The sequence below is a fragment of the Mya arenaria genome, chromosome 3 (genome assembly GCF_026914265.1).
Source record: "Mya arenaria isolate MELC-2E11 chromosome 3, ASM2691426v1".
NCBI lineage: Eukaryota > Metazoa > Mollusca > Bivalvia > Myida > Myidae > Mya > Mya arenaria.
Window position 1 is genome coordinate 44,534,142 of NC_069124.1, and position 72,089 is coordinate 44,606,230.

At 36.9% G+C, this 72,089-nt stretch overlaps 5 protein-coding genes across 6 annotated transcripts; all 5 read right to left on the reverse strand.

Moving 5' to 3' along the window:
• Nucleotides 1–10,344: 10,344 nt before the first annotated feature.
• On the reverse strand, nucleotides 10,345–14,117 carry LOC128226045 (complement C1q-like protein 3). The gene is made up of 2 exons (XM_052935943.1): nucleotides 14,113–14,117; nucleotides 10,345–10,915 (listed from the first exon to the last, which is right to left on the reverse strand). The coding sequence occupies exons 1-2, from the start codon at nucleotides 14,115–14,117 to the stop codon at nucleotides 10,345–10,347; spliced, it is 576 nt and encodes a 191-aa protein (XP_052791903.1).
• Nucleotides 14,118–20,202: 6,085 nt separating this feature from the next.
• LOC128228979 (cylicin-1-like) lies at nucleotides 20,203–27,791 on the reverse strand. Of its 2 annotated transcripts, none has more exons than XM_052940578.1 (3): nucleotides 27,741–27,791; nucleotides 22,014–24,527; nucleotides 20,203–21,708 (listed from the first exon to the last, which is right to left on the reverse strand). In XM_052940578.1, exons 2-3 carry the CDS (start codon nucleotides 24,009–24,011, stop codon nucleotides 21,580–21,582), a joined length of 2,127 nt encoding a protein of 708 aa, XP_052796538.1. In that variant the 5' UTR covers nucleotides 24,012–24,527; nucleotides 27,741–27,791; the 3' UTR covers nucleotides 20,203–21,579. The 2 variants fall into 2 exon arrangements, with proteins under 2 accessions (XP_052796538.1, XP_052796539.1); XM_052940579.1 differs by lacking the exon at nucleotides 27,741–27,791 and adding an exon at nucleotides 27,577–27,644.
• Nucleotides 27,792–36,336: 8,545 nt separating this feature from the next.
• LOC128229373 (complement C1q-like protein 2) lies at nucleotides 36,337–37,573 on the reverse strand. The gene is made up of 2 exons (XM_052941256.1): nucleotides 37,513–37,573; nucleotides 36,337–37,319 (listed from the first exon to the last, which is right to left on the reverse strand). Exon 2 carries the CDS (start codon nucleotides 37,291–37,293, stop codon nucleotides 36,601–36,603), a length of 693 nt encoding a protein of 230 aa, XP_052797216.1. The 5' UTR covers nucleotides 37,294–37,319; nucleotides 37,513–37,573; the 3' UTR covers nucleotides 36,337–36,600.
• A 2,561-nt stretch (nucleotides 37,574–40,134) lies between these two features.
• Nucleotides 40,135–40,836, reverse strand: LOC128226046 (complement C1q-like protein 4). The gene has a single exon (XM_052935944.1). The coding sequence runs from the start codon at nucleotides 40,834–40,836 to the stop codon at nucleotides 40,135–40,137; it is 702 nt and encodes a 233-aa protein (XP_052791904.1).
• A 21,545-nt stretch (nucleotides 40,837–62,381) lies between these two features.
• On the reverse strand, nucleotides 62,382–65,691 carry LOC128226047 (uncharacterized). Its single transcript, XM_052935945.1, has 2 exons — nucleotides 65,034–65,691; nucleotides 62,382–63,136 (listed from the first exon to the last, which is right to left on the reverse strand). The coding sequence occupies exons 1-2, from the start codon at nucleotides 65,689–65,691 to the stop codon at nucleotides 62,382–62,384; spliced, it is 1,413 nt and encodes a 470-aa protein (XP_052791905.1).
• Between the last annotated feature and the right edge of the window lie 6,398 nt (nucleotides 65,692–72,089).

A 72,089-nucleotide genomic window follows, 5' to 3' on the forward strand; every position in this document is an offset into this window, starting at 1 on the left:
TGGCTCGAACTCTCAGGGACCGGTGAAAATACATCGAGCCTCGGAAAATTCGAGCCAGCGGGAATGCTCACCTTCAGCATATAAAAATCGGTCCTTAACATCCATTTCGAGTCAACGAAGAATTCAAGCCAAGCGATTTGGACCCAACGGGGTTCGACTGTAACTCAAATTTAACAAAATTTATAAAAAGTCGTTGCCAACATACAATTTGTGAGTCAAACCATTTAAGCCATTCCAAAGGCTGACCGGAACAACTTCCATCTTAAATTACTAAATATCAAATATTATCCTTTTTGTATTAATATCCAGAAAAACACACACACAAGAAACGTTCACTAGTCACTATTGTCCTACGCTTAAATGTTTTATGAAAAGATTGCAATTTGAAATACTTGAAATTAAATTGTAAACTCTTATCCAGTATCAATTAAAAAAAATGATTTACCGCATACAACCTATGATAACTATTTAAACTCTTACTAAGCTTTAAAGTAAAGAATCATGATTTATATGAATAAACATAATTTTATTGGAAGTTTAAACACTTTTAAACATACCAGTGCCTTTTCATGAATATCAAAATTCGAAGTTTAAACACTTAAAACATACCACTGATGTGCCTTTTCTTAAATATCAAAAGTAATATCTTATAGAGCACCGTATATCCTTCAAATGCAGAGCAATAATGGAGTCGAAATGTCGTATTAATGTATGGATTAATTAATCAAACTTTTAAAGGTCTATATTAATACTTGAATGTCAGTTTACTCAGCCACACATTGTTCAAACATGGTTTCACATCCTTAGTTCAAATTCTCCAATATCGTTATTGGATTTAGCAAATATTTGCTAGCCGACTTTTATTTGATCCATAGGGTTATATTTCAAATAAGTATCAACTTATGACGGGCTGACATACATGTTTGTTGCTATAAATTATCAATATTGGGATCGATGATTATTTATTTGTACACCCAAGTTCAACATTCTCGTTCATCAGAGCGGGTTTGACAAAGGTAAATAAATCAGCATCATCGCTCTGGTTTACGAGAAAGAATTCCAACTGATTGTTATTTTTTAGTTTTTTTAACAACATCAGAATGTGAACTAAACAGTAATGTTTTGTCTTGCATTTGTGCACCAGTCAATTGTAACCACGCCCCCCGAGGTCCGGGGGTATACCGGGATAGCCGGGAAAATGGGCTGTGTTTTCACCTTCCAGGTGGCCCTGCAATGCCGGGTGAATGCGGTGGTTTTGTCTTGGCGCCAAATATAGCGGGGACACGGGCCTTACCTAGGATCCCTGGGGTGGGGGAGATTTTATCAACAGTTCGTCTCCACAGGGCGGGGATTTTATCCGGGCTTGGCTGGGCCGAAATTCAAATTCCCCGCTATTCCCTGGTAACGATTGATTGGTGCATTAATATGTCAATGTAGATAGATGTGCGAATGTTCATGTACATAATTTTTTAGAACTGCTTGTTCGTATGGTTTAAGGTAAGAGTTTAATAAATAATTTCTTCGTGAATAAATAATCTAAGGGGGCGGAGTTATCGCACTTTATATAAAAATATAAGTAATCAGTTAAACAAATCCAGCGCCCTAATCGGATCCAAAATTTGACGAAAGAGGGGGCATACATAACTTAGGTGCATTACCTTTAGACTAACGCCCGATCTGCAGAACCGAAATTTATTTGGTTTAAAGTGTTGGTAGGGGTGAGCAGGTACTTCCCCATGATTATTTACCATTCATAGCCCGAAATGGTGCACTTCTATGCGAATGTTTTTTTCTTCTCTTATATTGAAATAAAAAGTAAACTTGGACGATTTGAAGGGGGGGGGGGGGGGGGGGGGGGGCAGGCCACATGTGAGAGTGGTTTATTGAAAAAGTTTCCGCCTTTCATCCGAGCTAAAGTTAAGTTGTCTTCACAATCGAAATAAATATTTTGATATATTAACTAGATATCTAGACATCGTATATTATATATCAATGTTATCTTAATATCAATCTGAGGGTTCGAATATACGATTATGCGTTTATTTATGATCCCCATTTTTTCTCTTAAAGTTTTAAGCGTGTGTGCTGCATGTCTTTAGTGCATGTGATTAGTATTGTTTGATCATTGTACAAGACTCGAAGATTCATTTCATAATATATTTTGACTCTTGGCAAGTGCAATTTCTACACTCAAAATCTGACAACTGACATTTCATTCCAAAAATATGTGCAATATTTTTAATTGGCAAATTATATTAAAATCAAAAAGTCTAATATTATTAGAAAATTGAATAACCGCGTTGTATCGAACCTGTCATTTATTAACGATTATATATCTACATATGACTTGAAGTATTGCTTTTGGCCATTTTTCTGCAAGACTGAACAATATTGAGGTTGTGACAAGTTCCAATGTTTATTTTAAAGCTGCACCGTTTTGACCACTTTTTTGTCTTGAAATGAGCTAATTTCTTCAATTATGTGCGAATGCAATTATTCTAAGTTGAACCGTTTCTATCAGAAGTGTGGTGCTCATTTTGTTAAGAAAAACACAAAATAATTTTAAAATTGATGTGTAAAGTTTGGCAAGGAGTAACGTAGATATATATAACTTCAAGGGACGCAACGCTTATAGAATTCCTCCAGCTCCAGGCCTCAAAGCTTTTCTGTGACTTTATGCATCGGCCGAGAGCTAAATGAGTGCTCTGCGGGCTGCCTATACCGGCTCATCATGACTAGGTGGCGAACTTTTCGAAGTTCAAAACGTTGGTGGTTCTTCCCGACTACGTACCTTTCTTCAAGATGAGTTTAAATGCCGTTGCATAATTATTATGTTCCTGCACTAAGTTACGTTTCACCAAGATCGTATGATTAAGCACTGACTATGGTAAAAATGGTGACAGTGTGGGTCTATTTCGAATACTACGTTTATTTGCGTGCCATATTTTTCTACATTACGCTTCATACGTACTGCGACGATCACGCGTTTACACGAGCGTGGAAAAGCGGCCTTACGAGTTTATTGCAAATCGGCTGAAATCTGTTTAAGTATTAATGGAGTTTCGAATTAAAAACGTACTTACAAAAAGTGAAACAAATTAAAACAATTTTAAATATACAAATTCGGACAGAAATTAAACTTTTACAGACCTATGTATACAATTAACGATGAACAATGACGAACTGCAACTTGTCATTTCTTGCTTTTAATTTCACTTTGGATACTCGCAATTTCAGAACTAATGCCATCTGGAACACCTCGGCCATTGTTCGATCGAAAACAACCTCGGATGTATGCTGGTACATCAGTAGAAGTAGTTTGTAAACAATTCAATAATAGTATTAATTAAGTGTAGTGTTTTAATGTGTATGTTGTAAATCTAAGTTTAAGTGTTTAAATGCATGAATAATTAAGATTCCTAAGAGTAACGTAATTAAATTAATCTGTTTAATTGAACTCAGTACGCGATCTACATGTAGTGTAGTTAAATGTTTATATTTCTGACATTGTAAACCGTCCCTGCACAGCCGAGGTTGTTTTTGATTGAAAATGGCCGAGGAGTTCCGAATGAACTACTGCGTACAACTCGATATCGGTTTAATCGGATATTGGCTTATTTATCGTATAGCTACGGAGTTTACCGATCGCAATCGTTAGAGTCTGTAAACAGTAGAAATCTGGCATTTGGTACACCTCGGCCATTTTCCATCGAAATCAACCTCGGATGTATATGAACGGTTTGCAATGTCAGAAAGTTGCGCTGAAAGAAAACCGCCTAGTAGTTTCAGTTTAGCAGTTAAACATAATGACTTTACTCTTGGGAATCTTAATTATTTATTCAATAATTCACTTCACTGGCAATCAGTTTGAACTAAGATATACAAAATACACTTTAATGAATTTAAATACTATTATTTACAAGTTTAAAATACTACTGATGTTCCGGCATACATCCGAGGTTGTTTTCGATCGAAAATTGCCGAGGAGTTCTGACTGCCCCGTTAATCGTTATGCTGAGCAAAAAAAGAAGAAAAGTGTGATTTGTGTGATTTCAATCACTGTTTACAGGCAACACCGTTGCGTACATTAATATACAAACCAAAACATACATGTAGACTGATAATCGTCTCAGGGATCATTCAATCGATTATAGGCAACCTTAATCGTACATGATCTACAATAATCGCATAAGGAATACAGTCGAACCCCGTTGGCTCGAACTCCCAGGGACCAGCAAGAATACCTCGAGCCATCGAGTAATTCGAGCCTAGCGAGTTCGAGCCAACGGGGCTCGACTGTACCATCATTAAATATGCAAAATGTTCATTTCATACATTCAACTAACCTGTGGTGTAGATGGTGCTTGCTTCGTTTGCCCCTCTTTGCCTGAAGAATCGTGATCAAGTTCCCCACGTGACGTAGAGGGATTTACATACCGCTGATCAAGTTTACTGTTACCCGGATGATCGTACCCTATCTTCGATGTGGACGGTGTCGCAACTTTCAATCCAAATTGGTTTATAGTCACATGACCGTTCATCTTCTGTGATGTGGACAATGTGCCTGTTTTCTGTTCATATTGGTATGCAGTCACGTGACCGTCCCCTGTTTGTGATGTGGTCGGTGTCTCTACCTTCTGCCCATCTTGGTTTGTAGCCACATGACCGTTCATCTTCTGTGATGTGGACAATGTGTCTGTTTTCTGTTCATATTGGTTTGCAGACACGTGACCGTCCCCTATCTGTGATGTGGACGGTGTCTCTACCTTCTGTCCATCTTGGCTTACAGTCACGTGACCGTTCATCTCCTGTGATGTGGACGGTTTATCTACCTTCAGTCGAAACTTATTTGCAGTCACATGACTGTTCTCATTCTGTGATGTAGACGAAATAATCCCCTTCCTTCCATCGGCAACTGTACTCGTCTCTTCATCGTAAGGCATGTTCATTGATTAGTAACATTATTAACACGATATTTCCACAGCTGACATAATGCCTTGTAGAATTAATGAAAACTGAATATGACGCCACTTTTTGTTTTAAACAATAAATATCCAAGTCATTTTCAAATGTTCAGTTATTTTTTTCAACACATTTATGAAATGAGAGGAATTTCAATTTGCTTTGGTATTAATTCTACACCGATTTGTAAAAACATATTATTTTTCATATTCAAAAATGTTTTGTTTTTATTTTCATTGCTTAAAGTGTGTTCGTAGCAAGCAAATTGATTTTAAACCTTTGATTTGCCCTTCTTCAAACCATCCATTAGCAGGCTAGTCCCACGGGCTCAAAAGGCTTATTGCTTTCTGTCATCATATATAGCCGGAACCCGGGTTCACGCTGGAAATATCAATTTCATATTGTCATGAATGATTTATGATTTATTAATGAATCTCGAGATATCGCTGTGAGTTTAATATTTAATCAATTTTGTTATTATTAATAATATCCATGATCATAGCTGGACTGAGAAATAAAACTCTTGTGTGGTTATGGTTTGTGATAACAGTATCAAATGGCTTGTAATAATTAATAAAACTCCATAAAACAGAAATCATATTTCACTACACACATAATTTCTTAATTTTATTTTCAAATATACAAACTATTAATATACTGTTGAACCCCTTTGGCTCGAAATTGCTTGGCTCGAATTCCTCGTTGGCTTGAAGTGGATGTTAAGGACCGATTTCTATATACTGAAGGTAAGCATTCCCGCTTGGCTCGAATATTTGGAGGCTCGAGGTATCTTCGCCGGTAATTCGAGTCATCGAAGTTCGACTGTATTTAGGTATTTATGGCCAAAACAAAAAGAAATATATATGCATATATTTAAAGATACTATTGCCAAATGAATCCTATATCACCATACACATTAATTCCTAGAAAAACACAAAGATATATATAAATATAGTTATTCTTGTCATAAATACCTTATATTTTATATCTCGAACACCAGTGTAAATCCCTTAGAAATGAAAACTAATACATTATTGAATTTTAAGTGACATGATGCATTTACCTCGCTATTAAATATGCATCACAACAACCAACAACAAAGCAATGTATCCCACAACAACGTTTCATAAATTAAATGGAACAGGCAATAAGGGAAAGGTAATATGAATCGTTCACGATTGACATTTGTATTGAATTTCAACCAGAGTCAAAGATGTGCAGGAATTGATTGATTTAGTGTCTTTCACCACGTTCGCTGCCAGACAAGGAAAAAGTCCGACCAGGAACAATGTTGATGGCGGATGTGACGCGTCGCATTTGTGGGCTTTAAGTACTTGTAATGTGCGAAAAGAAAGCACTTTTATAAGGTGGATTCTGTAAACATTGAATAGTCTTCCTTTAATCGAAAGCTGTTTTGAAGTCTTTTCAAATACGGACAATAGAAACGCTGCTGCAGCTTTGAGATTTTCAGCTTTAAATAGCTCCAGCATTATCAAGTGCTTGAAATGCGCGAAAAAAGGCACTTTGATCAAGTGTGTTCTGTTCAATAATCTTTTCAAATACGGTCAAAACTCGCAAATCGAAATCGTTGGAAATTACCGAAAACCAGAACATGTCTAACTGAACCCAAAATATTCGAAAATGTTCGACATAACCGAAATATCGAGAAAACAGAGTTCGAAATAGCGAGTTTCGACAGTCCATACAAAGGAGATGCTGCAGCGTTGAGATTTGGAACTGTAAATAGGTTTAGAATTTTATGTAAATTGACATTCCCAATTAAAGCTATAGAAAATTGACGAGTTTATTACGTCAACACGCAAAATATAAAATAGAACTTTACACGTGTACTTATCAAAGTAGAAACACCGTAGTTAATCAGCCAAAAGTGCTTATCGCCCTTCTTATTTCTTTAAGGGACTAGACACCAGATGATACATTTGCAAGTCAAAAACAAAAAGGCAAACGCTTACATATAATTGTTATTGTTGAGTGCAACGTATTGAATGTTACTTACTGATATACATGTACCACGTGCACATCACTTATGGCAAATTCACTTTTCGTAGTTTTTTGCGTATTTTTCCAATTCAAAAATTACTGGGTATATCTAACCAGTTAGTTTTAAAATAACTTCGTTTTATTTATAGACACTCATCATATGACTTGCTCATGCTAAATATACACCCAACATGGCCTCCCAAAAAGGACGTATATGCAAGGAATAAGAAAAAACTGCTGCGAATTAACGTGGACACAGAGCCCGACAGGTAAATACAAGTGATGGTATTGGTCGATGAAAACCTTTGAAAGGGATTTTTAACAACTGCTGAAAATGATAGTTCATTGTCTAAACGCTTGACAGGTTAGTTTGCGGAGGTTTTGAAACCGTCACGTGCCATGCAAGGTGCTGGAGAAAACACCGTTCCGTGCTATTTTTAAAAGTGGAAACTCAGCTTAGACAGCGTATGAGACAACATTCTTTAAATCATGTAAAATCAGGTTTAATCGGTCACATACTATCCAGTATTGACACTTCTAAGCTTGTTTTGATAAAATACTGTATTTGCCGAATTTGGTACCATCTGGTGTCTAGTCCCTTTAATATACTTTTTGGTTCAATTGTCAATCAATGCGAACTAGCTTTCCAGCTGGGTCGGTATTCATTAAACACCGCAAGTTGTTTACTAACTCTGAAAATTCTATTGTCAATTTAATACGGTGTATACGTTTTTATTACGTCGAAGTGTGTATTTTAAATAAAATGAATGACAAAAAAGTATGTCAGAAATAATCAAATAACTATCAAAAGCTGTTTTACAAATATCGGCCATCTTCTCTATTGAAATTTACAATAAGATAATACTCTTGACGCCATTTGTATTTTTAAGTACTACAAAATGCACATTGGTCTTTCTCGGTCATTCTTGCTTGGAAATAGGAAGCTGAAATAAAAATGTTTCAGTAAAATCACTTACCGCGGCGTATATCCGTTTACATAGTAAAACAATTATCGCATGGCAAGTGGTTCTAGCACTGTCACAGCGAACATGTTATACATTATGGATAGCGTACGGCGCCTGGAATTCGCTGATTATATTTCATCAACTATCCATATTGATTGTAAAAAAACAACAATTGTTTCTGTATTGTTTCCCGTTTTGTTTTGACTACATGTAGAATCAGTCTTAAAATCATAAAAAATCTCATCTAGTAAGGCGATTATAAATCAATTGGTAGATTTTCACCCCCCCCCCCACCCGTCACCCCCGCATATTCTCTTTTCTTTGACGTAGGGTCTGTATTTGCGTATCGCTGTTATACTTTCCAGGAACGGCGTTTGTTGTCGAAGTATAATAATAATGATGATAATAATAATAATAATAATAATAATAATAATAATAATAATAATAATAATAATAATAATAATAATCATCATAAAATATTTTAATAATAATAATAATTATTTAATAATAATGATGATGATGCTGATGATGCTGATAATAATAATAATAATAATAATAATAATAATAATAATAATAATAATAATAATAAAAATACAAATAATAATAATAATAATAATAATAATAATAATAATAATAATAATGATAATAATAATAATAATAATAATAATAATGATCAAAATAATTACAATACTACTACTACTACTACTACTACTACTACTACTACTACTACTACTACTACTACTAATAATAATAATAATAATAATAATAATAATAATAATATAATAATCATAAAAAAATAACAATAATAATAATGATGATGATGCTGATAATGATGATGATGATGATGATAATAATAATAATAATAATAATAATAATAATAATAATAATAATAATAATAATAATAATAATAATAATAATAATAATAATAATAATAACAAAAATACAAATAATAATAATAATAATAATAATAATAATAATAATAATAATAATAATTACAACAACATCTTTATTTTAAGAAGGTTACACATTATGACATAATTACAGTGTCAACTATAAAACATAATATTTTCAATATGGCCTTCTAAAACAAACCATAATGACATACAGCTTTACACAATTTACACATGTGTACATACTATTATTCAAATATCATCAAAAACAATAAACAACAAGTCATATAAAGCATTAATGAATACTTTAACATGTTAATTATGTTATACACAAATACACTTGTATAACATGCACCGGTTAAATAGGGAAATTGTTACGATGGTGATTTTGTGTCCCTTTTTCAATAAGAAAGAGCATGAACACATATTCAACGGTGAAACAGTCATCTAAGAAAAATAAAAATAAAATAAAATGTCTTCCCCGCTCCCCATTTAAAAAATGGATGAAAATCTAGCAATTAATTCATACAACCCTAATTGCTTATATATCTGCAAGAATCTTCGCGAATGACTTTGTTATGTTTAGTAGCTGTTCGTGGGGACTCGTTCATGGTTTGTAAAAAGGATTTTTTACGGATTTTTTTTATTACGAAATAAAGTGTGGCAATTCAAAAGGAATGTTAAAACTAAGATACTGACGGCTGGAACCCTTTAAAAGGTGTTGATATATGCTCAAATGTTGTCTCTTTAGTCCGACCTTTTGATTTACCTTTTTTTATGATAGTCTGGAACATTTTGACATGAAAACATATTCATATTGTCGAAATATTTATTTCGTAATTTGCAAACAAAGTTTCAAAAATTCTTTAATCCCTTCTTAAAATTTGCTTTATTCCTGATTACGCCAAAACTTGCTACAAAGAATACATGTTTTACTGTTTCGCTGTTTTGCTCATACGAAATAATTTACCTTAAAACTAATTAACAAATGGAAATTTGAAACGATTTCATTTATATGATCTTCTCTATAAATTGGAAGGCTCTTAATGCTGGCATTATTTGTTTTGTCGTCATTCAAACATCAATGGTTATATAAACAAATCGTTTATTGAGTTAATCAAATCGCTACTTCATATTAACAGTATCACGTAGCAACAAGCAGCGGCGGGGACAGTATTTGACGTTAGAGAGGGGAGGGGGTAACTTAGGGGCATTAAGCTTTTGACACGCGAACCGAAATTTGGTAAAAGTGTTGGTGCGGTCGGGTGGGGGGGGGGGGGTTGTAGATCGGTGCCCTTCGGTGTAGGGAACAAACACAGTATGTTTTCTATTATTATGGTTATTGCAACAAAAATATGCAAAATTGATGTAAAACACTAGTTTTATTTCACCAAAATGTTGGATAAAAGTTTAATTTTGTCATGATAAGAACGTAATAAAACCCCAAGTAAAACGAAAACACGAAAATGTATTTATTAACCTTTTGTTTACAAATCAGAACATACTAATTTACATGAGCCATAATGTTATTGACATATATTAATACAGCAAGACGCCAGAAAACGTAGAAAGTGAAAATTGTCACTCGAGTCGATTGTGGTGTCCGGAATCTCATACACTTGTATCTGGACCGCCTGGCCGTGACTCACGTGAATGATGCACGTGTTTCCGCCCATGGACTGTGCCTGTCGCGGACCGGAAACCACGTGCGGATTGGCTACGGCGTCGACTTCATTTACGCCGTTAACGACGAGACGAACGAGACGAACGAACGTCGATGTCGTGGAATCAAAGTGATAAGTGAAGAGGTAAATGCCAGAAAGCGGCGCCGTAAACGCGCCAGTGAAAGTGTTGTAGACATTTCCGTCATTGAGTAGAATTCTGTCAAACTTGATTGCTTCGTTCGTCATGTGCTGTTTCGACTGAGACAAGTACACGGAAATTGCAGCGTTGCCAACAGCCAGGCGTTGACGTGACAGCAGCCATGGCGGAAGTTTCAGCGTAGTTGGAGCATCATGGTTGATGTTATCCCCTGAAGGGTTTGAGTCATCGTCCTTATCATCACGTGAATGAGCTTTTGAAGTTCCATCTTGTCGGCTGCATGTTTGTGCTCTAATATTCCTATTTTATGTTGAAGATCCTGAATTGAAATCTCTTGGCGTACATTTTCTATCGTAAGGGTTTCTATTTCTTATGTGCTGCTGCAACTTCTTGCTTTAGTTAGAACACTATGTCCATAAGGTTGTTCTCTTTGTTTTACAATCCAAGTCAAAGAATACTTGGTATAAGAGTTAAACACACAAAAGCAAAAGACACTTTTTTCATTATTTTGGATGTTTTTAACTAGTTAAAGTAGCGTGAATCTATCTTTGCTGATATTTATACTACATACAACTATACTTAATCAGAATCTACATCTTACATGAACATTGATATGCCGGGATTCATAAAGCATCTGAAAGGGGCTAGACACCAGATTATAGAATTGCATGAAAAAACGAAAATTGTCAAAATCTTAGTAAGTTTAAAAATAGCGCCGGTATATTTATCTGTACTCATAAACAGATATAATTAAACTGGAAAACCATTATGCGCTTTTTTAAACGAGGAAACACAGATGAAACAGTAATATGATTGTTGCGTTTATTATTATAAACATGTAAAATAATGTATAACTCCTACTTTCTCGCATTGGCCACTCAAGGATAGTTTTGAGGAAATACAATATTTGCCGATTTTGGGACCAGTTAGTGTCTAGCCCCTTTAAGTCATTTTCTAATTTAAGTCATTTTTCTAACTTACGTATCTTTCTTGATCATATAATAAAATACCTTAACTATGTCTGAAATAATCAGTAACTTCAATAATTAAACAAAATACATAGCTTTACGTAAAAACACTATTACTTTTATTATAATTTGACTATGAAAAAGTTTGGAAATTTTTATAAGTTAAAGAAATGATTTGACAACATATTTATTTTTTGTGTTGGAATGAGACAAATTTTGCCTTCATATTTTATTTCCAGTGATATAAGACTGCTGACAAAATATCAGATCGCAGTTTTTCATACGTTCGTTCAAAAATTATTATGGCTAAAAGCGGTACTAACGCTTAAACAATAAAAAAAATTTTTTCGACAGATTAGCAAACAATTGAGATTTGTTATATTGTGAGTTATCTTATATGACTGAATTGAAGGCATTGTTGCCAAAATGAGCTGATTCTGAGAAAAAAATGTCAAAACTGTTCATTTGTGAGAGTGCAGCTTTAAATCATTTTTCTAACTTATGTATCTCTCTTATCATATAGCATAACTTGACTATATCTGAAATAATCAATTTTTAATAATTAAAACTAAACATACCCTTACGTTAAAACACTAATACTTTTATTGTAATTTGACTATGAAAACGATAGGAAATTTACTTAAACTACGAAATGACTGAAGAATACCGCCACTGATGCATGTGTTTCGTTTCCGCATTCATATTTCTAAGGGCATACAACAAAATATATGTTAAGAATATAAAATTTTCTTTTCAAATCAATAAACATTAATGTTTTAAATGATATTCAAAGTGAGCGTATGTAAAAAACACAAAGCGAGTATGTTCAGCTTCTAAGCGGTTTAACATTTATCTATAAAACAATCCAACCAAAAGCGCTTTTGTAACCTGGGTGGTGTTCAATATTCAATTATCATTTCGTACTTTTGTATTGCTTTTCAGAAACTAAATGTTTATCACTATTTAAGACTCCTAGTTTCATTTAAATACATAAACTGATAATGTTTAATATACGAAGTACACTATGCCATGGGACAAGGTATAATTTCGAACATAAATTAGTTTTAGGGAAAACATGTTTGAAATTACATAAATAAGTTCATATACTTGAGGTTTTTGTTTTGTGTTTTAAGTTATTGAAATATAGAATCTTTTTTTATCGTATTTAGATTTCTCCTATAGTGTTTTGATTTTCCAAGTCTGTCGCAGTTCCGAATAAACCTTCAAATCATTTTAACTTATTTACATACTCTCTTGATTTTCTGAACGATAAAGTTTGCCATCATTTTGCATTAACAAGCCGATTCTTTGTGACCTCTGCAAGCGTGGTTTCTAAAGAAAGACCTGGGTCATGCGTATTAAAAAACGAGATTGAAATTCTAGATAATTTTCTTGATAAGAGCGAAATGAATACAATCAAAATAATCATAAACATAACAAATAAAGTAACGAACAGGGGAAATGTAGATATAAGGCGTGATTCTTATTTTTCATGCGTTCATAAAGTATAACGATTCGCTGCGATTTTGCAAATTTTCCAAGACAAAACTCCCCCCCCCCCCTCTCTCTCTCTCTCTCTCTCTCTCTCTCTCTCTCTCTCTTTATTTCGCTCTCACTCGCTCTTGTTTTCTCTCTCACCCTCTCTGTCTCAATCACTTTTCTCTCTCTGTGATTATATTTCTTAAAAAGCACTTGGATACTTATTAAGTTCCTTAGACACTTGGCAATGCTTTCACTTGATGGTAAATAGTGCCATTTGCTTTCCGGTGGTATTGTTTTAAGTTTCCATTCGGCGGAAGAAAAGTAAAATATTTGACGAAACAAAATCTTGGGTTCTAGATTTTGTCTGTCTTATTGGTTAGGCAAATTTACCTGCATGGCTATGTGATAAATAATAGAAACGGACACTACTGCGTCATAAAACCAGTTTCGTTTTGGGATTTTCATTACAAGTGAATGATATGAACGCTTTTGACATGAATCTCTGACAGAAAATTTTAAGAACAGTGATGTTCTAATTGGATACATTTACGAATACAGGTACTGATTTAAATACGTATATTTAAACTCAGTGGTGGGGGCAGTCATTACAACTAACTGAAAATAGTTGATAAACTAAAAATAAATTCACAGTAATTTAATGTAATGTATATTTCTTTGCGGCCATTTTTATTATTTACGTTAAGGAAATATTGCACGATAAAGATCAATGTTTAAATAATAAAAAAATATACCTTAATGTTTATTTGAAAATATCATCATTCAAATAAGTTAATGAATCTTTGGTACAAAAACTAAACTTTGCAATATTTGTAAAATTATATCTAGTATTATTGTAGTGATATCGGGGCCATACTTAAAATTACCACACTCGTTTTATGTACTGCCAAATGTCAGATATGATTTGATGCTCCAAAATGTAAGACCTATCCTCAAAAAGTTTTCTCATTATCACTTTAATGTCACATCTTTACAAACACTTATATACCTGAACATAATACTTACGTCATTATGTTATGATATAATATAATGTTATTTAAAAATAAAATGATATAAACACGTGCAATTTAGATGTCTTTATAGCTAAGATACCACTGTGCTTTGCTTAGACAATAAATTGAACGTGTTATTTTCCAGACCCTCCAGTAACTACAACCCACTGCAGTATGTTTGTATCTGGAAGCCAATCAATGACTGAAGCTGAAGTCCAGTCACTGTATTTGTGCAAGGAGGAGGTAATTCTACAAATCAACCCTTTGGTTGTGTCCTCAACGCTTCGTAGAAAATACCCTCGATTCGAACGTGTTCACCAGATTATCTACCATTTAGCACTAACAAATAACAAAGAATATGTATCAGAACTGTTAATAACCAACCTGCTACGAACTATTTGCTTACAGGACTTTTTATTGGTTCTTGAAGGATGTGGCTATAAAAGACTAGCAGCAAAACTTAATTTTTCACCTTTTAAACTTGTTACGGCTAAAACCATGGCGCATGTACACAAATCGACATCAGGTCAAAGGCCATTTCTAAGCAAAATGGTTGATAATCTTAAAACGATGGTGGATGATGCACGGTTCACTAATCCTCGGCTTGCATTAGGCAAATTAAGTGACAAGTTTATAAAACAAATGCAAAATGAAAGTAATGAATATCGGAGACAAATTCTTGCTGACAAATGTGTAGCAGTTATTGGCGCAGAAATCGATGCGATAGCTATAACATTTGATAAAGGTCTGGGTGAAGGAAACGTATTCATAAAAATGAAAAGTCTCACAAGCGAGACAAGTAATACGCTGCTTACAGATGTTGTTTATTTTGGCCGGTTAGCAAATGCAAATGCTATTGCAGGACGTTTCAAAGAAAGCGAAGATATGCTCAGAGCTGCTCGTTGTAAGGCAGTCCATATTGGTCTTTGCCGTGAACTTTTGGTCATGTTTTATAACGAAGTTCAAGTAAGGCTGTATAGCTTTGAAAAGACGCCAACAGCTAAAGAAAGGCAGACCTTGTTAATGTGGGGTAAACGTGGACTAGAATGTGTTAAGGAGAATATGGCCTGTAAAAAGGGGTGGAGAAGAACCTTTGTTTGCTTGGTCTCGGGAACCTGGCAAACGTAATTAAAAATTGTCCTGTTGACGACGCATGAATTGTAGAAGCAAAGGAACTTCTTGCCGATAAAGATAGAAACTGGACTTCTATAGAAACAAGACGAACAATGTTTTACTATGTTGCTAGAGCTAGAATAGCGGAGTTGAAAAAAACAGTACCAAGACTGTCTGGACAATTTACGATTACCTTTAAACCTTGCTCTTGAAGGCCATTTTAATGAATTTGGATTAATTTCAACTTACTTTGATAAGGTGAACACTCTGATGCATCGGAAATGTCAACACAACGACATCATAGAAGGGAAAAACCGGTGACGAAAGTACATGTTGATATGACATTAGATAAAGAAACAAACTTTGCTTTCATTTATAGCTCGCCATTGCACCAACGTCTCAATAATATCAGCATCCGTGCATTTGAAGATGACGATACCGTTCCAAAACGCAGGCTTAACTCTCCAGTAGCTTGGAACTCAGCATCAAATGTGGCCCTTCATCGACTTTGTTCAGATGAAGACAGAAACCCATCGGTTGAATTTCGGTTAGAACGTGAAAAACATAATTATAGCTTTCAAGATCAAAACAGTCAGTCAGTCGACTTCGAGCGAGAGAACGACATAGTTTTAATGAAACCCAATATTCTTATGTTTTCCGATAAAAGCAATAGTTCATTCACAGATACGAGCATGACAATATCTACACCAGGCATATCTGGTAGGTTTTGCATGGAAAGTATAAGAACTAAACTGAAAAGTCATACAGAGCCAAAGGAAATATGCTATAAGCAACAAATGAACACCAGCTTTAAAAGTGAAAGCGCAAGTCAATTTTCACAAAGAAAGGCTGGCGTAAAAACTGAACAATCTGAAAGAGCAAATGGTGATGTTCACTTTTTAAATTTTGAGAATGCTTATAGAATCTACCAAGAGATCCAGAAGCCAGACACAATAAAGCAAGGTAATGAATCGAAGTTGTCAGTTCGATTACCATTAAGTGGCCGCACACCAGCCGGCAATAGCGATGCGGATTCTTTTACGAAACCTAAATGTTTGGTTTCCTCTGGACATACGGTCACTACACAAAATCACTTACATGGTGAAGATCCACACGCCATAGAAACGTATGGCACATTCGATTCCTCAAAACTATGCATGTCTGACACTGGAATGAAAGCCCGAATTCCGCCAGAGGGCCGTGACAGTGCTGGCAATACACCATATCAAACAAGAGAAATATCGCCAGATTCTCAAGAAGGTTATGGAATGATGGAAGTACAAGAGTAGAACATTTAGATGTGTACCATTCGTTTATACAGTCAGGTTTATCTGAAAATCTGTCCTCTCTGGATAGCGACGATATGTTTGGTGATTGACATGTTGAAAGTGCTTCTCCGTATTGATCGTTTAAACCACTGTTTCATTTTAACGCAAAACACTTGAAGAAAATGAACGGTTTCCAAGGCATCCACCAAAATTGAATGCAAGGTTTATCGGTCTATTTTAATGTACTTCTAGTTTTCTTTTTTATGTTGACTAGGTGGCATATCATTCAGCATGTTACGCGTTGTCTCATATCGTTATGCTTTAATCTTGATTGTTTAAATGAAAATATAGTTCATGTTGTTGCTATTGTTTGTTCCCAGCTGCAGTAAGTTTGGTCTCTAAGTTAGTTTTTAGTCTGATAGTCCTGTTTGCTGTGTATGCGTGGACTTGGAGTTCAGGATGCACAAAAATGTGCCTTTTGGTTGTATTTTTACCCAAAATTTATAAAGTGCTACTTTAAAGAGTATTTTTGTAAAGCAAGAATATGTGAAAATTGTACTATAACCAATGTTAAATTTTTAACTTGCATGATTGCAAAATATGTCTATTCGCGTCAAATTACAGTTGAAATAAGCGAAAAAACCACAAGCTGCATTTTCATCCTTTATGTGTTGTCGGTTAATTATTTTAATGACTTTTTATCAATCGTTAAGAAATATAAGGGTCACTGTAGACTGTACTCACATATTTTGATATATGACTATTTGTTACGCCAGTTTCATAGATATATCGAGAGATACTTGCACCTGAAGTTTGATTTAGTGGTTATATGTTGTCTAGATGAAATGATAGATGAGAGGATTTGGTTGCAAAGCGGTATTGTAAGAAAACTGCCAAGGTTGTTAAGAAGGGCCTCGTGGTAGACAGGGTGTACCCTTATCTGGGGGCCTCTGTGGACAGGGTTAATGTTTCAGAAAACAAAATTGTAGAAATAAAGAACCCTTCATCAACTTGGGGAATGACATTGGCCGAGGCTGCAAAGAAACTGAAGTGTCTCAAGCACAATGAGAATGATGACATAGTTCTGAACCCAAGTCATGAATATTACACTCAGATCCGGGGCCAGATGGGTATTCTTGGAATCCCTAAATGTGACTTTGTCATCTGCACAAAGGAGGATAATCTTATTCATGAAGTAACATTTGACTCCATATTCTGGGAAGATTGTAAAAGAAAGTTTGTTACATTCTATGGAAATATTATCGTCCTAGAAATTGTCTTCCCCAGAGTGAAACATGGCTTAGAGCCTCACGTGTATCTGCTATGTCCTTGATTGCAAGTCCAAGTCTTAACCTCACTAATGTCGCAAAGAACTGGTCTAATAAAGACATTTTTTCACCCTTTCTTTTCCCTGTCTTTGTTTGTTTCCCTTTCCAGTACACTAATCTTTGTGCTTTTGGTTTAACATACTCGAACAAGGCATGGAAAGCCAGTGTAGAATTGAACTTTCTTGGATGACAAAAGAATATTTTTTGCACTGAACAACTTTTTAAAACTTCATAACACTCATTTTGTAAAGTTGATACTTTTTCTTTCAATGTGTTTATCATTTTTTGTTGATTTTTTTTTTTATTTTGATCTTTGTCAAATTATGTCCAACTTCAGTTTTAAAAGAGTCAATTTGAACACACTTATGACTTGGTCTGCTTTCTGGCATTTGTGTGGAGTTGTCTTGAACTGGAATTGCAGTTAACAACCAACAACTTAGTTCGTCTTTGTTTGTTTGTATGGATACTGACTGCATCGGAGGATTTGTAGACACATTTGGAAAACCCGCTTTAGCGTACAAGTGGTCCTCCTGATGAATTGGAAACTGCAAATACAGAAATGATGGGAATGAAAAGAACATTCAAAGTCAGCACATTCACATAAACATTCACAGATTTGTGGATAATATGTAACATATAAAATTTACTAATGACTGCCAGAAACAGAACACCGATGGTTAATACTTTTAAGCCATTTGCTACCTATCATATGTGCCTTGCAATATGAGTTATATCAATAATTTGAAAATATTGAAGTTTTTTTCAGGAAAGAATCATAGCTTAAATGATTAATTGCTGTCAACCTCAATGTTAGACACCAAATGTTTTTGACTGCAAATTCAATATCTAGAATTTCTGCTTCAAGCCCTCAGATACTTTTTAGTTGTGGTGTTTAACTATACCTGAGTGATATTTGCGGAGGAAATATCAGGAAATTTAGGTTCAGACTGCAACATGTTTTCTGTCATGATCTGCACTTCATACTGAACATCGTTTATGTCCACCTCGTTGATCACAAGCTTCTTTCGCGCGCTGTATCGAATAGGCTTTGCTTTTATACCAGTTTCCACAGCTTCACGGTATACTCGAGCCTTCGTGCTTGTTGCAGTCAACTTTAAATCATAAAAGAAAGTTTGTTTAGTATGTCATTACCTTAGAAATCAATATTTTATGTTCTACCCGAATGACTTTAGATTCCAGTTCGTACCAATTAAAGATATGCACTGTCTATTATAGATAATAAGCAGAAGGGGGCAGGAATAGAGGTTTAGCACACAAACACTAAAAAAGGTATAGTGTATATCTTTAATCATGGACAATACTGTGTGAAATTGGTTACCTAGGTTGGATTGGCTGACCAGGTGTTGTAATAGTGGCAGGCAGTTTCTGAGTAGGTATGTAGTCGACACTGTGAAGATTATCGCTTTTAACACCATTTACAAAATGTGCTCCGCATTCTCTTGTATAAAGAGTCACTATGAACTTGTTTCTGCCATGACACTGGCGACCAGTTGCTTTGATCCACGATTTTCGCCGACCTTCAGGTGTAAGTTTGATTTAGTGGCCCCATGTTGTCTAGATGAAAAGCTTTGTATCAAACTTATAATTCATTATCAATTAGCTAAATGGCAAGAATATATAAGGTTACTATGTTCATTGCAACAACAGCAGCTGTATATTTGCCATTTTAAAATGTCTGCATTGCTGCTAACTTGTTTATGGAAGATAATCTGAAGATCATGTTATGAGTCTGTATGTTGTTGTCTCCCTTGATAATAAGAACTCATGCAAGTACCATTTCAAGGAATAATTTGTAATTTTAAAAGCAAATTAGTATTAATTTTAATAACTCACGTTTATACCAGCATCGCCAGAAATATACGACTATTTATCAAAAGGGGCATAACTTTAAAATGATTGCTGATTCTTAGCAGCATCGCCGGAGATATACAAATGCTATACATTCATAAAATGCGGCATCACTGATTGATGGTGGCATCGCCAGAAATGAAAGAAAAAAGAAAAGTACACATTGGCATTACCAGTACTAGAGTATATGTACATATTGTTTTCGTTTTTTATTGCAAAGACTATGATAATTCTTAGTCATGACGTTTTGATTGTTAAACGGATAGACTTATGTGAATATTATTGTTGATGGTAATGCATGAATCGCTGTTTGTATACGTCTGTTTTTGCTGACGGATATAGATGCTTTATAGAATCCTCGGCCGGCAAATTGGATCTTCTCCCGGAACTGCTACAGACGGGCCGGACAACACGTATCAGTCATCAATGTGTTCTTTGGTGTATAGAAGGGTTCTGATAAAACAAAATTCAAAATCACACTTCAATTTGATATTGATTTATTTTCATGAATTATTATAACAACACTTTAGAAATAAATAACATATATTAATTATGATAACAATAATATGATATGTTCATAAAATGTATAACATGTAAATTATTCGATGCACATAATATATATTATACATTCTTCAAATGTACCTGGTCCGGTTTTCAAACCGAAACAGTATACTAACTAGTAGAACCTTGCATTACCGACGTGTGTTTCCGGTCATGTGACCAGTGCAAGAAAACCCCGTCTTACTACCCCCTCCCTATTCAAGATGAGTCACGCGCAACAACGCGCCACTTCTTATTTCTTTTATTGTATGATTTATGAAAATACATTACGCAATTTCAATTGAGCGCAACCAAATATATAGGTATGCAAGAGTTTTTATCTAAAATTTTTTTATTAAAAACGCAAATTCTAGAGGAACTTTTTGTCGTCATTGGGAGCTAAAATAACTACACCACATGACGTCAATAAACAACGTCGCACGCGCTTTTTGATGAAATGTACAAAAACGCATTTTCTATGTCAATTTTCCCATAACAATAATATTCTTTTTCTCAATAAGGTAAACATACAAAAATGGTATTCAATTTTGATACAAAACCACGAATTAAAGGGACTAGCTCATGTGTAAGAAAACCTCCTCCCCCGTTAAAGGCACTGAAAACACTTACAGTATTACTGATTTACTTTTTGATACCGAACTTGCAGAAAAATAAAATTAAAAATTGTTTTAGTGGGGTGCGAACCCACGCCGGTACAGTAAAGGAAAACAATATTGTACTGACAACAGAAACGTCACCCCTACAATGAATATTACACAAACATCGGATAATTTAACTACTAAGCTTTTTATTAATTCACGTTACGAACACTATTGAAAAATGGTGTACTTAAAGACAATGTCTTAGCGAATATGAACATTTGTTAAAGGATTCTAGCCGTTCTTATCTTAGATTTAACACTCCTAATGATTTGCCACACTTTATTTCGTCATATTATTTTTAAAAAAACATGAGCGAATCCCTTTAAACTCAATTAACGGACATTAAAAGAAGTGTTATATGCTAGATACTGGCATATTAATTTTTATCGGTTGGATTGTTTTCAAACTGCATACGGTCAGCCTTTTTGTGAGATATGATTAATATATAGTCTTGTGGGTGTTCAACACAATATTTGCGTAAATGCATCGAATACCTTCTACTTCTGCAATTGTCCTAGCCTTCATTCTTTATCGACACAATCACATGATGTAACTAACAAATCAAAGTAATAAAACACAAACAATTCGAAAGACATTACAAACACTTAATAAAGAAATTTCGATTGATGATATTTGCACATTATACGCCACACAATTTCAAAATTTCAGAAAAATAACATGTTGATAGTATGTAGAATGTTCACCAGCCGTGTTCTTGCTCATTCCGGGGAGTGACATCCAACTTCCGGTATTCCATAGGGCCGGCCAGGCGCCTGTCCTGCTGCAGGTCTATGTATATCCTACACACTCGATCCGGTCGCGGGGTGCGCTAGAAATAATAAATAACCATTTTAAAGATGCTATGGTGTTTTTTATTACACATGTACATGTGGTTTTTCTAATAAAAATAAAATGTAAAATATGTACCGTTTCGAAAAGATTTTTACACGTGTTTGGTGTAGGCAAAAGTCGTTCAACGATTAATTTCGAAGCTTATTATATCATTGTTCAGCTATTCAACTTATAACTATTCTCGAATTAATGCTAATACATTTGAAATAGATAGTAGTGTGTCAACCTATTAGAATACGGCATTCCAGCAAAAATAGATAATGTACTAGAAGAAATACGTACATCCGGAACGTCTCTGTACTCCGGTACCGTTTTTGCACTCTTAACCCTCTTGATTGCATCTCGTAAAGGAACTCGAAAGCCATTCTCATACAACGTTTTCCCATTCCCACCGTTCACAACCACTTCATGCCCATCACCATACCTGTCCGCATAATTGTTGATGGCGAAGTTAGAATCCCTTCGAATTTCTAGTTTATTCCAAATAATATTGTCAGGTTTTCGATATCTGTTTTCTATGGTTTTAACTTGAAAGTTTTTAAATGATTCCACCGTATCCTCAGAAGATGTAGACCGGCTGCTTCGGGAAGAGAGATCTGTTTTGGCTCTTGGTAAAAGGAAGGTTGTCTCCAATACTGGCAAAGGGGCCGGCTTTGTTTTAGGCGGTAAGGGGGCCATGTCATATTTCCTTCTTATCATCTTTCTGCGTTTACTCGGCGACCGTGTATGGTGTCTTCGTTCACTATCACTTGATGTTGTTTCCTCAGGTTTTCTTTGAAAAGCTTTCTTTTGTGGTTTTGTCTGTTTCTTCTTGTCAATAGTCTGTAAGTCTTTGTTTGTCTCGTAAAAGTTCAACAAATCTATTGATATCAGTTTTCTGGAATTTTCAGTACTTTTACTACACTTCATGTTTATGTCCTTTCCAGATTTTCCACCAGTGTAATTTGCCCCAGAGTTAGTTTTACCAGAGTGTTCATTAAAACCTGCATAACTAGAACCTTTTCTCGAACTCTTAACCCTGTTAGCATTACAATCTTTATCTCGGGACTTCGGTGATTTTGCTTTTCTTTGGCGAGTTGTGGTTGGTACTTTGCTTCTACTTGCTTTTTGGCTGTCTTTACTTTCTATTTCAATTACACTTTTAGTGTCACGACCAGGTGTTCTAGACATCGTTCTGAATGACTCATGTGAAGCTTCCGCAATAGAGTCAAGGCCGGGCTTTAGACTAGCAGCTGACCTCTTAACAGTTGTGTACTCAGCAGTTGAAACATGTCCACCGGGGTCATTTAACTGTTTAAATTCTAACTCTCCATCAGTGTAATCTTTCTCAAAACCACCTTTGTCGTAACTGACATCGTTGTCGCTTGAATCAATGTCAAGTTCGGCGTGTGAATCAGCACTAGAACCTACAACTTTAATTTGACTTTCGATTTCTTCTTCCTCGCTTTCTTCCGTTGTTGATTCAACTGGTATCGCGATGGTATTTTCTATTCTACTTCCACTAATTGTAGAGTGCCCATGTTCTCTGTTATTGCCAAAGCCGTCGTAGGTAACGTCATTCTTTGAACTACGCCTATATGTGTCACTAGTATCATTTATATCGGTATTTGCACTTCTATTCTGAGTTTGGCCAACATTTTCCAGTTTTTCGGAAAAGGCATACCATTCTGGCTCATGTTTCTGGTCTCGTTCCAAGTCATTATTTGGTTTACTTTCACCGTTCATATCTACATGATAATTATCCCCATGCTCATGAGAATCGTTAAGACTGGAATAGGAATTACTGGTCGGAATTTTACCCACAACATGAGCTCTGCCATAAGATTTATCCTCATTATTTTCAAATTCAGGATTCTCATTATGAATTGTACATTTTACAGAGATATCACTGGAATCTTTCCTATGTGTTTCGACAACAACTTCACTATTGTCGTAAAACTCGTCGTCAACGAATTCCGTTCGTTCATGCTCACCATTCACCGTTCTAGGGTCATCATTGCCTCTATTCTCTATATCATCACCTTCTTTTGTAGTTTCACATTCGTTTTCCTCATCTTCGATACTTTGCGTATTCGAATATGTATCACTATCCTCCGCATCAGCTGCTTTTAGAATTGAATCAAGCACAAGATGATCCATCTCTGTTTTATCTTCATCAAAACTGTTTTGCAACAACACAATAAGTTTGTCATTGCTACGTGCCGGTAGACTTTTTGAACGATGGCATTTCTTAAAACCAGGATCTTTGTCGCTTTCGTGACTGTCAGATGTTGGTCTCATGTTTGCGCGATGGTAATTTTTATTTATGTTAATGATTTCGTGTGGCGATGGCGTGCATTTTGGTAAACCACATTTGCAATAATCATTCAATCTCTTTTCAGTTCTATCATGTTCACCAAAGTGAATGTCACGAATGTCTATCTCTAGGTATCCAACTACAACATCATTTGAACACTTTGCAGCTTGAACTGAATTGTCAATTGTCCCCTCTGCTATGGACACTGAATTCCGTCTTGATTCAAATATTCTATCAACAAGGGACGCATCTGACTGTCGCCGCCTTCTTCTTGGTGTAAAGGATACCCTTTTCACTGAATCTTTCGGTATTGGGTCGGTGAAGCCATGCTTCGCATAAGCCTTGACGGTAGATGTCGTTTCTATGGCACGGTGAAAAGATTCTAGCAAGTCAATCTGGGCACGCTTTTCTTCCTCTATAGATCCAAGGAGATCGGACACAAGTGTGAATAGTTTGTCCTTTAAGAAATGTCGCTTCACAACAGACTTAAACGTGCGTGTCTAAAAATGAATAATAAAAAACATAACAAAGTTTCGTAAATTAAGCAACCATTTACTTAATATCAATAATTATTTCCTTTTTTTATTAATGATACTAAAATAATAAGAGATCGATTAATAGAAATAATGTTTTTGGTATTTGTATCGGTTGTCTAAATAATCCGAACTGATATAACGTGGAGACATCAATTCCGTTTGTTCAGAACGAGTATTTCATTAAATTTAAATTAAATATAGGCATCTTAACTTAAGCGAAATCATAATAACTTGGCTTTAAACGGGTGCATTTAACTAAATCATACTAAATCCTTACTCAAACATTGCACTCCGTTTAAAAAATATTTGTTTTTGATCCTTGTGCGAACCTAAGTGCCTTAAAAGATTGCGAGTAAATAATATTTTGGAAGTTAATTCAATGTATTTCCACAACCAAACTAGAATGTAACAAATCTTCAATCAAACGTGAATCAAAACGATATTGCAATATTATTCAATCGAAGTAAATGTATCAATAAACCGACCTCGCAAAGACTTTCTGGTCCAAAGTTTTCAACAAAAGAGACATTTAAAATAATTGAAATATAACTACAACAACGAAAGGTTATTATTCAGCCTTTCGGTGACAAGTACAATACTTTGGTGGCATTAAAACACAATTCAGAACTTGTAACAACCGCCCGGTCTTATTAATAAAGTCGAGTGAATACCCCGGGGGTCGCAGAAAAGATCTTTATTATTTATAAGCAACCTGTGCTTGTCAATATAAGTGAACACATCTTAATTAATATTGAGATGGAAAAAGAATTTAAAATTGATATAAAATCACATTATGACGCAAGATATTCTGGAAGCTTTCGCAAGTTTACATTTCCTTGGTAAATATTAAAGTTGTAATTAAAACTAAACCGTTCACATTTAAACCTGCACTCTCATAGATTGACCTTTTTGTCAACTGTTTTATTTTGTCTTTAATATAATAACCAAATGTTCGTAATGTTATTGCAACCAGTGATAAAAGACTGCTTACAAAATATCATATCGCAACTTTTCATATTTACGTTCGAAATTTGATACGCAAAAAACACATTTTTCTTAAACGTAAGTAGCGCTTTTAGCCATTAAACTTCAATTTTCTAAAGTAATTGTTAAGAACTTCTATCTGATATTATGTCACCAGGCCAAAATTTCTCGAAACTTTTAAGCTTAACAGGCTTAAGTAGCTTATTTCAATAAGCCAAAATACATACTTGAATTGATTTTTGATAAATGGAAAATGGTTAATTGTGATTATCATAATGATAATCCCTATCTAAAGTATAAAAACTCTTAAAGAAGCTAATTTCATGCTATTTATTGAACACCAAAAATAGTGAGCTTAGCTTAATCCTGTTATAAGGGACTTAAGAAGTTTCGAGAAATCGGGGCCTGTGTTTTAGACTGGTTTCCAGATATTTACGCCGAAAATTGGACCATTCCAAGACAAAAAATAAAACAATTGTTAAAATGGTCAATCAGTGAGAGTGGAGCTTTAAAGGGAATCGTTCACATTTTTTTCAAATTACAGTTTTGTTTTGTTTTAATTTGAGCAAAATTACGCTGTTTTGTCGAAAAGCGTTAGTAACGATATTAAAATTTGATCATCTAAGGCTCGGATTGAAAAACTTATGTTTAATTAACAGTCTGTCAGTAAAGTGTTGGTGTTTATTCATAAATTAAGAAAAATAGCTCAATCTAAACACAATGTACAAAGAATCGTTGCCAACATACAATTTTTGAGTGAATCCATTAAAGCCATTCCTAAGGCGGACAGGAACAACTTTCAACTTGAAATACTTAGTTAAATATCATTCTTTTTTGTATTAATATCCAAGAAACACACACACACACAAGAAATGTCCACTAGTCCCACGCCTTAAGGTTTTATTAAAAGACACGATGTAAATGACGCTTCACAACAGACTTAACCGTGCGTGTCTGAAAATGAATCTAACCAAAATATTTGAAAGTTTCATACATTAAGCAACCATTTACTTAATATCAATAAGTATTTCCTTTTTATTAACGACAGTAAAATAATATTATATTTCATGATCACTCTCATAAGAGATCGATTAACAGAGACATAAACTCCTTTTGTTCAGAACGAGTATTTCATTAAATTTAAAGTAAATATATGCATCTTAACTTAAGCGAAATCATAATCACTTGGCTTAAAACGGGTGCATTTAACTAAATCATACTTAATCCTTACTCAAACACTACACGACGCTGAAAACATATTCGTTTTTGATCCTCGGCGAACTTGAGTGCCTTAAAAGATTGCGAGCAAAAAATGTTTTCGAAGTTAATTCAATATATTTTTACAATCAAACTAGAATGTAACAAATCTTTAATCAAACGTGAATCAAAACGATATTGCAATATTATTCAATCGAAGTAAATGTATCAATAAACCGACATTGCAAAGACTTTCTGGTCCAAAGTTTTCAACAAAAGAGACATTTAAAAATATTGAAATATCAATACAACAACGAATGGCTATTATTCAGCCTTTCTGTGACAAGTACAATACTTTGGTGGCATTAAAACACAATTCAGAACTTCTAACAACCGATCGGTCTTATTAATAGTCGAGTGAATACCCCGGGGGTCGCAGAAAAGATCTTTATTATTTATTAGCAACCCGCGCTTGTCAATACAAGTGTACACGTCTTAATTAATATTGAGAAGGAAAAAGGATTTAATACAAGTTTAAAACCACATTTGACGCCAGATATTCCGGAAGCCATCACAATTTAACATTTTCTTAGTAAATATAAAAAAAATGAAATTACAACTAAAAACTTTGAAATTCATATTCAAACATTTAAACAACTTTTTTTTCAAATTTGAGAGAAACTACTCAATTTTGCCAAAAAATCGTTAGTAACGATATTAATATTTGATCATTTTAGGCTCAGATTACAAACATATGTTTCAATTAGAATCTGCCAATTAATTGTCAGTGTTTGCTCATAAATGTTACTCAAATTCAACAAATTTTACAAACCAATTAGACTATTTAAGCCTCTTCCAAGACGGATAGGAACAGCTTCCAACTTGAAATTCTTAGTTAAATATCATCCTTTTTACTTCAATATCCCAGAGAAACACACCCACAAGAAACGTTCAAAAGTTTTATTAAAAGACGCAATGTAAACACTTTAAACATACCAGTGATGTGCCTTTTCTTAAATATCAAAAGTAATATCTTATAGAGCACCGTTTATCCTTCAAATACAGAGCAATAATGGAGTCGAAATGTGGTATTTATGTATTGATTATCAATCTTTTAAAGGTCTATATTAATACTTGAATGTCGGTTTACTCAGCCACACATAGTTCAAACAAGGTTTCACATCCTTAGTTCAAATTCTCCAATATCGTTATTGGATTCAACAAATAATTGCTAGCCGACTTTTATTTGATCTATAGGGTTGTATTTCAAATAAGTATCAACGTATGACGGGCTGACATATATGTTTGTTGCTATAAATTATCAATAGGGAACGATGACTATTTATTTGTACACCCAAGTTCGACATTCTCGTTCATCAGAGCGGGTTCGACAATGATAAATAGATAAGCATCCTCGTTCTGGTTTACGAAAATGAATTTCAACTGATTCTTATGAGTTTTTATATAAAACACCAAAATGTGAACAGTTATGTTGTTTTTCTTGTCTTGCATTTTATATGTCAATATAGATAGATTTGTGTATGAAAATGTACATACATATTTAGAACTAAGAGTTCTTATGTTCTAAATATAGGTAAGAGTTTAATAAATAATTCCTTCGTGAACAAGTAGCCTATGGGAGCGGAGTTATCGCACTTTAAAAAATCATAAAACTAATCAATTTAAAAATCTAGCACCCCTGATTGGCTGAAAATTTAGGGCAAACACCAAGGAGGGGTAGGGCCAGGGGCGGATCGAGAATTTGACGTTAGATGGGGCGTAACTTAGGTGCGTTACCATTTGACTTGCGTCCCTTCCTCTGAACCAAAATTTAATTGGTTTAAAGTGTTTGCAGTGGGGTTTGGGGGTAATACCCTAAGATTATTTATAATTTATAGCCCGAAATGGTTAAGTAAAGTAAAGTTAAGTTGTCTTCACAATCAAAAATAATATTTTGATATATTAACTAGATATCTAGACATCGTATGTTATATATCAATGTAATCTTAATATCAATCTGAGGGTTCGAATATACGATTATGCGTTTATTTATGATCCCCATTTTTGCGCTTAAGCTTTAAACGTGTGTGTTGCATGTCTTTAGTGCATGTGTTAAAATTGTTTGATCATTGTACAAGACTCGAAGATTCATTTGATAATATATTTTTTGACTCTTGGCAAGTGCAATTTCTGCACTCAAAATCTGACAACTGACATTTCATTCAAAAAATATGTGCCATATTTTTAATTGGCAAATTATATTAAAATACAAAAATCTAATATTAATAGAAAATTGAATAGCCGCGTTGTATCGAACCTGTCATTTATTAACGATTATATATCTACATATGACTTGAAGTACTGCTCTGTGGCCATTTTTCTGCAAGACTGAACAATATTGAGGTTGTGACAAGGTCCAATGTTTATTTTAAAGCTGCACCGTTTTGACCACTTTTTTGTCATGGAATGAGCTAATTTCTTCAATTATGTGGGAATGCAGCTCGGACTGTAAGTTGAACCGTTTTTATCATAAGTGCTATGCTCTTTTTGTTAAGAAAAAACACACACACACACACAATAATTTTTTAAAGTTGATGTGATAGGTTCGGCAAGGAGTAACGTAGATTATATAGAACTCCGAAGGGACGCAACGCTTATAAAATTCCTATGTAAGCTCTAGGCCTCAAAGATTTTCTGTGACTTTATACGTCGGCCAAGGAGCTCTGTGCGTCGAGAGCTAAATTAGTGCTTTGCGGGCTTCTTATATTGGCGCATCATGACTAGGTGACGAACTTTTCGTAAAGTTCAAAACGTTGGTGGTTCTTCCCGATTAATACGAATACGTACCTCACTTCAAAATTAGATAAGATGTCGCCACATTATATCTCCGATATTAGTTACGTTTCACAAGTTTGTAGGATTAAGGACTGACCATGGTAAAAATGTTGACAGTGAGGGCACGCTGTCGTATACGAATACTACGTTCATTTGATTTGTGTCCATATTTTTCTACGTTACGCTTCATACGTGCTGTTATATGCAACGAACACGCGTTAACATGAGCGTGGAAAAGCGGCCTTACGCGTTTATTTCAAATCGGCTGAAAACTGTTTAAGTAGTAATGAAGTTGAAAACGTATTTACAAAAAGTGAAAAAAATACCAAATTCGGACAGCCATTAAACTTTTACAGACCTATGTATACACATATCGATAAACAATGACGAGCGGCAACGCAGTGGTGTAGACATTTCCTGCTTTTACACATATCGATAAACAATGACGAGCGGCAACGCAGTGGTGTAGACATTTCCTGCTTTTACTTTCACTTTGGATACTCGCAATTTCAGAACTAATGCCATTTGGAATATCTCGGCCATTTTTCCATCGAAAACAACCTCGGATGTATGCCGGTACAGACGTAGTTCGTAAACAATTCAATAATGTTTTAATTAAGTTAAGTGTTTAATGTGTATGTCGTAAATCTAAGTTTAAGTGTTTAAATGCATTAATAATTAAGACTCACAAGAGTAACGTAATTAAATTAAACTGTTTAATTGAACTCAGTACGCGATCTACATGTAGTGTAGTTAAATGCTAATATTTCTGACATTGTAAACCGTCCATGCATAACCAGGGTTGTCTTTGATTGAAAACGGCCGAGGAGTTCCGAATGAACTACTGCGTACAAGTATCGGTTAAATCGGCTATTGGCTTATTTATCGTATAGCTACGGAGTTAACCGATCGCGATCGTTAGATTCTGTAAACAAAGGAAATCTGGCATTGGATAGACCTCAGCCATTTTCCATCGAAACACCCTCAAATGTATATGAACGGTTTGCAATGTCAGAAAGCTACGTTGAAAGAAGACCGCCTAGAAGTTTCAGTTTAGCAGTCAAACATAAAGACTTTACTCTTGGGAATCTTAAATTATTTATTCAATAAGTCACTTCACTGGCAATCAGTTCCAACTTAGATATACAAAGTACACTTCAATGAATTTATACTATTATTTAAAAGTTTACGAATACTTCTACTAATGTTCCGGCATACATCTGACGTTGTTTTCGATGGAAATGGCCGAGGATTTCTGACTGCCCCGTTAATTGTTGTGCTGAGCAAAATAAGAAGAAAAAAAGTGTGATTTTAAACACTGTCTAGTGTCTACAGGCAACACCGTTGCGTACATTATTATAAACGAACCAAAATATACATGTAAACTGATAATCGTCTCAGGGATCATTTAATCGATTAAAGGCAACCTTAATCGTACATGATCTACATTAATCGCCAAAGGTAAACCTCCATTAAATATGCAAAATGTTAATTTCATACATTCAACTAACCTGTGGTGTAGATGGTGCTTGCTTCGTCTGTCCCTCTTGGCCTGCAGTTACGTGACCAAGATCACCACGTGATTTAGAGGGATTTACATACCGCTGTTCAAGTTTACTGTCACCTGGATGATCGTATCCTTTCTTCGATGTGGACGGTGTCTCAACTTTCAATCCAAATTGGTTTATAGTCAAATGACCGTTCATCTTCAGTGATGTGGACAATGTGTCTGTCCTCCGTTCAAATTGGTTAACAGTCACGTGACCGTACTCTGTATTTGATATGGACTGTCTTTCTAGCTTCTGTCCAACTTGATTAGTAGTCACATGACCATCCATCTTCTGTGATGTAGGCGGTTTGTCTACCTTCAGTCGAAACTGGTTTGCAGTCACATGACTGATCTCATTCTGTGATGTAGACGATCTCAATCCCTTACGTTCATCGGCAACTGTCCTCGTCTCTTCATCGTAAGGCATGTCCATTGTTTGGTTACATTAGCAACACGATATTTCCACCGTCAACATCATGCCTTGTCGAATTCATGAAAACAGAATATAATCCCAATATCACGTTTTAAACTTTAAATATCATTTCCAAATTTTCAGTTATTTTTCCCAACACAGTTATGAAATAGTATATAGAGGTATTTCAGTTTGCTTTGGTACTAATTCCACACCGATTTGTAAAAACATATTATTTTCCATATTCAAAAATGTTTCTATTGCTTAAAGTGTGTTTCGTAGCAAGTCAATTGTCTCCAACCTTTGATGTGCCCATCTTCAAACCCTCCATTAGCAGGCTCGTCCCATGGGCTCAAAAGGCTTATGGCTTTATGTTACCATATACATCCGGAACCCGGCTTCACGCTGGAAATATCAATTTCACATTGTCATGAATGATTTATGATTTATTAATGAATCACGAGATATTGCTGTGAGTTTAATATTTAATCAATTTGTTATTATTAATAATAACCATGATCATAGCTTGAATGAGAAATAAAACTCTTGTATGGTTATGGTTTGTGATAACAGTATCAAATGGCTTGTAATAATTAATTAAACTCCATAAAAAGGAAATCACATATCACTACACAGATTATTTCCAAATTCCATTATATCAAATATACAAAATATTTATATACAGTTGAACCCCGTTGGCTCGAAATTGCTTGGCTCGAATTCCTCGTTGAATTGAAATGGATGTAAAGGACCGATTTCTATATACTGAAGGTAAGCATTCCCTCTTGGCTCGAATATTTCGAGACTCGAGGTATTTTCTCTGTTCCCAGGGGATTCGAGTCAACGAGTTTTGACTGTATTTAGGTATTTATGACCAAAAAAATATTTGCAAATATATAAAATAAATAAATACTTTTGTTTCTGTTGTCAAATGAATCCTATATCACCATACACATTATTTCCTAGAAAAATGCAAAGGTATATATAAATATAGTTATTCTTGTCATAAATACCTAATGTTTTGTATTCCAAACTCCTGTTTAAATCCCTTAAAACTGAAAGCTATTCTCCGTCTAATACATAATTGAATTTCAAGTGAAATGATGCATTTACCTCGCTATTATATATGCATCACAACAACCAACAACAAAGCAATGTATCCAACAACAGCGTTTCATAAATAAAATCGAACAGGCAATAAGGGAAAGATATTATGAATCGTTCATGGTTGACATTTGTATTGAATTTCAACCAGAGTCAAAGATGTGCAGGTATTGATTGATTTAGTGTCTTTCACCACGTTCGCTGCCAGACAAGGGAAAAGTCCGACTAGGAACAATGAAGATGGCGGAAGTGACGCGTTGTATTTGTGGGCTTAAACTACTTGTAATGTGTGAAAAGAAAGCACTTTTATAAGGTGGATTCTGTAAGGATTGAAAAGACTTCCTTTAATCGAAAGCTGTTTTGACGTCTTTTCAAATACTGACAATTGAAACACTGCTGCAGCTTTGAGATTTTCTGCTTAAAATAGCTTCATCACTGTCAAGTGCTTGTAATGCGCGAGAAAAGGCACTTTGATGAGGTTGCTTCTGTTCAATATTCTTTTCAAATACGTTTAACACTCGCTAGGTCGAAGTCGTTGGAAATCACCGAAAAACAGAACATGTCTTACTTAACCCAAAATATTCGAACATGTTCGACATAACCGAATATCGAGAAAACAGAGTTCGAAATAGAGAGTTTCGACTATACGTACAAATGAAGCGTTGAGATTTGGAACTGTAAAAAGCTTAAGCTTTTTATGTAAACTAATATTCACAACCAATGCTATAGAATATTGACGAGTTTATTACATCAACATGCAAAATATAAAATAGAACTGTATACGTTTAACTTTGTCATGTAGAAACACCGTAGATAACCAGTCAAAAGTTCGTATCGTCCTTCTTTTTTCTTTAAGGGACTAGACCCCAGATGATTCATTTGCAAGGCAAAAACAAAAATGTAAAAAAACTTACATAAAATATTTATTTTTGTGTACAATGCATGGAATCTTACTTACAGATATACCACATGACTTTTTGCAAATTCAGCCTTCGTAGTTTTTACGTATTTATCAAATTGAAAAAGTACTGGGTATATCTAACCAGTAAGTTTAAAAATAAGTTGTTTTATTCATAGACACTCATCACATGACTTGCTCATGTTAAATAACACACAACATGGCCTGCCAAAAGGAAGGATAGGCAAGGAATAGGAAAAACTGATGCGAAACAACGTAGACACAGAGCCCGACAGGTAAACACTAGTGATGAAATTGATCGATGGAAACCTCTCGGAAAGAAATTTTTAACCACGGCTAAAAATGACAGCACATTGGCTAAACAGTTTATTGACAGGTTATTCTGCGGAGGTTGTTAATCCATCACGTGCCTTGAAAGACACCATGCAGCGCTATTTTTGAACGGGGAAAACTCAGCTGAGACAGCGTATGAGACGACCTGATTGTTGCGTATATTCTTTAAAGCATGTAAAATGATTTCTAATCGGTCACATACCAGCCCGTATTGACACTTCTACGCTTGTTTTGAGGAAATACTGTATTTGCCGAATTTGGTACCATCTGGTGTCTAGTCCCTTTAATATATATTTTTGGTTCGATTGTCAATCAATGCGAACTAGCTTTCCAGCTGGGTCTGTATTCATTAAACATCGCAATTTGAAATTTATATTAAATACGGTGTGTACGTTTTTATAACGTTGAAGTGAGTATTTTAAATGAAGCGACTAACAAAAATGTATGTCAGAAATAATCAAATAAGTTTTAAAGGCTCTTATATGAATACTGGCTGAACTTGTCTATTTAGAATTGCATTTTTGATAATACTTTTGACGCCATTTGAATGTCTAAGTACTACAAAATGCACATTGGTCTTTCTCGGTCATTCTTGCTTGGAAATTGGAAGCTGAAATTAAAATGTTTCAGTAAAATCACTTACCGTGGCGTATATCCGTTAACATTGTAAAACAATTATCGCATGGCAGGTGGTTCTAGCACTGTCACAGCGAACATGTTATACATTATGGATAGCGTACGGCGCCTGGAATTCGCTGATTATATTTCATCAAATATCCATATTGATTGTAAAAAATAATTGTTTCAGTATTGTTTCCCGTTTTGTTTTGAATAATCAGGCATTTCATTACATCTTTAAAGTCAAACAAATCACGTCTTGGCAACAACAACAACAACTACATTTATTGCATAAACAATTGAAATATCGTAAAAGCAATTGATTCCTGCAACGTAAATAATCACGTGAGGGTATCAAAACAAATACAAACAGATTTCAACATAAATAAACTAATTAACTGCATTGAGTACAACTTTTATTAAGATTAAATTAAAACCATTCATAAGTATATAGTAATGCTATCTTTGACATGAGTACGTGTATTTATTTAAACCTTGTGGTCAAGGATAACTCGTGAAAGTGCAAGCACTTATTTCCAACGGTGTCCGTTGTTTTTGCAGAAGGGACAACACGCGGTCCGGGTGCGATACCCTAGCTCTTTTTCGAAGAGACCCATTGGTTCTTTTACGTGCTCGGCGTAAAGCACCGATACACGGGGTAAAACTTTCCTGGGTTAAACCAGTACTGAGTACACCAATTTTCCTAGACCTGTTCTTTAAATGCCGAGCGCCAGGCAAGGGAGTTACTTGTACCAACTTTAAACGTATTTCGGTATGACGCGGCCAGGGATCGAACCCACGACCGCCCGCTCCGTAGGCGAACACCTAAACCACTAGGCCACGGAGACGGTTAAAAAAGACGGAACATATCTGCAAGGATTCGCAATAAAACGCATATCGACAGTTAGTATATATATCTTCTTACATTGCTTACTTTTCATATTTGGAAGTTGTTAAAGGGACTCGTTCATGGTTTGTAATATGCACTTTTTACGTTTTTTTATTACGAAATAAAGTGTGGCAATTAATTAGGTCTGGAGTGTTAAAACTTAGATACTGACGGCTGGAACCCTTCAACAAATGCTTATATATGCTCAAATGTTGTCTATAAATCCACACTTTTGAATTACCTTTTTTTTATTTGATAGTCTGGAACATTTTCATATTGTCGAACGATTTCCTTCGTAAAATTTCAAACTGAATTTCAACAAATCCTGTATCTCTTCCCAAAATTTGCCTACCTCCGGATTACACCAAAAATTTGTTTGATAGCCTGAAACATTTTGACAGGAAAACATATGTATATTGTCGAAGGATTGTTTTCGTAAAATTGCAAACTAAATTTCAACAAATCGTGTTCTCTTTCCAAAATTTGCTTACCTCCTGATTCCAGCAAACCTTGTTACAAAGAATACATATTTTACTCTTTCGCTGTTTTACTCATGCAAAATATTGTACTTTAAAACTAATTAACAAATGGAAATTTGAAACGATTTCATTTTATGGTCTTCTCGATCCACCCTATAAATTGGAAGGCGCTTAATGCTAGCAATATTATTTTTGTCGTAATTCAAACATCATTGTTTATATAAACAAATCGTTTATTGAGTTAATCAAATTGCTACTTGATATAAACATTATCACGTAGCAACAAGCAGGGGCGGGTCCAGCATTTGACGTTAGAGGGGGGGGGGGGGTAATTTAGGGGCGTAAGATTTTGCCTCACGAACCGTAATTTGGTTAAAGTGTGGTGGGGGGATGTGTGGGGGTTAGGGTAGGGGACAAAGACAGCATATTTTTTTTTCTTTTATGATAATTGCTATCTAAAAGATGCAAAACGATTTCCAATTGATGATGTACACAATTAGTTTCATTTCGCCAAAATGTGGTATAAAAGTTAAATTTTGATAAGAACGTAATAAAAACACAAGTAAAACGATAACACGGAAATATATATTTTTAAATTATTTTTTTTTATGCTATTTTGATGTTTTAAGTAAACAAACTTGTGCCTCTGCGTACAAATAGTTGCAGTGTTAACAATACAGAACTTATTATTTTAGACTAGTCATATTTTATACATATACTAATACAACAAGACGCCAGAGAACGTAGAAAAGTGAAAATTGTCACTCGAGTCGATTGTAGCGTCCGGAATTTCAAACACTTGTACCTGGACCGCCTGGCCGTGACTCACGTGAATGATACACGTGTTTCCGCCCATGGACTGTGCCTGCCGCGGACCGGAAACCACGTGCGGATTGGCTACGGCGTCGACTTCATTTACGCCGTTAACGACGAGACGAACGAACGTCGACGTCGTGGAATCAAAGTGATATGTGAAGAGGTAAACGCCAGAAAGCGGCGCCGTAAAAGCGCCAGTGAAAGTGTTGTAGACATTTCCGTCATTGAGAAGAATTCTGTCAAACTTGATCGCTTCGTTCGTCATGTGCTGTTTCGACTGAGACAAGTAAACGGAAAATGCAGCGTTGCCAACAGCCCGGCGTTGACGCGACAGCAGCCATGGCGGAAGTCTCGGCGTAGTTGGAGCATCATGGTTTATGTTTTCTCCTGAACGGATCGAGTCATCGTCCTTATCCTCACGTGAAGGAGCTTTTTGAGATTCCATGTTTTGGGCTGCATGTTTGTGCTCTAATTCTTCTATTTTATGTTTAAGATCCTTAATTGTTGTTTCTTGAAGTACATTTTCTATCGTAAGGTTTTCTATATCTTTATGTAATGCTGAAACTTCTCGCTTTAGTTCAAGCAATATGTCCATAAGGCTGTTCTCCTTGTTTTCCAATTCTAGACAAAGAAGATTTGGTATTAAAGTTAAACACACAAAAGCAAAAGACACATTTTTCAACATTTTGGAGTTTTTTTAACTATTGAAAGTAGCGTGAATCTATCTTTGCTAGTATTTAAACTACATAAAGTTATTCTTAATCAATTAGAACCTACATCTCACATGAACATTGATAACAGCCCTGATACATACCGAACGAAATCTAGAACTTGGAAACCAAAACACTTCACTACCTGTAGTGGTACTGCCACTGCTGAAATAATACGATACCAAACTGTTATTTGTCCCACAACGACCTTTTCTGTTTATCCTCCTTATAAGGTCAGTGTCGGTTTTTATAAAAACATCTTAAAGGGTCTTCACACTGGATGATACTATTGCAAGAAGGAAAAAATGTCAAACACTTTTAATCTTACTTACTGATGTATCACATCGCTTACGACACATGCATCTTTTGTAGTTTTTGCGCATTTTTCCAATTCGAAATTTACTGGGGTTGTTTACCACATAAATCCCATTAAGTTTAAAAATAGTTTCGGTATATTTACCTGTACTCATAAACAGATATGATATAAACTTGGAAACCATTATGCGTTTTTTTAACGGGGAAACACTGATTAGACAGTCACATGATTGTTGCGTTTATTATTTTAATCATGTAAGGGGATGTATTATCAGCCTCATGCTTGCTCGCATTATCAGTTTTAGGATCGTTTTTTTTGGAAATACTTTATTTGCCGAATTTGGGACCATCTAGTCCCTTTTAAGTCATTTTCTAATTTAAGTCAGTTTCCTAGCTTACGTATATCTCTTATCATATAATATAACTTAACTATATTTGAAATACTTAATATTTAATAATTAAAACGATACATACGTTTACGTTAAAAACATAAATACTGTTATTTTAATTTGACCATGAAAACGATAGGAAATTGTCTTAAGTTAAGAAATGACTTAACAGGTGTTATGAATACCGCCCACGATGCCTGTTTCGTTTCAGCATTCATATTACTAAGAGCAAACAACATAAAAGATAATTAGAATATAATATTTTCTTTTTAGAACAATAAACGTGAATATTTTAAATGATATTCAAAGACAGCATATGTAAAGAACAAAGCGAGTATGCTCAGCTTCTAAACGGTTTACTTATATATATATATATAAAACATTCCACCAAAAGCCCACTTGTGACCTGGGATGATATTCAATATTCAACTTAAGTAAATCTAATGGTTATGCATCATTGAATTCTTTCACTCTTTTGGGCAGTTATAAATAACAAGTAATCCGATTAGCTACATCTGTCTTAGATCCAATTAAGACCAATATCGATTTGTGACAAATCTGTTGCGAAGTGAGATTCAGGTTTAGATGAAGAATTGATTGACCTTGATCATAGATCGTAGCTATACCATCGATGATACGTAACGAATTGGTCGACCTGGTTATGTCGTTGCTTGATCATCAAAACTAAAATTGGTTGGCCTATGTCGTAGATTATAGTTTGACAACCAGAAATACACTTAGAATTGGTTGACCTGTCAAAGATCGCAGCTCGACCATCTAAAATACACTGGGAATGTGTCTACCTGGGTCGTAGATTGTAGCTCGACCATGTAAAATACACTGATAATTGGTTGACCTGGGTCGTAGATCGTAGCTCGATCATGTAAAATACACTGGGAATGTGTCTACCTGGGTCGTAGATTGTAGCTCGACCATCTAAAATACACTGGGAATGTGTCTACCTGGGTCGTAGATCGCAGCTCGACCATCTAAAATACACTGGGAATGTGTCTACCTGGGTCGTAGATTGTAGCTCGACCATGTAAAATACACTGATAATTGGTTGACCTGGGTCGTAGATCGTAGCTCGACCATGTAAAATACACTGATTATTGGTTGACCTGGGTCGTAGATCGTAGCCCGATCATCTAAAATACACTGATTATTGCTTGACCTGTGTCGTAGATCGTAGCTCGATCATCTAAAATACACTTCTTATCTTTTTCTACAAGCCCAGGGGCGAATCCAGGATTTGACGTTACAGGGTGTAACTTTAAGGCGTAGGCCATCCAAACCAAAATTTATTTGGTTTTAAGTGTTGGGGTTAACAAATTCTAGACTCAAAACTGTTAACCTTGTGTGTTTGGTTTTGTAAAATAAGTCAGCAAGGTGTTGGTGATTAAAATTGCTGTATATGTTACATGTGACTAGTTGTACTTTTATGTTTTAATACTTTATGAAAAGGAATGGTATTAGCGCTGCTGCAATAATGCTTTAGAAGCCAAATATATCATCATTTATGTATTGCCATTTATTTATTAAAACTAAAAATACCCCTTGAATTTATTTATTAAAACTAAAAATACCCCTTGAATAATATGTTGCCATGTCAACCACAATGTTAATAGAATCACCAAATGACATTTCATTTTTTAAATGCACTGGTTGATCCACCAAAATTCACGGGAATCAAGCACATTACCGATGGGGCAATTTTTTACCTTTCGTGAACCAAGCCTTTTTAAAATTCATAATTCTGAATCTTAGTCCCAAACACTCAAATTTAAGTCATTAGTAGATATGGGCTCTGGTCTTATTGAGCCCATCTAATAGCTGCTTTTCAGAAAACAAGAATAGAAACAAGCAAGCAAGCAAAGGTCAAGCATGAAAGAATATAAATATCAAGATGTTAGGCCAAAATAAGTGATTTATTAGCAGTCAACAAATTGCAAACAAACAAAACAAATGTCAAGAGAATATTGACATTCATAGCTCGTGTTGTAAAGAGTTCACTGATAATGTTTATTCATACAGTAATACCCCAGAAAACGTAGAAAAGTGAAAGTTATCACTTGAGTTAATAGTTGCATCAGGAACCTCGAACACTTCAACGAGCACTGCCTGTCCCCTTACAACTTGAATGATACACGTATTTCCACCCATTGACTGTGCCTGGCGTGCACCGGAAACCACGTGAGCATTAGCCACACCGTCCACTTCATTTACGCCGTTAACGACGAGACGAACAAACGTTGTCTTCGTAGAATCGAAATGGTAAGAGAACAGGTAGATGCCGGTAACCGGCGCCGTAAAAGCACCGGTGTAAGCGTTGTAACCATTCCCCTCATTGAGAAGAATCCGGTCGAATTTGATCGCTTCATTCGTCATGTGTTGGTTTGATTGGGAGAGATAGGTGGAAAATGCAATGTTGTTGACTGCCCGGCGCTTACGTGACAACAGAGAATGCAATGGAAATGGCGAACCTTTATGTAAAGTTGTATTATGTGTCGTTGTTATCTTCGATGTATCATCAGTACTTGCATTTGGAATGGTTTCGCTGTTTGTGTCCAACACTTTCAATTGTCTTTGGAGATCGTGTATTATATTATCCTGCTGTTCTTTCTTTTCCTGCAGTCTTTTAACATCCTTTTTTAGCGACAAAACTTCGTCTCTTATTTTGTTAACGATGCTCTCAAATTGTTTACTTTGCATACCAGATGCCATTCTAGCTAGTAGTTCCATATCTACGCGGTTGACACTTGCTTCCATCCCATAGCAAAATACACACGATAATACTAATAGTACTGTTAATGTAATATTCAAATATAACATGTTTTGCAATGCCATTTCTACGATTGAATGTTAACGTTTGCAATTGTTCGGTCTCGTCTGCTGTCCGTATTTATTTCACTTACTTTTAAAAAGTACAATCACATGAATAAGAAAACCCCATTTACCAAATAAAGGACACAGGGTAAGCATACAAAACAACGTGAATATGTCCTGGTATTTTAATCAATGTTCTAGTTATCAAACTGTCAAACAAACTTGCCTAATGTGAAAACAAAACAAAACAAAAACACAGTTTAACCCATCGTGCTTTCTAGTGGCATGTTTGTCAGGGACCTTTCTCACTTATGAAACACATATTTCCCTAATTTGGTTTTAACACATATTTCCCAAAATTGGTTTTAACACATATTTTCCAAATTTGGTTTTAATACATATTTCCAAAATTTGGTTTTAACATTTAACTCAGTATTTATGTTCTAGCTTAAAACTTGGTAAAACAAGAGCCATGTGTCAATCGTAAGGCATAAGATTGTAAATTTCCATGAGTTTCGCGAATCATGTTTTAGTGAAACTGCGTGTCAATAAAGATATCGCATATATTCTGCGAGTGATTTTAAGGGTGTCCCGAGCACTCTTAAGCAGCTTGATATGTACGACTAAGATATCTAATTTTAACTGGGCCCAGGGTCTGCGTTTCATTAATAAACATGTAATTTGTTCTGTCGTTTGGACGGCTGATATGCCTACTTAAGATGGGCCCTGAGGGGCATCGTCCAAAAACTATAGTAAGAAAAATTATCGAATAGATTCTCCCCGGAACTTTACGGTTGAACCAGGGAATTCTTATGCAGCGTAAGGTTTACGTCTGATTTATCTTATTTTAACAGGTCGCAGGTTATTTAGCAACAATTGTAGGACTGATATTTTACAGTCAAAACTCGCTATGTCGAGGTCGTTGGAATCTCGGGAAATACTTCGAGATAACGAACATTCGATATAACCGAAATACATTGTGCATAACTTAACCCAACAAATTCGAAAAAAAAGTTCGATATAACTAAAACATCGAGAAAACAGAGTTTCGGCACATGGAAACATTTTCAGAGGCATATGGAAAACATATGTAGAAACAAACGATATAATGTTGCCTTCCATTAATACAATAAAAACTACATATATAAGACGAGCCAAATTTCCTGTCTGAAGGCACATGGTAACCTAATAACAGGCATAAGGTAACCTGTTAAGAGACATATGGCAACCTGTTTAGAGGCACATGGAAACCTGTTTAGAGGCAAAGGGTAACCTGTTTAGAAGCATATGGTAACATGTTAAGAGGCACATGGTAACCTGTTGAGAGGCATATGGTAACCTGTTTAGAGGCACATGGTAACATGTTAAGAGGCACATGGTAACCTGTTTAGAGGCACATGGTAACATGTTAAGAGGCATATGGTAACCTGTTTAGAGGCTCATGATAACCTGTTTAGAGGCACATGGTAAAATGTTTAGAGGCAAATGGTACCTGTTAAGAGGCACATGGTAATCTGTTAAGAGGCACATGGTAACCTGTTAAGGGGCACATGGTAACCTGATTCGAGGCATTTGGTAACCTGTTTAGAGGCACATGATAACATGTTAAGAGGCATATGGTAACCTGTTGAGAGGCACATGATAACCTGTTTAGAGGCACATGGTAACCTGTTTAGAAGCATATGGTAACCTGTTTAGAAGCATATGGTAACCTGTTTAGAAGCAAATGGCTACCTGTTTAGAGGCACATGGTAACCTGTTTAGAGGCACATGGTAACCTGTTTAGAAACATATGGTAACCTGTTTAGAAGTACATGGTAACCTGTTTAGAAGCATATGGTAACCTGTTTAGAAGCAAATGGTAACCTGTTTAGAAGCATATGGTAACCTGTTTAGAAGCATATGGTAACCTGTTGAGAGGCACATGGTTACCTGTTTAGAGGCACATGGCAATCTGTTAAGACGTACATGGTTAGGGCCCAAAACGATACTGAACAAGAGACACAAACATATAAACACCAAAGACAGACCGCGAACGCAATCTCTCCAAGAATCTGATTTAATATATGTCGGGTATAATTCGGAATTTTTCGGACTCTTACCACTAAGATCTATTTTAATGTATTAAAATTAAACAAAAACAGTAGGAGGACTTTCATCTTAAATTAACATATCTATATATACAGTGTTTTTGTACAAAATACAACGTTATTGAATTAACACAATAGTTGTATCAGAAACATCGAAATTTGCAACCGCAAAGGTTTTAATACAACAGCACTCCAGAGAAAGTCGATAGTCTGAAAGTGTTACTTGAAGCGACCTCAGCATCCGGAATTTCGTAAACTCGCACCTGAACCGCTTGTCCGTGATCCACGTGCACGATGCAAGTGTTACCTCCCATGGACTGCGCCTTCCGGTCGTTGAAATCGTTGAGCACGTGGCGGTTGGCGACAGCGTCCACCTGGTTCACACCGTTGATGGCCAGCTGCAGGAAGGAGAGAGTGTGACTGTCGAAATGGAAAGAGAACATGTATACACCGGAAAGGGGCGCCGTAAACGCCCCTGTGAACGCATTGTAACCATTTCCGTCGTTGAGGAGCACCTTGTCGAACCTGACGGCCGTGTTTGTCTGGTGGGATTGAGTGTGCGTCAGGTAGGCGGAAAATGCGACGTTGGCGACCGCGCGTCTCGAACGTGGTAACGGATGGAGCAGAACTGCATTTGCTACATTTACGTCGCTTGGAACACTAGAGCTGGTGTTTATGCCAACATTGGTTGTGCTAGGATTTGTCTCTTCGTTGTTTTCTCGATTGAGTAAATTCCCTTGTATGTCTATTTCAGTTCTTAACAGTCCAATCAGTTCTTGCTGCTCATTGTTTTCGTGTCGTAGGTTAACAACTTCAGTTTCTAAAGAATTAACACGTCCTTTGATGTCAGATATCACCTTTTGTAGTTCTAGAATCAACCCGTTTGTCTCGTCTATTTGTATCTCCTTAGCATAGACGGTATGGTTTATTATTTGAAGATACAACACTATGAGAAATGTTAGAAAACGAAACATTTTGCTTCTTCTTTTGAAGATAAATTCAGAAAGTCAACTAAGTCATGTCCAAATCTTTACTGCCTTATATTCCGATGGCAGAGTTCGTGCAGCTGATAAGACATCGAATCATCATAATAAATTTGATGGTGTTCTGAATGTGTGGAAATATTAAATAGAACATTAGAAAAATTTATGTTTTTCGGTTTAATAGACAGTCACAGGATCGACTTGTTTTAATTTCGATTAAATATAATCATTTGACCTCATTTAAAAAAAAAGTGTTCTGAGCTAATGATGTAATACGTTGGAATTTCCATGACGTTGGTAGTAAGGCAGTCAGCCTGGCATGTATGGCAGCGTAAATTAGCTGCATGACAGTCTGTTTGTATGGCAGCCTGGCAGTGTAAATTTGCTGTATGACAGTCTGTTTGTATGGCAGCCTGGCAGTGTAAATTAGCTATATGACAGTCTGTTTGTATGGCAGCCTGGCAGTGTAAATTAGCTGTATGACAATCTGTTTGTATTGCAGCCTGGCAGTGTAAATTAGCTGTATGACAATCTGTTTGTATTGCAGCCTGGCAGCGTAAATTAGCTGTATGACAGTCTGTTTGTATGGCAGCATGGCAGCGTAAATTAGCTATATAAAAGTATGTTTGTATGTCAGACTGGCAGCGTAAATTAGCTGTATGACAGTCTGTTTGTATGGCTGCCTGGCAGCGTAAATTACCTGTATGACAACCTGTTTAGAGGCACATGGTAATCTGTTTAGAGGCATATGGTAACCTGTTAAGAGGCATATGGTAACCTGTTGAGAGGCAAATGTTAATATGTTTAGAGGCACATGGTAACCTGCTAAGAGGCATATGGTAACCTGTTGAGAGGTATATGGTAATATGTTTAGAGGCATATGGTAACCTGTTTAGAGGCATATGGTAACCTGTAAAGAGGCAAATGGTAACCTGTTTAGAGGCATATGGTAACCTGTTTAGAGGCATATGGTAACCTGTTTAGAGGCATATGGTAACCTGTCTAGAGGCATATGGTAACCTGTTTAGAGGCACATGGTCACCTGTTTAGGGGCACATGTCAACCTGTATAGGGGCACATGGCAACTTGTTTAGAGAAACATAAAAACCTGTTTAGAGGAACATGGTAACCTGTTTAGAGGCACATGGTAACCTGTTTAGAGACACATGGTAACCTGTTTAGAGGCACATGGTTACCTGTTTAGAGGCATACGGTTACCTGTTTAGAGACACATGGAAATCTGTTTAGAAGCACATGGTAACATGTCTAGAGGCACATGGTAACATGTTTAGAGGCACGTGAAAACGTGTTTAGAGGCGCTTGGTAACGTGTGTAGAGGCACTTGGTAACGTGTTAAGAGGCACATGGAAACCTCTTTAGAGGCACATGGTAACCTGTTTAGAGGCACATGGTAACATGTTTAGAGGCACATGGTAACGCGTTTAGAGGCACATGGTAACGTGTTTAGGGGCACATGACAACTTGTTTAAAAGAGCATGGAAACGTGTTGAGAGGCACATAGTAACCTGTTTAGAGGCATCTGTCATCTTGTTTAGAGGCACATGGTAACCTGTTTAGAGGCACATGGTAACTTGTTTAGGGGCACATTGTAACCTGTTTAGAGGCGAATGGTAACCTGTTTTGAGGCACATGGTAACCTTTTTAAAGGCACACGGTAATATGTTACGAGTAACATTGTAACCTGTTTAGTGGCACATGGTAACATGTTAAGAGGCACATGGTAACATGTTAAGAGGCACATGGTAACATGTTTAGAGGCACATGGTAACAGTTTAGAAACACATGGTAACTTGCTTAGAGGCACATGGTGACCTGTATAGAGGCACTTGGAAACATGTAAAGAGGCATATGGTAACATGTTGAGAGACACATGGTAACCTGTTGAGAGGCATATGACAACCTGTTAAGAGTCACATGGTAACCTGTTTAGAGGCACATGGTAACCTGTTTGTAGGCACAAGGAAACCTGTTAAGAGGCACATGGTTACCCGTTTAGAGGCATATGGTTTCCTGTTTAGAGGCACATGGAAATCTGTTTAGAAGCACATGGTAACATGTCTAGAGGCACATGGTAACATGTTTAGAGGCACATGGTAACATGTTTAGAAGCATATGACAACCTGTTAAGAGGCATATGGTAACCTGTTTAGAGGCACATGGTAACCTGTTTAGAGACATATGGTAATCTGTTTAGAGGCCCATGACAACCTAATAAGAGGAACATGGCAACATGTCTAGAGGGACATGGCAACATGTCTAAAGACACATGACAACCTGTAAAGAGGCACATGGCAACCTGTTTAGAAACATATGGTAACCAGTTGAAAGGCACATGCAACATGTTTAGAGGCACATGGCAATATGTCTAGGGACACATGGTAACCTGTAAAGATGCACATGGTAACCTGTTTAGAGGCACATGATAACCTGTTAAGAGGCACACGGCAATATGTCTAGAAGCACATGGTAACCTGTTAAGTGGTACATGGTAACCTGTTTATAGGCACATGGTAACCTGTTAACAGACACATGGTAAACTGTTTAGAGGCACATGGCAATCTCTTAAGAAACCCATGGTCACCTGTTTATGGGCACATGTCAACCTGTATAGGGGCACATGGCAACTTGTTTAGAGAAACATAAAAACCTGTTTAGAGGAACATGGTAACCTGTTTAGAGGCACATGGTAACCTGTTTAGAGACACATGGTAACCTGTTTAGAGGCACATGGTTACCTGTTTGTAGGCACAAGGAAACCTGTTAAGAGGTACATGGTTACCTGTTTAGAGGCATACGGTTACCTGTTTAGAGACACATGGAAATCTGTTTAGAAGCACATGGTAACATGTCTAGAGGCACATGGTAACATGTTTAGAGGCACGTGAAAACGTGTTTAGAGGCGCTTGGTAACGTGTGTAGAGGCACTTGGTAACGTGTTAAGAGGCACATGGAAACCTCTTTAGAGGCACATGGTAACCTGTTTAGAGGCACATGGTAACATGTTTAGAGGCACATGGTAACGCGTTTAGAGGCACATGGTAACGTGTTTAGGGGCACATGACAACTTGTTTAGAAGAACATGGAAACGTGTTGAGAGGCACATAGTTACCTGTTTAGAGGCATCTGTCATCTTGTTTAGAGGCACATGGTAACCTGTTTAGAGGCACATGGTAACCTGTTTAGGGGCACATTGTAACCTGTTTAGAGGCGAATGGTAACCTGTTTTGAGGCACATGGTAGCCTTTTTAAAGGCACACGGTAATATGTTACGAGTAACATTGTAACCTGTTTAGTGGCACATGGTAACATGTTTAGAGGCACATGGTAACAGTTTAGAAACACATGGTAACTTGCTTAGAGGCACATGGTGACCTGTATAGAGGCACTTGGAAACATGTAAAGAGGCATATGGTAACATGTTGAGAGACACATGGTAACCTGTTGAGAGGCATATGACAACCTGTTAAGAGTCACATGGTAACCTGTTTAGAGGCACATGGTAACCTGTTTGTAGGCACAAGGAAACCTGTTAAGAGGCACATGGTTACCCGTTTAGAGGCATATGGTTTCCTGTTTAGAGGCACATGGAAATCTGTTTAGAAGCACATGGTAACATGTCTAGAGGCACATGGTAACATGTTTAGAGGCACATGGTAACATGTTTAGAAGCATATGACAACCTGTTAAGAGGCATATGGTAACCTGTTTAGAGGCACATGGTAACCTGTTTAGAGACATATGGTAATCTGTTTAGAGGCCCATGACAACCTAATAAGAGGAACATGGCAACATGTCTAGAGGGACATGGCAACATGTCTAAAGACACATGACAACCTGTAAAGAGGCACATGGCAACCTGTTTAGAAACATATGGTAACCAGTTTAAAGGCACATGCAACATGTTTAGAGGCACATGGCAATATGTCTAGGGACACATGGTAACCTGTAAAGATGCACATGGTAACCTGTTTAGAGGCACATGATAACCTGTTAAGAGGCACACGGCAATATGTCTAGAAGCACATGGTAACCTGTTAAGTGGTACATGGTAACCTGTTTATAGGCACATGGTAACCTGTTAACAGACACATGGTAAACTGTTTAGAGGCACATGGCAATCTCTTAAGAAACCCATGGTCACCTGTTTAGGGGCACATGTCAACCTGTATAGGGGCACATGGCAACTTGTTTAGAGAAACATAAAAACCTGTTTAGAGGAACATGGTAACCTGTTTAGAGGCACATGGTAACCTGTTTAGAGACACATGGTAACCTGTTTAGAGGCACATGGTTACCTGTTTGTAGGCACAAGGAAACCTGTTAAGATGTACATGGTTACCTGTTTAGAGGCATACGGTTACCTGTTTAGAGACACATGGAAATCTGTTTAGAAGCACATGGTAACATGTCTAGAGGCACATGGTAACATGTTTAGAGGCACGTGAAAACGTGTTTAGAGGCGCTTGGTAACGTGTGTAGAGGCACTTGGTAACGTGTTAAGAGGCACATGGAAACCTCTTTAGAGGCACATGGTAACCTGTTTAGAGGCACATGGTAACATGTTTAGAGGCACATGGTAACGCGTTTAGAGGCACATGGTAACGTGTTTAGGGGCACATGACAACTTGTTTAGAAGAACATGGAAACGTGTTGAGAGGCACATAGCTACCTGTTTAGAGGCATCTGTCATCTTGTTTAGAGGCACATGGTAACCTGTTTAGAGGCACATGGTAACCTGTTTAGGGGCACATTGTAACCTGTTTAGAGGCGAATGGTAACCTGTTTTGAGGCACATGGTAACCATTTTAAAGGCACACGGTAATATGTTACGAGTAACATTGTAACCTGTTTAGTGGCACATGGTAACATGTTAAGAGGCACATGGTAACATGTTTAGAGGCACATGGTAACAGTTTAGAAACACATGGTAACTTGCTTAGAGGCACATGGTGACCTGTATAGAGGCACTTGGAAACATGTAAAGAGGCATATGGTAACATGTTGAGAGACACATGGTAACCTGTTGAGAGGCATATGACAACCTGTTAAGAGTCACATGGTAACCTGTTTAGAGGCACATGGTAACCTGTTTGTAGGCACAAGGAAACCTGTTAAGAGGCACATGGTTACCCGTTTAGAAGCATATGGTTTCCTGTTTAGAGGCACATGGAAATCTGTTTAAAAGCACATGGTAACATGTCTAGAGGCACATGGTAACATGTTTAGAGGCACATGGTAACATGTTTAGAAGCATATGACAACCTGTTAAGAGGCACATGGTAACCTGTTTAGAGGCACATGGTGACCTGTATAGAGGCACTTGGAAATATGTAAAGAGGCATATGGTAACATGTTGAGAGGCACATGGTAACCTGTTTAGAGGCATGTGGCAACCTGTTAAGAGACACATGGTAACCTGTTTAGAGGCACATGGTAACCTGTTAAGAGGCACATGGCAAAATGTTAAGAGGCACATGATAACCGTTTAGAGGCAGTTGGTAACCTGTTTATAGGCACATGGTAACATGTTAAGAGGCACATGGTAACCGTTTAGAGACACATGGTAACCTGTTAAGAGGCACATGGTAACCGTTTAAAGGCACATGGTAACTTGTTAAGAGGCATATGGTTACCTGTTTATAGACAATTGGTGAAATGTTAAGAGGCACATGGTAACCTTTTTAGAGACACATGATAGCTTGTCTGGAGGCATATGGTTACCTGTTTAAGGGCACGTGGCAACATGTTTAGAGGCACATGGCAACATGCCTAGAGGCACATGGCAACCTGTTTGGAGGCACATGGCAACATGTCTAGAGGCACATGCTTACATGTTTAGAGTCACATGGTAACCTCATTAGAGGCACTTGGTTAGCTGTTAAGAGGCAAATGATAACCTGTTAAGAGAGACATTCTAACCTGTTTAAAGGCACATGGAAACATGTCTAGAGGCACATGGTTACCTGTGTAGAGGCACATAGAAACCTGTTTAGAGGCACATAGCAACCTGTTTAGAGGCACATGGTAACATGTCTAGAGGCACATGGTTACCTGAGTAGAGGTACATAGCAACCTGTTTAGAGGCACATAGCAACCTGTTTAGAGGCACATGGTGACATATCTAGAGCCACATGGTTACCTGTTTAGAGGCACATGGTTACCTGTGTAGAGGCACATAGCAACCTGTTTAGAGGCACATAGCAACCTGTTTAGAGGCACATAGCAACCTGTTAAGAGGCACATGGTTACCTGTGTAGAGGCACATAGCAACCTGTTTAGAGGCACAATGCAACCTTTTTAGAGCCACATGGTTACCTGTTTAGAGGCACATAGCAACCTGTTTAGAGGCACATGGTAACATGTCTAGAGCCACATGTTAACCTGTTTAGAGGCACATAGCAACCTGTTTAGAGGCACATAACAACCTGTTTAAAGGCACAATGCAACCTGTTTAGAGCCACATGGTTACCTGTTTAGAGGCACATAGCAACCTGTTTAGAGGCACATGGTAACATGTCTAGAGCCACATGGTTACCTGTTTAGAAGCACATAGCAACCTGTTTAGAGGCACATAGCAACCTTTTTTGAGGCACATGGTAACCTTTTTAAAGGCACACGGTAATATGTTACGAGTAACATTGTAACCTGTTTAGTGGCACATGGTAACATGTTAAGAGGCACATGGTAACATGTTTAGAGGCACATGGTAACAGTTTAGAAACACATGGTAACTTGCTTAGAGGCACATGGTGACCTGTATAGAGGCACTTGGAAACATGTAAAGAGGCATATGGTAACATGTTGAGAGACACATGGTAACCTGTTGAGAGGCATATGACAACCTGTTAAGAGTCACATGGTAACCTGTTTAGAGGCACATGGTAACCTGTTTGTAGGCACAAGGAAACCTGTTAAGAGGCACATGGTTACCCGTTTAGAGGCATATGGTTTCCTGTTTAGAGGCACATGGAAATCTGTTTAGAAGCACATGGTAACATGTCTAGAGGCACATGGTAACATGTTTAGAGGCACATGGTAACATGTTTAGAAGCATATGACAACCTGTTAAGAGGCATATGGTTACCTGTTTAGAGGCATGTGGCAACCTCTTAAGAGACACATGGTAACCTGTTTAGAGGCACATGGTAACCTGTTAAGAGGCACAAGGTAAAATGTTAAGAGGCACATGATAACCGTTTAGAGGCAGTTGGTAACCTGTTTATAGGCACATGGTAACATGTTAAGAGGCACATGGTAACCGTTTAGAGACACATGGTAACCTGTTAAGAGGCACATGGTAACCGTTTAAAGGCACATGGTAACTTGTTAAGAGGCATATGGTTACCTGTTTATAAACAATTGGTGAAATGTTAAGAGGCACATGGTAACCTTTTTAGAGACACATGATAGCTTGTCTAGAGGCACATGGTTACCTGTTTAAGGGCACGTGGCAACATGTTTAGAGGCACATGGCAACATGCCTAGAGGCACATGGCAACCTGTTTGGAGGCACATGGCAACATGTCTAGAGGCACATGCTTACATGTTTAGAGGCACATGGTAACCTCATTAGAGGCACTTGGTTAGCTGTTAAGAGGCAAATGATAACCTGTTAAGAGAGATATTCTAACCTGTTTAAAGGCACATGGAAACATGTCTAGAGGCACATGTTTACCTGTGTAGAGGCACATAGAAACCTGTTTAGAGGCACATAGCAACCTGTTTAGAGGCACATGGTAACATGTCTAGAGGCACATGGTTACCTGAGTAGAGGTACATAGCAACCTGTTTAGAGGCACATAGCAACCTGTTTAGAGGCACATGGTGACATATCTAGAGCCACATGGTTACCTGTTTAGAGGCACATGGTTACCTGTGTAGAGGCACATAGCAACCTGTTTAGAGGCACATAGCAACCTGTTTAGAGGCACATAGCAACCTGTTAAGAGGCACATGGTTACCTGTGTAGAGGCACATAGCAACCTGTTTAGAGGCACATAGCAACCTGTTTAGAGGCACATGGTGACATATCTAGAGCCACATGGTTACCTGTTTAGAGGCACATGGTAACATGTCTAGAGCCACATGTTAACCTGTTTAGAGGCACATAGCAACCTGTTTAGAGGCACATAGCAACCTGTTTAAAGGCACAATGCAACCTGTTTAGAGCCACATGGTTACCTGTTTAGAGGCACATAGCAACCTGTTTAGAGGCACATGGTAACATGTCTAGAGCCACATGGTTACCTGTTTAGAAGCACATAGCAACCTGTTTAGAGGCACATAGCAACCTGTTTAGAGGCACATGGTAACATGTCTAGAGCCTCATGGTTACCTGTGTAGAGGCACATAGCAACCTGTTTAGAGGCACATAGCAACCTGTTTAGAGGCACATGGTAACATGTCTAGAACCACATGGTTATCTGTGTAGAGGCACATAGCAACCTGTTTAGAGGCACACGGCAACCTGTTTAGAGCCACATAGCAACCTGTTTAGAGGCACATGGTTAGAGCCCAAAATGATACTGAAATAGAGACATAAACGTATAAACACCATATACAGATCGCGAACGCAATCTCTCCAAGAACTTGGTTTAATATATGTCGGTTATCCTTGGGAAATCATCCGGACTCTTACCACTATGATTTGCCTTTAAACTACAGTTAATGTATTTAAAATCAACATAAACAGTAGGAGGACTTTCATCTTTATTTACCATATCTGTATATACCGTAGAAGCCCTTTGGCTCGAACTTGCTTGGCTGAAATTTCTCATTGGCTCAGGTTCGAGGTATTCACGCCGGTTACTGGGAGTTCGAGCCAACGGGGTTCGACTGAGCATGTATATTCACACATACACACAAAATACAATGTTTATCTAATAAACACAAAAGCTGTATCATAAACATCGAAATATGCAAACAGCAACAGTTTCAATACAATAGCACTCCAGAGAAAGTCGATAGTCTGAAAGTGTCACTGGAAGACACTTCAGCATCCGAAATTTCGTATACTCGCACCTGAACCGCTTGTCCGTGGTCAACGTGCACGATACAAGCGTTACCTCCCATGGACTGTGCCTTTCGGACGTTTGGGTCGCTGATAACGTGGCGGTTGGCGACAGCATCCACCTGGTTCACACCGTTGATGGCCAGCTGCAGGAAGGAGAGAGTGTCACTGTCGAAATGGAAAGAGAACATGTACACACCGGAAAGGGGCGCCGTAAACGCCCCTGTGAACTCATTATAACCATTTCCTTCGTTGAGGAGCACCTTGTCGAACCTGACGGCTGTGTTTGTCAGGTGGGATATAGTGTGCGTCAGATACGCGGAAAATGCGACGTTGGCGACCGCGCGTCTCGAACGTGGTAACGGATGGAGCGGAACTGCATTTGCTTTATTTACGTCGCTTGCAACACTGGTGTCGCTGGTGTTAAAGCCAGAGTTGGTTGTGCTAGGATTTGTCGCTTCGTTGTTTTCTCGATTGAATGATTTTCCTTGTATATCTATTTCAGTTTTTAACTGTCCAATCAGTTCTTGCTGCTCATTGTGATCGTGTCTTAGGTTAACAACTTCAGTTTCTAAAGTATTAACACGTCCTTTGATGTCATGTATCACCTTTTGTAGTTCTAAAATCAACCCTTTTGTCTCGTCTATTTGTTTCTCCTTAGCATAGACTGTATGGTTTATTATTTGAAGAAACAACACTATGATAAATGTTAAAAAACGAAACATTTTGCTTCTTTGAAGAGAAAACCAGAATTCAACTAGGCCATGCCCAAATGGTAATTGCCTTATCTTCCGACGGCAGAGTTCATGCAGCTGATAAGACAAGGTGTTCTAAATGTGGTGAAATATTATTTAAATATACATCAGAAATATTTTAGGTTCTTCGGTGTAAAGGACGGTCACAAGATCGATTTGTTTTAATATGGATTGAATATAATCATTTGGCATATTTAAAAAAAAGTGTTCTGAGCTCATGATGTATTACGATGCAATGTCCATGGCGTTGGTAGTATGGCAGCCTGGTAGCAAAATGACTTACAGCGTGGAAGTCTGGCTGGAGAAGTTAGCAACTTGGCAGCCAGGCTGTGTGAACTTAGCAGAATAACAGCGTGGAAGTCTGGCAGCGTGGAGTAACCAGCCTGGAAGCGAAAAAGCTGTTTGACAGTCTGGTGGCCTTGCAGCGTGAACTCAGCAGACAAACAGCGTGGAAGTCTGGCAGCGTGAAGTTGGCAGTTTATCGGAGCGTCGAGCTAAAATAATTTGCTGATTTTATCGAAATAATCCATTGCTATTTACTGTGACCAATCATATATAGTAAATAATATTTGAGCGGGGTCGACAATCAAAATTGACAATCAGAATATTTATATTGAGTCGTATCTATAAACGCCATTGGACGTTCAGAAAATGAATGTAGAGCTGTGTTAACGAATGGCATTCGACATTGAATCATTCAATTATTAACTATTATTGCATAAAATATGTGTTTTCGGTCCGTTATCGTGGTGTGTTAACACGCAAAAACCTGGGTGTTAATTGTAAAAAACGTGCATTATTCAGTAAATTCACGTGCCTTTTATGCCCGGCTTTTTGTTTTACATAAGCGCTATCAGGGCCCGTATCATAAAAATGGAAGCTGAGCGACCTGGTTCTTGATCGAAAGTGGGTCAACGATGCAAACGTTTGCACAAAAACATATTTCAGCATATATAGCTGCATACAAATATCAAAATATGAAATAAACCACATATAACTTTCATATGTTCTTATAAAATTTGTTTTTTCCTTGCAAGCTGAAGTGTGTTTACTTGATAGTACTTTCTGCAGTTGTTTTGACTATTTGTTTGATTTTGAAACACTAAATTAAGTCTAAAACGTTTAACTCCTCCCAACTATAGTTATTTATGTCGATTTTATTCAGAACAAACGACTTATATGGACATAATTCCAATTCCATTACTTCGCATGCAGTGAACAAAGTTTTCAAATATATTTTCTCTGATGCTGAAGATGCTGTTCATTTTATCCAGAACATTTTAACATTCTTTTCCGGTTAAAATTAGTTGCCAGAACACAAACATGTTTATAAAGAAAATGCAACTGACGAATTATGTTGCGGCCCTGGGGTGCGTTTCAGATAGATTTTACGATCTGCCATTATCGTAAATTTACGATCATAATAACGACCAACTTCACGATAATCATAAAGGCGTTTCAGAAACGTCTCGTAAACTCTCCGGTCGTACGTAAAAAATAACGATAAAGCACAGCGTTAAAGCGAGTGACCCAGTCTGAATTGAAATGACGTTACACCATATTAACCTGATGACCGCACCTGTCGTTTTTATGAATGATAATTATAATAATAATAATAAATAATAATAATAATAACAATGAAATAATAATATTTATAATACTGATAATCTCTTGATTATCAATTAATGTAACTCTCCTTTTTATAATGATTGATACAACTGATACAAACTCGTGGTCTCTATTCTGATTAACCATCTGCTATTTATGTTACAATTGTATCTTAAGTACATCATCATCCGGGATTTTTTGTGATGGAGGCAGTGGCGGGTTCCGACTCTCCCTTTAAAATATGTGTAATTATAATGAAAATTGGACAACAACAAAATACGTTGTTTTTTCAGGCTGGTGATTGTCTTTGATAAGTGAAATATTATAGTATGCGTATAATGAATGTTCTGTAAAGTAAATGCAAACGTGCAGCATGGTGCACGAGCAAAATTAACGATAAAGCAGGTGCACGTTGCGTCTCTGAAACGGTGCCGATCGGTAATTTTGGTCGTACTACCAAAATCAGCTAACGATCGCCTTAACGATCGTCTCTGAAACGCACCCCTGATCAGGCTTAATGTTAAACATTTTCAATGACGTCGATCGTGACGTCACACAATCAGGGTTACTGCTCTCAGTAACCTGTTTTATCGCTGCATCATTTACTAACCACACGTCAACAATCAGTTGTGTGTGACCTACGCATAATGTACCGAAAGAAATGATGATGCAACTTCCTTTTCCTTCCTGAAATTCTCTCAAACGGTAACGCGTTTTTTCCTCCTCCAAATTTCGACCCACCCGCCCAAAGCCCCTAGCGTTAGTTATATATCCCTGCGGTTATATACCAAAGCTAGAAAGTTAATACCATAGACTAGTCCTTTACTCTCGAGCCTGTAAGATCTTATGGGTTATCATTAGCAATATCATAAAGTAAAGTCAATATAGCTACAGACCAGGTGGTTAGGGGTATCAGATGATAGTAATTGATTCATTATTTGTTGGACCAAATCTGCGCTGGTTGTTTTGTCGTTTATTTTCAGTGTTTCTGGGGCATGACACATTTCCACTCGCGTCGTACGGCTTTAGTCTACTCGTGTCAACGAGTGCTCAGGACAGCGCCAAACCGCCATACGGAGACTTGCACCGCTGCGGAAGTTGGGGACGGGGCTCCAATTCTGAAAACCACTTCACCTATTACCGTACCGCTGCTCATTAGGGTCGGTTGAAGAAGGGCGGCTTCGATGTGCCAAAACATTTTACATAATTAGACAACCGCCTTACGCAGTCCGGTACCGCTGATTACCAGGGTCCGCTGCGGACGGTGATTCCTAATTTAAATATGTTTGTGACTTTGTGATCGGTTGTGTACTTTGTGAACATTCGTGACATTGTGAACAGTTGTGACTTTGTGAACATTCGTGATAGGGATGACATATATGGTCAAGTTACGACCCCGTCTCCCGCTGTCCTTAAAAAGCCGTGCATTCTTCTGCCAAACCTTAAGATTAATAATATTCATATATAGACATAATCAATTAACATGTGTAGCCTTTTATAAATTAACCGTTAAGATATTGTGATGTGTAAGTTTGTATAATAAATACATACTGTGGTGTAACGTGAACAGACTTGATTCCTAGTGTTCATAGTTTAGCGTCTAGAAACATAATTTGAAGTCGTTGGTTAAATCATATAAACTGGACTCTGAAAAATGGCATCAAAGTCGAGGACTAGGCTAAATTCGTCAATGCTTAAAGTAGTGGTGCCTATGTTCTAAGTGATGGTGCGAAAATTCGCCAAATGATGGGGCGAATATGCTCGTAGTGTTCGAGACGTAAATGCGTCAATGCGTCAACTAGTGGTGCCAATGTACTTTGTGGCTGTGCGAATATTTTCGCCCCGCATTTTCGCTATGGGAAAATGAGAAAATATAAATCGCCATACGTAATAACTATTCCTCTGTGCGTTGAATAGAAATGACATAAGAATTGCATTCCTTTGAACAAGATTCAAACACTGATGATTAAGCCATTGTTTAATATAACATCATTCCAGAGAAGGTCGAAAGTCTAAAAGTGTCACTAGAGGCCACTTCAGCATCCGGAATTTCGTACACTCGCACTTGCACAGCCTGTCCGTGGTCCACGTGCACGATGCAAGTGTTCCCGCCCATGGACTGCGCCTCCCGGTCGTTGAAATCGTTGAGCACGTGGCGGTTGGCGACAGCGTCCACCTGGTTCACACCGTCGATGACCAGCTGCAGGAAGGAGAGCGTGCGGCTGTCGAAATGGAAGGTGAACATGTACACACCGGAAAGGGGCGCCGTGAACGCTCCCGTAAACGCATTGTAACCGTGGCCGTCGTTCAGGAGCACCTTGTCAAACTTGATGTCCGTGTTTGTCACGTGGGATTGCGTGCGCGACAGGTAGGCGGAAAATGCGACATTGGCGACCGCACGCCTCGCACGTGGTAATGGCTGAAACGGAATCGACGATTCTTCGGCATTTGCACTACTTACGTCGCTTAGAACTCTGTTGCCGCTGTTGTTAAAGCCATCGTTGTTGTTGGTTGTGCTTTTGTTCGTTTCATGGTTGATCTGTCGATTGAGTACATTTCCTTTTATACTTATTTCAGTTCTAAGCTGTTCAATTAATTCTTGTTGCGCGATATTTTCGTGGCGTAGTTTGGTCACTTCAGTCTCCAATGACTCGACGCGTCCTTTGAGTTCATATATCACATCATGTAGGGTAAGAACCAACTCATTCGTCTTGTCCATCGTTACATCCTTAGCATTTATTTTCCCGTTAACTATTTGAAGAATCAACAATAGGAGAAATGTTTGTGAACAAAACATATTGCTACTTTTAAAAGAAAACCAGAAACCGAACAACGTTAAGTCCAGTGTTTACTTCCTTATATTTCGATGGTAGAGTTCAAATACAATCCGATAAGGCTAAGGCCATCGAATTATCATAGTAAATTTAAAGTTGTTCTGATTGCGATAAAATCTAAATAGAACATCAGGAATATAGCCGATTTTTTTCGTTTTAAAAGCGGTCACAGGATCCATTTTTATTTGGATTAGATATAATCAGTTGACCTAAATGTTTAAGGAGTACTGAACTCATGGTCTGATGTAGCGCATTGTGATTAGAGAAGTTGTTTTGAAATAAATGAACTTAATTGTTTCCAATATTCAAATAATATTTATTATAAAAACGTATGTGCGAAATTCTCTTACTTAATGAGAAAACTTAATTTTTGCAATTTGAATTTATTGTAATACAACTTGACTCTATGTAGACTGGAAAGCATGTCAGAAATATTTAGGGATCAAGTTGTCAAGCGTCAACGTCTGTGTCGCAAAGCGTAATTTTATGTCATTAATCAAATGTAGTGTTTAAGCTTGTATTTGCTGATGTAAGTTTAAACTGATTGCCAGCGAAATGTTTTATTGCAAACAAAATTAATATTCCCAAGAGTTAAGTCAGTAAGTTTAACTGCTATATTAAATTACTACGCGATCTACTTGCAGCGGACTTATACATACTGATTTCAGAGTACGTAAACCGTCCTTATACATTTGAGGTTGTTTTCGATAAAAATGGCCGATGAGCTCCGGATGCGAGATTTCCAGATGCGTTTCCAGAATTCAGCGTGAAGTAAACACAGGTGATTTTTTTTTTATTAAATATATTGTAAAATTGTGTACCTGCTGGATAATTTAACAATTGACAGAACAGTGACCTAATGTATTTGCTGGCATGTAGGATACATCTTTTAACAATAGTTCTTAGAGACTACATTTCATAGTGTTGTTTTAGTTTATTGCATATGTGTAGTATTATATTCCAAATGTCAAAGGCAGTGGCGGTTCCGGGAATTCATAACTGGGAGGGGGGGGGGGGGCTCTTTGCAGGACGGTCCTGTACATCGTATTCCTATGCAAACCTTAAAAAAATACTAAATATCTTAACACGTGTTCCTCCCAATGTATCAATATTCATATGGTATAAAATGAAAGCAGGGAGGGTAGGGGTGGAGTTGAAAATGCATCTGTTTTCACAATATTTTGGGGAAAACGTACACAACTTTGCTTGACTTGCCGGCCAACCGGGGGAGGGGAGGGGGTCATATGTGCCACCTGGTTGTTCCACCACTGAAAAATAGCTTCATTAACTACATGTTAATAAACTGTTGATCGCATATTAAAAATATAATTCCATAGGAAATACTCTTGAACTTCATTTGAACTATATACAAGACTTGGCTGCACCCCAACCCGTTTTTTCCAAAATATTGTTAAAAAATAGTACTAAAATACTCGATATTGCACCATTTTAGACTAAAAATTGATGCATTTTCACACGGATCACCCACAACACGTCCTTTTTCGTTTTGAAACTTGGGGATTGTGAGTTTGTCTTTCAAGGCGCTGCGAAGGTGCAATAGATATGTATGTAATTTTGTTATACCTCATTTTCTTCTACAACGGTGAAGTCCATGACCCGAAAAAGAGATATTATGAATATCAGAAACATTTTCAACCTTTTTAACACGTGACCAAGCGAAAATTCACTGTCAGGTCATGTGACTGCACTGATATTTTGAATGTCATATAAGGGCAAATCACTGCTTCAATATTTAAGCTACATTATGACGTGATTGCCTCCCTTATACCCAGACAGCAGTGACGTCACTTATCAATGTGTACACAAAAACACCAGACGACAGGACCTTTCAGTTTTTTTGAAGGAATTTTAGCATAATTAACGGTGGAATTTCGATTAGATATAATTATTTTATTATGTCATATTTTGTTTACCTGGTTAAACCTGTTTAATTTAATAAATTAAAAACATTTGAAAAAACATTTTAAGTACTTAATTTTGTTCGGTATAATACAATAAATATCATATGGCAGCATGTGTGACATTGATATTGTCAACCCTCGAAACAGAATGTCGAATGTTCAAATGAACAAATGTTCTGCTCTCGGGTTGACAATATCAGTGTTACACATGCCATGGGTGTACCTAGGTCAAACACTAGGATACGCACAGTCTAGGGGGGTCCGGGGGAAAATTTTGAAATCCAACAGCGCATTTGTTGCTATCTAGGGGCCTTATGGCACGTATAAAAGCATACAAATTGATGAATATTTACCTTAATTAACATTGTTAGTCCCGATATTTTTTTTTTATTTTTTTCCAAAAATCAATACTTGTATTTGATTTAAATAAACAAAAAGATCTGGGGTGATGGGTGGCGTCTCTATTTAACATCCAATCCGCTGAATAATTGAGATATTGCGTTGACCAGAAAGGCTTGCGCACCTCACCGGTATATTTAACCACATGCGGAGACTGAAACTGTCTCCATGCTATGCTTAACAGTATCTAGATAAGTTAATAAAATATTGTAACTTAACATAAATAGATCTATACTTAATTATTTTACTTTTAAAATGTATGGGAAAATATCTGTTCTTTCACGGGACTAAAATGATGATAACAATCAGCATATCATCGAACTTGTATTCATGCACACAGCCTAAACAGGAATATATACAGGATGTACTACACAAAACAACCGTAAACGCCCCCCCCCCCCTCCCCCCAGCCTTTACTTATTATTGCATTTTTGGAACTTTTATTTTTTCGCTTTTTTCTGACGAAGTGTACGCATTGGCGTACTGGCGTATGCCTGGGTACGCGCCTGCATGCTGCCATATGCTATTTATATACTGTTAAATGGATCCATCCATGTGATATTTATTGAATGTGTACAGCTGCAAACTACAATATGAAACTTTAAGTCATGTCTATGAGGTAGGCAGCGCGATGGTCATAATTATAACCACGTGATATTCTCAAGGGCGTAGCTAGACAAAATACGATGAACAGGACCGTCCTGCAAAGAGGATCAGAAGCATTACCCAATTACTTTATTTTTTATGGATTTTTTATGTTCGCAAAGCATATCGAGTACGATTCCGAATTCAGGTAGATTAATCATATACATATCGAGGCTAATATAGCAGAAACGGCAGAGGCGCACAGTGACCTTGACATTGTGGCTAGTCACATGGATGTTGGGCGCAACATGTCGTCATCTTATAGTGGTAAGTACGAAATTATTTCCAAATCTAACCCTGAATGGAACAGTTATGGACCGGACACAAACAAAGCATGTCATTAAAGAGGTGAGAGTGGTCGAGTGGTATAGGTGTCCTCCTCTCACCCAAGAGGTTGTGGGCTCGATCCCCATCAGGGGTACTTTCTCATGACTTCTCAAAAAAGGACACAGTACTGGTTTCTGCCAAGGAAACGGACTCGAGAGTGATTCTATAAGCTTAGCTTTCGTCACAATCGAGCTAAAATAAATTTGTATATACTAAATCGTGTCATAAGTAAGGCTTATTATATATTCATATATCACGGGATCGAAACAGTGGCTCCGGCTCATTTAGGAGCTGTATATATAAAAGAGCCAAGGATTTGAAATTGTGGTCTTCAAAGACGATATTGGATCAAATATATGGATATTTGAAAGAGTAATTAGTGATCAAGAAACGTGCTGCTTTTTCATTTCGATGGTTTCAACTACATTTTCTTATAACGTGGAAGTTTATGACACCCCGACAAGTACCTAGTCGATATGGCCACAATGACTATGAATCAAGTAGTTTACTAGAAAGTGCTATAATGCGCCAAGTGACGGGGCGAAAATGCTCGAAGTGTTTGAAACGAACGGTGCGTAAATTCGCCAAATTATTTGTGACAATGCGCAAAGAGTCCAGGCGAAATGTGACAATGCGTCAAGTAGCGATCCCAATGTATCAAGTGGCGGTGCGAAAATGCGCCGAATAATGGGTGACAATGCGCCAAATGGCTGGGGAGAAATGCAATAATGCTTCGAGTAGCGGGTCGAACTTTAGTTCCGATTTTCACCCCACAACTTTGCGGTAGAACTGACACTATAATGGCATTACTTTAAAGCAGACATACACACTGATGTTTTTAGCAATTCTTTAATATAAAAGCACTCCAGAGAAAGTCGAAAGTCTGAAAGTGTCACCAGACGCCACATCAGAATTCGGAGTTTCGTACACTCGCAGCTGGACCACTTGTCCGTGGTTCACATGCACGATGCAAGTGTTACCTCCCATGGACTGCGCCTTCCTGTCGTTGAAATCGTTGAGCACGTGTCGGTTGGCGACAGCGTCCACCTGGTTCACACCGTCGATGACGAGCTTCAGGAAGGAAAGCGCGCGACTGTCGAAATGGAAGTTGAACATGTAAACACCGGAAAGGGGCGCCGTGAACGTCCCCGTTGACGCATTGTAACCATTCCCGTCGTTCAGGAGCGCCTTGTTTGTCACGTGAGATAGCGGGTGTGACAGGTAGGCGGAAAACGCTACATTGGCCAACGCGCGCCTCGCACGTGGTAATGTCTGGAACGAAATCGACGGTTCTCCTGCAATTCCATTATTTTCTTCGCTTATAACTCTGGTCCCGCTATTGTTAAAGTCATCGTTGTTGTTGAGGCTGCGTTTGTTCGTTTCTTGGTCCAATTCTCGATTGAGTACATTTCCTTTTATAATTATTTCAGTTCTAAGCTTTTCAATCAATTCCACTTGCCCGTTATTTTCGTGACGTAGTTTGGTCACTTTAGTCTCCAAAGACTCGAGGCGTCCTTTGAGTTCATAGATCACATCGTATAGGGTTAGAATCAACTCATTCGTCTTGTCTATCGTTACATCCTTAGCATTTATTTCGCTGTTTACTATTTGAAGAATAAGAAATATGAGAAATGCTTGTGAACAAAACATCTTGCTTCGAAAAAAAGAAAACCAGAAATCGAATGTCCAACTGCTTTATCGCTTATGTTTTGACCTCAGAGTCCAAGTGCAATCCGATAAGGCAAAGGCCATCGTGTTATCATAGTAAATTTGAAGTTGATCTGATTGCAATGAAATTTTAAATATAACACCGGGAACATTGCCGATGTCTTTCGTTTTAAAAGCGGCCACAGGATCGATTTGAATTGGATATAATCAGTAGACATCAATGTCAATGTTTTACTAAACTCATAGTCTTATATAGTGGATTGCTTTGAAATCATTTCATTGTTTCCAATACTAAGTAAATAACATTCTATGATTAAGATGTATGTGAACAAATTCACTCACATAATAAAAAATGTTAACATTTGTAGCATAGCAGCCATATTTAGGGATTGCGTTGTCCTGCGTGGTCGTCCTTGTCGTCACGCGTCCTTGTCTGCTTTCTTACTTGACCGTCTTCATATTATCTTCACCAAACTTGGTTACAATGTTAATGCTACTGTTGTTAATCTTTTACTTAATTTATTTGGGGAAAAAGAATAGAATTCAGAAATACACGTGTTGTTTTTTATTACCTGAATTTACGACTCAACAATATTTTTACGGTTACACACCACTATTATATTTATGGAGCGCAACCTGAGACTGCCAATATACACAACACTGTTTCTGTCAGATGCAACAATAACTTGGTCGCTTTATTTCACTCAGAAGTAATGGCTCTAGAACTGTCAACAAATGACTAAATGCACCTTGGCCACTGGTGCACTTTTCCTTAATTTCTGTTGTACTAGTATGTTTGTGAACATATTAACTTGAGCAAGTTTGGTTACCAGCGAAATTGCGGGACTTTAAATTGTCGAAATTCAAACAGCGTTTTAAGCATCTCTGATCCGATATTTACCAAACTTGGTTACAAAGGGTATGGACATAACTTAGATCAAATAAAATCTCAAACTAGTTTTCTCTATCTCGCGGGACGTTCGTATTATAATGTACATTGATAGGCCCTTTAACAAGCGACATTCAGAGGTTTCCATTGGGCATAACACATTACACATTACAGAATAACACACTAGTTATATTGCATTTTTTACCGTTTAATACAACAAAATATATTCATCAATTACCATGGGGAAGTGCCTTATCACATGATTATAAGTATCTTCTATGGCCGAGAGTGTAAGATAGGTTCATTCCGACCAGAGCGTACGGCATTTAGCGGAAACGAGGTTTACCGAGTTTCCCCAAAACACCCTGCGCGAGGGTCGGGATGAACCTATCTTATACGAGCGGCTATGGTAGATGCTTTTTCTCCCACCTCAGTTAAACAAGATTAAGTAAAGATGTTTTTTGCTGGAACTCTTTTGTGCTTAGTGAAAATAATTGCGTATGGATATAAGAAAATTCGTGGTTGTCATGGATATGCGCACAGTGATTCAGATTATGTTAATAGTCAAATCGGTCTTTAAATAGTTCTAAGGAGAGTGAAGCATTATTTCTTGAAAGGTGCGTGAAAACTGTTTTATGGTGACATTTGAAGCGAGAAATATTTAATTAGCGCTCGAAATATTGCCACAAGACAAGGTTTCCATGGTGCTACAGACGACAGTCTTGAACAAGGGAGGTTATTACAATGTGGTGACCATTAAAAAGGAGTTCCATACGGGCATTTTATCTTCGCCCGTGGGCAAGATAAGAATTTCTAGCATAGTTAAATTATTGGATCTACTTATCTGAGGTGGGAGAAAATTATCTTCATGCATTCATGGTATTGTTTCAATTAAAATTAATAAAGATATTCCATTCAGTACAGCAAAACACCTGAGAATGTACTCAGACGGTATTTATCACTGGACGCCACCTCCCCGTTGACGTCATACACTTCAACGATAACGGCTTGTCCGTGGTTCACGTGCACGATTGCGGTATTGCCGCTCATCGTTTCCCTCTCCATTTGAGCGGCTCCCGGATGCTGGTTGGCGACGGCGTCCACGAGGTTCCGTCCGTCGAGTACCAGGCGGACAAACGTGTGGACGCGGGAGTCAAAGTGGAACGTGAACATGTACGTGCCGTTGACCGGCGCTGTGAACGCACCTGTGTACGTGTTGTAGCCGTCTCCGTCGTTGTGAAGGACATGATTGAAACGGACGGCCTGTCCCGGAACCATGTTGGACATCGTTCCGACCTGATAGGCTGTGAACGAAATGTGGGCACTGGCGCCTACCGCTCGGCGAGATCGTTGCTGCGGTGAGGTTAGCGACTGTTTCTCTGTGTAGTTTGCCACCATATTACGTGGGTTATTTCCTTTGGCGTCATCAAAAGCGTTCGCAGCGTTCTTTGTACTAGTCTGTTCACCACAACTGGCATCAAGCAGGGCAACATGTTCCTCCAGAGATTGAATCTTTTGTTTCATACCCTGTATTTCTTGCTCTGCTAGGCTCATCTTCTCCGTGATCAGTTTATTTACAAGGTTTGAGAGCTCTTCAGTCATATCTAAACTTCTTGCGCTGTTGGGTATCGCTTCAAAACATTGTAAAAATATCCCTGCAGCTACAATGTATGAAAACAACATCTTTATAGGTTCCAATTTTGCAAACGTTTTTTTTTCTTTGTTAGGTGAACTAAAGTGTCCCATTCATTTGTTTTATATACGAAATATTCCTGTCCAACAGATCAATTATGTGAACGTCGATGTTCTGTGTACTTGAAGATAATCAAATCAGTAATCGACTGAGAGATAAAATTCTGTCAGAACACTTAAATTTGTTCTCAATTTGACATGTGAGTTTGAGTTTAAGTATTTGGCTTGCAAGTGAGTATTTTGCAATCCTTAAACCCAGCTTGGGATCAAATACCCTGTCATTGAAGTAAAATACGAAACAAAACAAAAACATATTTGATGATGTAATGCCGGTCGCAAATTCTTATTTTTATCACTATTTTTATCATTATCATTATCGTTATTATATATAAGTTGTTTCGTATTTTGATAGTGTCTACAAAAAAGTCGGCCGAGTTTTTAGTAGTAGATACAATAAACTCGTTTCGTAACAGTTTTAATTATGAGGGGGGATAAGACTAGTTAGTAACATATACATTTATTTTGTGATTGCCTCCCTTGTAATATATATCGTTCAAATCGTTTGTTAGTATTATGCTAGGTTTAAATCATTGACAATTATTATAACCCTAGTGGATTTATAGCTTTGATAATATGCTAAAACACCGTCTATAAATCATGATTAATAGTTGTACCATGTCCAATGAAGTGGAAAGCAGCCCATACAAAGTTGTGTTTGTTTTAGCTGTTTGAAGTTAGCTAAACATACGACATTTGACATTGGACATTCAAAATCGAATGTTGTGCTGGCACGACATTGGACATTGGACATTCAAAAGTGAAAGTCGTGCTAGCACGACATTGGACATTGGACATTTAAAAATGAATGTTGTGCTGGCACGACATTGGACATTGGGATTTCAAAAATGAATGTCGTGCTAGCAACATTGGACATTGAACATTCAAAATCGAATGTTGTGCTGGCACGACATTGGACATTGGACATTCAAAATCGAATGTTGCGCTGGCACGACATTGGACATTGGACATTCAAAAGTGAAAGTCGTGCTAGCACGACATTGGACATTCCAAAAATGAATGTTGTGCTGGCACGACATTGGCCATTGGGATTTCAAAAATGAAAGTCGTGCTAGCACGACATTGGACATTCAAAATCGAATGTTGGGCTGGAACGACATTGGACATTGGACATTCAAAACTGAAAGTCGTGCTGGCACGACATTGGACATTGGACATTCAAAAGTGAAATACATACATGGGTATTTCATTGACGTAGTAAAAGAAAACTGAAAACATGCTGAACATGTTCAAATATGTTTGAAACAATTCAAGAGGAATTTTAATAAAAAGCTAACTGCATTTGTATTTTATTCAAATCCAGGTATACCATTTAAGCACGACATGTAATAAACGTATAAATTGCAGATTTGTAACCAATTAAACATTTATTCGAACAATGATTGTGTTTGCAAATATGTGGAACGATATGTTTTCTGAGTCATAGAAAAAACGCAATGTGCAATACAAAAAATACATACATTATTGTCACCTAACATCCGAAACTACGTGTAGCATTGTTTAACTATTTTATAATCTAATTATGCTTGTTATGTCTCTCTACCTTACCTTAAATGTTCAACAAGTCAAAACGAATGATACAAAACAAGATGCACGCCCGTTTCTTAAACTGCACTCTCACATATTTACCATTTTTACAACTTTTATTTTTTTGGTATTTGGAAAGAGCAAATGTTTTGCGTAAATATCTTCAAACCAATGATATAGATTGCTGACAAAAGATCAGATAGCGGATTTTCATATTTCCGTTCGAAAATTCATGTTTTATAGCTTAAACCGTTACTAACATCAATTCTTGAACGTAATTATTAAAATCTGCAATCTACTTTTTTGTCAGCTGTCTTATATAGCTGGTTTCCATCGATTTTCGCAAAAAAATGGCTCGTTCCAAGACCAAAGAATAAAAAAGTCAAAACGTTCAATCTGTGAGAGTGCAGCTTTAAGTCAACGTTATATATGATGTCATGGCAAGCCAGGACGATTTGTTAGGTGTGTTTTAAAGGAATTGATAAGTTTGAATTTAGGAAAAAAAGAGAGTTTATTGCCACAAAAAGAGAAATAATACAAGGTCATAACATCCCACACCATTTATACCGTGTTTAAAAACTTTTGGTTAAATTTTATATACTTAAGATCACACTGTTTTCATCGACTGTGTTATTTTCTATCCCAAATAATAATTTTGATGTACTTAAAGGATGAAATATTCAAGTATTTCGAAACAATAGCACGCGTTCTTCGCCGTATCTACTACATTTAATGAAATAAATTTCTGCATCTTCTGTGCCTTGTCCACAGTCACAAATGGGATTATCACAAAAATAATTGTAGATGTGCATTAAGGTTATTGCAAGCATTTCTGATTCGTGTACGGTGGATTTTAGAAAGTTTGTCCCGGATCAAATGAGCCTTTGTATGTATCTTTTAAACGTGACTTAACTTCGTCCACAAATGATGAATGATTTAATAAGTTGGCTTATATGCTCGTGCCATGTTCCACCAAAGCCCTCAGTGTTTATGGGTTTGAATAGTTCAACAAGGTGCCGTAGAACACAATATTTGGTAGTATTTGATTGAAAAGTGTAAAAAACATAACTTCAGTCTTGAGAGGATTGAACTGTATAAGCCATTGATTAGCCCAATTTAAAATCTTTTTAAGATCGCTATCTAGTATCTAGACATTGGACATTCAAAAGTGAAAGTCGTGCTAGCACGACATTGGACATTGGACATTTAAAAATGAATGTTGTGCTGGCACGACATTGGACATTGGGATTTCAAAAATGAATGTCGTGCTAGCAACATTGGACATTGAACATTCAAAATCGAATGTTGTGCTGGCACGACATTGGACATTGGACATTCAAAATCGAATGTTGCGCTGGCACGACATTGGACATTGGACATTCAAAAGTGAAAGTCGTGCTAGCACGACATTGGACATTCCAAAAATGAATGTTGTGCTGGCACGACATTGGCCATTGGGATTTCAAAAATGAAAGTCGTGCTAGCACGACATTGGACATTCAAAATCGAATGTTGGGCTGGCACGACATTGGACATTGGACATTCAAAACTGAAAGTCGTGCTGGCACGATATTGGACATTGGACATTCAAAAGTGAAATACATACATGGGTATTTCATTGACGTAGTAAAAGAAAACTGAAAACATGCTGAACATGTTCAAATATGTTTGAAACAATTCAAGAGGAATTTTAATAAAAAGCTAACTGCATTTGTATTTTATTCAAATCCAGGTATACCATTTAAGCACGACATGTAATAAACGTATAAATTGCAGATTTGTAACCAATTAAACATTTATTCGAACAATGATTGTGTTTGCAAATATGTGGAACGATATGTTTTCTGAGTCATAGAAAAAACGCAATGTGCAATACAAAAAATACATACATTATTGTCACCTAACATCCGAAACTACGTGTAGCATTGTTTAACTATTTTATAATCTAATTATGCTTGTTATGTCTCTCTACCTTACCTTAAATGTTCAACAAGTCAAAACGAATGATACAAAACAAGATGCACGCCCGTTTCTTAAACTGCACTCTCACATATTTACCATTTTTACAACTTTTATTTTTTTGGTATTTGGAAAGAGCAAATGTTTTGCGTAAATATCTTCAAACCAATGATATAGATTGCTGACAAAAGATCAGATAGCGGATTTTCATATTTCCGTTCGAAAATTCATGTTTTATAGCTTAAACCGTTACTAACATCAATTCTTGAACGTAATTATTAAAATCTGCAATCTACTTTTTTGTCAGCTGTCTTATATAGCTGGTTTCCATCGATTTTCGCAAAAAAATGGCTCGTTCCAAGACCAAAGAATAAAAAAGTCAAAACGTTCAATCTGTGAGAGTGCAGCTTTAAGTCTACGTTATATATGATGTCATGGCAAGCCAGGACGATTTGTTAGGTGTGTTTTAAAGGAATTGATAAGTTTGAATTTAGGAAAAAAAGAGAGTTTATTGCCACAAAAAGAGAAATAATACAAGGTCATAACATCCCACACCATTTATACCGTGTTTAAAAACTTTTGGTTAAATTTTATATACTTAAGATCACACTGTTTTCATCGACTGTGTTATTTTCTATCCCAAATAATAATTTTGATGTACTTAAAGGATGAAATATTCAAGTATTTCGAAACAATAGCACGCGTTCTTCGCCGTATCTACTACATTTAATGAAATAAATTTCTGCATCTTCTGTGCCTTGTCCACAGTCACAAATGGGATTATCACAAAAATAATTGTAGATGTGCATTAAGGTTATTGCAAGCATTTCTGATTCGTGTACGGTGGATTTTAGAAAGTTTGTCCCGGATCAAATGAGCCTTTGTATGTATCTTTTAAACGTGACTTAACTTCGTCCACAAATGATGAATGATTTAATAAGTTGGCTTATATGCTCGTGCCATGTTCCACCAAAGCCCTCAGTGTTTATGGGTTTGAATAGTTCAACAAGGTGCCGTAGAACACAATATTTGGTAGTATTTGATTGAAAAGTGTAAAAAACATAACTTCAGTCTTGAGAGGATTGAACTGTATAAGCCATTGATTAGCCCAATTTAAAATCTTTTTAAGATCGCTATCTTGTGTATATACAATCCAATATGACTGATATCTGACGAAGACACGGCTAGCGACATATCATCTGCAAAAAGTTGCGCTAAAGAACAAGGGAGTTGGCAATGTCGTTAAAATATATAGCAACGGACCAGATACAGACCCTTGAGGTACACCAGCATTAATATTGCGACTTTCAGATAACGTTTGTCCAACTATGACTATGTGTGACCTATACGACAAATTCGGAGAAATTCAATCTTTCACATTGTGTTCGATGACATAGTCGTGTACATGTATTTTAAAAATAAAACATGTATGTCACACTCTGTCAAAAGCTTTGGAAATGTCACAGAAGACCATACAAGTTGACTTATTTTCATTAAATGCCTTACATATTTGATTGTATATGCCAATAAACTGAAAAACTTTGAAGTGACCAGGCATTCAGTAATTCAGAAGTCAAGGTCACACGTTTCAGTAATGGCATACTTTATTTAAACTTGACTCTTGTTTGTACTTGATTGAAATAATTTGGCACATGATCATTTTTAGCTCGACTATTCGAAGAAAAGGTGTGCTATACTACTCGCCCCAGCGTCGGCGTCGGCGTCTGGTTAAAGTTTTAGGGCAAGTTGGGATTTTCACTTATAAGTCCAATACCCTACAATCAATTGACTTAATACTTCACGCAGTTGTTCAGGGCCATCACCTGATGAGGTTAGATAACTCCATATTATTCTGTACACAGATTATGGCCCCTGATTGACTATGGAACTTAGGTTAAAGTTTTAGGGCAAGTTGGAATATTTATTAATAACTTCTAGATCCTTTGTTTAATTGACTTAATACTTCACACAGTTGTTCAGGACCATCACACAATAAGGTTACATAACTCCATATTATCCTAAATACAAGTTATGGCCCCTGATTGACTTAGGTTAAACTTTTAGGGTAAGTTTAAGTTTTAGGGCAAGTTGGGGTTTTTACTCAAAACTCCAATACCATTCATACACTACTTCACACAGATGTTCAGGGCCATCACATGATGAGGTTAGATAACTCCATATTATTTTTTTACAAATTATGGCCCCTAATTGACTATGGAACTTAGGTTAAAGTTTTAGGGCAGGTACTTCACACAATTGTTCAGGACCATCAAACAATCAGGTTACATAACTCCATATTATCCTAAATACAAGTTATGGCCCCTGATTGACTTAGGTTAAAGTTTAAGGGCAGGTTAAAGTTTTAGGGCAAGTTGGGATTTTCACTTAAAACTCCAATACCATTCATTTAATTGACTTTTAAAATACTTCACACAGATGTTCAGAGCCATCACATAATGAGGTTAGATAACTCCATGTTATCTTTTATACAAATTTTGGCCCCTGATTGACTATGGAACTTAGGTTAAAGTTATAGGACAGGTTGGGATATTGTTTAATAACTTCTATACCCTTCATTCAATTGACTTAATACTTCACACAATTGTTCAGGACCATCACCCAATGAGGTTACATAACTCCATATCCTTAATACAAGTTATGGCCCCTGATTGACTTAGGTTAAAGTTTTAGGCAAGTAAAAGTTAAGGGCAAGTTGGGATTTTAACGAAAAAAACTACTATACC

Coding starts and splice junctions, on each gene's coding strand:
- LOC128228979 (XM_052940578.1), bottom strand. CDS start 24,011: ATGAGACCAACATCTGACAGTCACGAAAGCGACAAAGATCCTGGTTTT. Junction 21,709..22,013: donor AGTACAGAGACGTTCCGGAT/GTACGTATTTCT, acceptor TATTATTTCTAG/CGCACCCCGCGACCGGATCG.
- LOC128229373 (XM_052941256.1), bottom strand. CDS start 37,293: ATGGACATATTGCTTGAACTAAAGCGAGAAGTTTCAGCATTACATAAA.
- LOC128226046 (XM_052935944.1), bottom strand. CDS start 40,836: ATGGCATCTGGTATGCAAAGTAAACAATTTGAGAGCATCGTTAACAAA.
- LOC128226047 (XM_052935945.1), bottom strand. CDS start 65,691: ATGACTGAAGAGCTCTCAAACCTTGTAAATAAACTGATCACGGAGAAG. Junction 63,137..65,033: donor CAGTGATAAATACCGTCTGA/GTACATTCTCAG, acceptor TTCTTCAAATAG/TAAACAGCGAAATAAATGCT.